Source organism: Vicia villosa, unplaced genomic scaffold, assembly GCF_029867415.1.
Source record: "Vicia villosa cultivar HV-30 ecotype Madison, WI unplaced genomic scaffold, Vvil1.0 ctg.000739F_1_1, whole genome shotgun sequence".
Classification (NCBI taxonomy): domain Eukaryota; kingdom Viridiplantae; phylum Streptophyta; class Magnoliopsida; order Fabales; family Fabaceae; genus Vicia; species Vicia villosa.
In genome coordinates, this window is record NW_026705330.1 from 709,370 (window position 1) to 781,458 (window position 72,089).

The following is a 72,089-nucleotide window of genomic DNA, read 5'->3' on the forward strand; positions in this document are numbered from 1 at the left end:
CCTAATGAAAAGAAACCGCTAGTGTGCAAATGGATATACACTATTAAATACAAGATTGGTGGATCTAGTGAGAGGTACAAGACAAAGTTGGTAGTGAAAAGATTCACTCAAACCTACGTAGTAGATTATGTAGTAGATTATTAAGAGACATTTGCTCTATTTGCAAAAATGAATACTGCCATGGTGATATTATCTTTAGTGACTAATTACAATTAGATCATACACCAACTTGATATGAGAAATGCATTTCTTCGTGATGAGCTTATGGGTATCGTGAACATACTGCCACCAACATTGTGTGCAAGTTAAGAAAGCTTTTGTAACTCATGGGTATCGTGAACATACTGCCACCAACACTGTGTGCAAGTTAAGAAAGCTTTTATATGGATTAAAGCAATAGCCACTAGCATGATTTGGAAGTTTCATTAAATTTATTGTAGTTTTGTGCTTCAAATAAAGTCAAAGTGACCATGGGGGAGTAACTATATTGTTGGTGTACTTGATGACATTATTATTATCACTGGAAATGATGAGTAGGAGCAACAATTGTTAGGCAAAACTTAGCTAAAACCTGTCATATTCAGATTTCACAATTTCTTCACAAAATAAGAAGAGAGATTATTGGTGTACATTGTGATGTTTTTGTTTCTTAATGTAAAATAAGAACAAAGATCATTTCAAAGGGAAGGAGTGAAAATGTTTGAAAGAAAGGTGTTTCGTATTTTTGACAGATATTACATTTGAAAATGAAAATTGACTTCCTATTGCAAATTTAATATGTTGACCTAAACTCCTGAAAAACCTAATACAACACAAATCCAAAGGAAAATGAACTATAAAACATTTTCATGATAACAACGATGCACAAGCTGTGATCTCAACTGATTTGAGCTAGCTGAGGTAAGGATTAATTTAGTTGGAGGTCATAAATTCATGTGTTTGCAAAGGAGAGATAAAAATTATACTAACAATTAACTACAAACAATTAACCAATAAAAAAATAAATAAATATAATCATACTCAAACTTTGATATTTTAACTTTCATTTCCAGCACAACATATATCTGAACAACAGCTGAGACAGCCATAGCATCCTAAACCAATACAAAGTTGAGAAAATGCAGTTGCACACTGGTTGTTCATCTTGGTACAGACCTGAATGCAGCACATGCAACAGCAATGGTTGCAGAGGCTGCCGCAACAAGCTGTGGCTGCCTTAACAAAGATTTCAGCCCCATCGGGCAATTTCGTATCTTCAGCTCCTGGTGGAGTGTTCTCAGCAGTTGCAGTCAAGTTGCCAAAGCCTATGCCTAACTTTGGAAGCAAAAGCATTCTCTCACCTTGAACATTTTCACCTTTGTTTTTTGATACCTTTTTGTCCTGATTTTCAAACAACAGTTAGAAAAGTTTCTATCATAACTGAGTTATATGCAGTATAACGTCATATATAATTCTTAAAGTCAATAGATCAATATCTGGTGTTTGATACATACTTTTGTTCCATCTGATTGCTTGGATTTCTTTAGCTGATCAATCTCGAGAATTCCCATACGTGTATACTCCGACAAAAAGCCAGTTTGTAAGCTTAGTTTTGCAACCTGCAAATTAAAATGACGACGTGGCACAAAAAAATTGAATGGCTGAATATCCAATAGAGGGACCATTATAACTAGAATTAAATATTTTCAACTTAAGCATATGAATGCATGCAGTGTAGTCAAGATCGAACGCTGGATCGTGTGCTAAGGAGGCCTGAGAGTGCTACGATCAGAGAAAGATCTTTTCGCTGCTGGTGTGGTCAAGATCGAGCTTTTTGAAGTAAGATCGTAAAAAAAAATGTGTTGAGGCTTTTTTTTGGGCATGAATTATAATTTTCATGTTTTTGTGTATGTTTCTGTGTACATATATGTACCATTTTTCTCTTCAGTAGGATCTTACGTTCCATGCTAAGGATCCGAGTTTCACAATCTTTCACAAGCCGTCCGATCCTACTAAAGATCTTGTGCTTGACTACATTATGCATGGGGTGATGTGACAAAAAGTAACAACAAACAAAAAGAAATAACAAACCTTCTGTTCTAATTGTTTATTGTTAGTAAGCCATGCTTGAGAAGTAAGATAGTCTATTTGTTCTCTTGCAAAAACCTGTAATTGAAAAGTACAATGCAACAGAATTACAATGATGAAACATAATTAGAACCTCTTAAGACATTTAGTTGAAATTTAAATATGCTATGTAGTGTAGAGAACATTACCTTTTCTATAGGCATGTCCTTAGCATTTTGTATTTTCATGTTTATTACAAAATTACTGAAATCAGCCAAGACACCTTTTAGATTAAGAACTTCTGGAAAGTTTCCCTTGTATCTTCCAAATAAAACCAATGTAGAATCCGATGAAAGATCTGGAATATGCAAAGGGTACACCTATATAAACGTGGCAAATAATGCCATTAGAGACCTATGAGATCAAGGAAAGCTAGATAAATGCAACACATACCACAGAAAATTAATTGCAAAAACTGACACAATTATGTCAATTCCGACACAATATCATCATATAAAAGAAACATCACATTTTAATAAGTGTCTAAAGAAGGTACAAACAGAAAAAATCACGACAGATAATGTATGTGCAACATAAAAATCATTTCATATCCCCCATGGGATTTGGAAATTGCAGAATTCAATAGGCAGAAAAACAAGTCACTGGCATAAAGTGTTTTTTTCTATCCAGATAACAGTAAAAGGTTTACCTCAACTTCTTCCAGGTCATCGAGTATGTCCATTGTGATATTTGCAAGAACAAGAGATGACGCTTTGTTAAACAGTTTTAGCATTTGAGGCTCAACCAAATCTGGTAATAAATAGTTGAACAGTCACATTGGAAATACTTTTAATGTTTAATAACTAACTTTTTTAATTAGAAAAGGTGAAAAACATGCTAACTCACAGTCACACCAAATAGTAATGGCCAATCAAAAATTTATCTAACTTCGTTTAAAATAGTTATTAGAATTGTAAATATTGCTCACGATGTTCTTGGAACCTAAACTAGAATTTTTAATTGTGTAATGATTACAACTGAGATTGGTCTTATTTATAGGCCTTCTGATGACCAGTGCTAGAAGGTATCTAAGTTAAATTTGACTGACACATGTTAGTCAGTTTGTTAGGGTTGCTATAACAGTTCTAAGTGTCTTTGACTGTTAGTTACAAAGGTCTGCTAGTGTAGGGTAAGTCTACAACAAGTTCTCATGGACTCGAGCTAGTTTAACTGAACCAGTCTTTTTATAGTCCCCCTCAAGCTGATGTGGGTGTGAGTCAATGTGACCTAGAACATGTGTGACCAGGAGTTGCCTGTTCTGCACCTTCTATTTGACAAAGAATAGGTTAAGTGAATCATTCCTTTAATAGCTATACATCTCTTGCAAATAAGAGACATAGAGTGGGGTGTTATTTCTTCACAAGAAAGCTAGTGGTTTTTGGATGAGTTACATGAAACTTGTATGCAAACTCAGTGTGTAAAGCATTTAATTCATGGAGTAGCAAAGTTGACATGATCAGGTTCTCCATTTAGGATGCATATATTATGTAAAAAAACCTCTTGTTTTGTTTTCTTTTTTTTACTGGCAACCAGACTCTTGTTAGGCATATATTTATTGTCAATGGACCTGTTTGAATTGACTTATTTGAAATAATCTACTATCATAAGAACTTGTGATAATTAAGAGAGTAAATGAAAAGCAACTTATAAAAGAGTGTTGCTATGTTTACACCAAAAATTTAACACCACACTTTTACACCGTATCAAATACATCATGCCCATTGTGGTTGTTTGTGTCAGAGCTAATAAAAATTAATGATTAAACATTTTAAAATGTAAAACCGTATTATTATACAGTGTAAGTGTTAGATTTTATTGTAAACATAGTGTTTCTCCTAATAAAAACATCTCATAGCTTATATGAAAGTTATTCGATTTTATTTTATTTTTTGTTATAGAAATAGTTTATACATAAACATTTATACGATAAGCGCTTATGCTACAAGCGTTTAATGAAGTTGTTTATCCAAACAAGACTAATGTTGATAAGCAAAATTTCTCTAAAACCCAACGATGCAACTAAACTTATAACAAAACAAAGATAAACAATGAAAACGATATTTACTTTTTTAAGTTTAAATTCAGAACTTGCCTACATCCAAGGCTGCAATATGTTGGCCCCTGCTAATCATAGCTAGCATCCGCAAGAAATAGTGATTGCAGAATGAACCTGGGGTTGAATGAGGTCTGATGATTAGTATAAGTGAACGAAATAACAATGAAAATAGTTAGAATATTAAAAATTCCAACTTGAGAATAACTCAATAATATTCAAATTTTGATTTAGTTTTTATATATAAGAAAAGAGAAATGATACCTATGCCCAAAGTGTAAATTCGGGGGAATATTGATTCTCCTTTGATCCCATTCTTTATCACATCACAAGTCTGTCTCTCATCTTCAACAGTTCCATCTGTAACTAGGAAAATAATTGGAACTGATCTTCGAGCATCAGATAGCATCTCTATTGCCTGAAAAGAAAAGACAGCATAAATATATAATACACAAATGCAAACAAAGCATGATTTGATAGAAAAGTTTTACACTCGGTGCACAACTATTAATCTCATAAACTAAACTCATCTCCAAGAAAAAGGAAAATTTGCATGAATATATAAGTTACCATGTTTAATGGATGCAAAAGATTTGTATCACCCCCAGCAAGAAAGTTTATGTTGATCCACTCAACGGCCCTTTCAACAGCGTCGTTTGAAGCCAATTCCATTGAAGTTGAAAATTGATATATCTCTCCATTAAATGCTATAATACTGAACGAATCATCGGGATCAAGCTTAGAGAGAGCAGCTGTTAATGCATTCTTTGTATCTTCAATTAGCTTTCCTCGCATGCTTCCGCTTATGTCAATGACGAATACAATGTCTTTCCTGAAGACCTAGACAAATTGGATAAACTTCACAACAAGTACTATATACTTACCGAAAATTTTGTCACAATTTATTTTAATTGAGAAACTCTTGTAAATTACAAGTGAATCCAAAATTAGAATAGAATCAGCAATGAGAACAAAAAGAGAATAACAAAGTTTAGAGACTTTACTAACCTTCTTACCCTGAAGATTTCCAGGAGAAAGGTACATGCAAAACATATCTCTCTGATCATCATCATCCACATATGCAGATTCCAAAATAATCCCACCATTTGTTTGATTAGAAGAGACCTGTAGTTACATAACATGCCAATAAGTGAAGCTTTCCACTGAAGCTGCAAATAACAATGATATTAAAAGCCCTCATTGAGTCTTACAGTATATGAGAAGTTAAAATCAAATTTTGACCAGGTGAGAACATCAGTGTCATGTGAGAAGCCTATGCTCCCAGCATTGCGCTTTACTTCCTGTGTAGTCAGGGAACAAAACCACATTGTTACACGTATGGTTAATTGGTTATATGTGAAATTACAACTGCAATGCAACGAAAAATTGAACAAACGAAATATGAACCTTCATGGGATGACTTGTTGTCTTGCACGTAATCTCACTACCGTTAACAGCATTCACATTTAATTGTATCTTTTCTTTTTTAGCCATTCTCTTTCCGGCAGGGTTGACGAAATCTGGAAAGGTAAATGGCACATTCACGAAGAACACATCATTGCAGCATGTTATCTTCTGGGACCAACTAATTTTAATCGATAAATTTGAACCACCATCTATCTGTTATAAACAAAAATCAGAACAAGATAACATAACCAAGTGCGTCTATCTAGCTATCAATAACCTTCGTATCTATGATGCATCGACACACTCACACATGCATGAACACTAGAAACAACACTGATACTTAAACATCGATAATAATCAGTGTTGCGTCAATGTTTGGACACCTAACATGCCTTTAATCCGAGGTGTTGGTGGTGCTACATAGTTCAGAATACATAAATTATATAATACCTGTGGTATAGTCAAAGTGAACACATTAGACTTGAGAAAGCCTCCTTCTTGAGTTCTGATGACGTTCTCCTTACCACCACTTTGGTCTTCCATATCAACCAGTTGAGTAGAATATGATTTCCTATGAACACTGACCTCCACACCTAGAATTGAACCCTGTTAGCCAAATTGTATCAGAACACAAAATCTGCAACATCTTTAAAAGTTAAACATTATTCAAATATTACAATAGTTTAGGAGTTACTATGATCAAACTTTTAAGTCAGTTGTCAAAAACATTTGTTCATGGCTAATTTCACATAATATCAAAGATTTTACTAAATATCCACGGTGAACATATAATGGATATGGAACACTAACAGTTTTAGCCTGGACATTTTGTTATAAATTGACAGTTATTTTAAAAGTAAACTGAACATTTGACACACATAGAAATACAACAATGCGACAAAAAATATTCAAATATTAACTACTACCTTTCAAGGATTTTGCACAAGAATTATATACTCTCTTGTTTTAAAATAATTATCAATTACAATTTTCCACAAAACTAATAACCAATAGATACTTTAACAATCCATTCAACAACAACTAATTCTTATCCCATTAAGTGGGATCGGCTACATTGATCAACTTTTGCTATAGTGTTCTATTTAGGATAGTGTTCTATCTAAATTATTAATCTCGAAATCTTTCTTAATAACTTCTCTTATAGTCTTTTTAGGTCTTCCTCTTCTTCTAATTGTTTGTCTTCTCTCAATCTGGTCTACTCTCTTTACAACAGAATCTACACGTCTTCTCTCTACTATTGGCGCTATACTGACACTCTATTATTTCTAATTTTATCCTATCAAGTCTTACTACACATCCAAAAGTACCCCATCATGGTGAACCTCTCGTGATCGGGATGAGGTAGATGCCTCCCAGCTGGGAGGCGGATCGAATCGGCAACATCCTCATCTCTACTACACTTACTTTAGTCTCATGTTGATTCTTAACCGCTCAATATTTTGTTCCGTACAAAATTGCAAGTCTTACGCAGTTTGATAAAACTTTCCCTTCAGTTAGAGCGGTACCTGTGTCACATAAAACACCTGATGCCCTTCATCATTTAATAACGCTTCATCTAACTTACATACATTCTATTCTGTATAGGCAAAATTCACACAAAATTCACACAAGACTGTGAAGTCCAAAGTTTGAACTATGATGTCGGCATCCAACCTATCAATACCTTTTTACCAATTGAGCTAGGATTTCCAGACTATTAAACTATATTTTATTGTCCTGAATTTTATAGCACCTCAGATATTAATTTTTAAATATATATAATCAAATACATTACAGCTTTTTTTTATCAAAAATATATTGACATACATTACAACTTTTAGCACAAAATGAATATGACACTTTGTAACAGATCAATTTAGACGAATAACCAAAAAAAATCTTATTTTCTTAAACATTGAGAATATGGAAAAACGAACAAACCTGATAACCCATGGGAACAGCCACAACACAATCACAAGACCGACTCCCCGTAACACAATGCAGCCTCCACGATCCCGAAACCTCAACAACCGCCGTATCCAAACAACAATCCACCTTAAGCTCAACCGCATTAATCATCTGAAGCGGAATCAAAGCCGGCGGATCACACCTCCCATGCACATGCGGCTGATAGCTAGGAACATCGGGATTATCAACAATGGCAGGATCGTGAATAACCGCGTAAACCATAGGCGACGTCGGAAGAAAAGCGGTATTGGATTTAAGCATCGACGTTGGCGGTTTTGGTGCCGAAACCGCTCTGTCGTTGCCGAAGTATATTCGTTTGGATAATTTGAGGCCTTCTTCGACGGATTTGGAGAATTCTTCTGCCATTGTTGGGACTCGAGGAGAGGCAAATTAGGAATTTGGCGATTCCTTCTTTGGTTCTCCTTTTGTCTTAGGTCATCGTTGGGGATGAGAATTGGATTTTCATTTTTTTTTGGTTTTGTTGTTGGAAGTTTTGAGTTATTTTTTTCTTTGGGAATTTTGTGTGGAATGGTTAAAAATAGATGGGTTGTAACGGAATTAGAGACGGCACGTCGCGTTGGTGAGGAGTTTTTTTTTTCTTGAGTAGACCGTCAAGTGTTTTGGATTTGGATATTGACTTCCTAATCATTTGGTTGGAAATGGAATTCGTGTCTTGCTTAGTTGGTGTCGACGACGTGGAATTCTATTTGGTGAATAAGATTTTGACCAATAAAAAATTGGGCTGATTTCCCTACAGTCTTCTGTAAGGACGCATTCAGAGCATCTCCAATGGTGCAACTTACATTTGAGTTTTTTTATGGGATCCACTAAGCCACATCATATTAAAAGAATTTATTTAATTTTAACTTTAATAAAAATCTGATATGGGTCCCACAACTTTACCTCATAACTTGATTTGATTGGGTACTACAATCTTTTAGTTGTTGCATTGCAATGCAACTCTATTATGACATGGCAAATTTTTTAAATATTTAATTATTAAACTAATGGTACATGTGGAGAACTCAATAGAAGGAACTACCATTGGAGATGATCTCATACAATCGAAATAGGATGGTAGATATTTCAGTTTGATATTTACAATTACAAAACCAAATTAAAATTAAAATTAAGTTTTTTACAATTTATTTTCTTTTCTTATTTTATACATTGCTTCTAATTTGTTCATTTTTTCTCAGTTCAATTAAATTACCTAGCACTAAAATGAGAGTAAAGAAGACAAGATAATATGTTTACATATTGTTAACGAAATATGGTTCAATCATGCTATTTAGAGGTGATGGTGCCACCACGAGCTACAACAAAATTGATCAGGGCTTGTTGATGGTATTTTTTTAGAGATGGCACGAGGAGACTAGAAGTTTCCATCTATCGGTTAGGAGATGTCGATGACACTAGATGATGTGCCATGTTTGTGATTGTCTTCTGGACCATATCATACTGACCAGAACTGAAGCAGTCATACCCTATTTATCAAACGTTCTGAGACTAAGGCAGTAACTATATTATTGGTGTACTTGAATGAATAGTCGGTGGAAATGATGAGGAGCTGTAAAACTAAGCTAAGCCCTGTCATATTCAGATTTCACAATTTTTTCACAAAATAAGAGAAGATTATTGGTGTACATTATGATGTTTTTGTTTCTTAATGTCAAATAAGAACAGAGATCTTCTCAAAGGGAAGGAGTGAAAATACTTGAAAGAAAGGTGTTTCTTATTTTTGACAGATATTACATTTGAAAAAGAAAATTGACTTCCTATTGCAAATTTAATATGTTTGACCTAAACTCCTGAAAAACCTAATACAACAAAAATTCAAAGGAAAATGAGCTATAAAACATTTTCATGATAACAACGATGCACAAGTTGTGATCTCAACTGATTTGAGCTAGCTGAGGTAAGGATTAATTTAATTGGAGGTCATAAATTCAATTGTTTGCAAAGGAGAGATAAAAACTATACTAACAATTAACTACAGACAATTAACCGTTAAAAAAATAAATAAATATAATCATACACAAACTTTGATATTTCAACTTTCATTTCCAGTACAACATATATCTGAACAACAGCTGAGACAGCCATAGCATCCTAAACCAATACAAAGTTGAGAAATGCAGTTGCACACTGGTTGTTCATCTTGGTACAGACCTGAATGCAGCACATGCAACAGCAATGGTTGCAGAGGCTGCCGCAACAAGCTGTGGCTGCCTTAACAAAGATTTCAGCCCCATCGGGCAATTTCGTATCTTCAGCTCCTGGTGGAGTGTTCTCAGCAGTTGCAGTCAAGTTGCCAAAGCCTATGCCTAACTTTGGAAGCAAAAGCATTCTCTCACCTTGGACATTTTCACCTTTGTTTTTTGATACCTTTTTGTCATGATTTTCAAACAACAGTTAGAAAAGTTTCTATCATAACTACCAGTTATATTTAGTATCACATCATATATAGTTATCAATATCTGGTTTTTGATACATACTTTGGTTCCATCTGATTGCTTGGATTTCTTTAGCTGATCAATCTCGAGAATTCCCATACGTGTATACTCCGACAAAAAGCCAGTTTGTAAGCTTAGTTTTGCAATCTGCAAATTAAAGTGACGACGTGGCACAAAAAAATTAAATGGCTGAATAGCCGTCCGATCCAAATTTTGACCAGGAGAGAACATCAGTGTCATGTGAGAAACCTATGCTCCCAGCACTGTGCTTTACTTCCTGTGTAGTCAGGGAACAAAAGCACATCATTACATGTATGATTAATTGGTTATATTATACGTGAAATTTCAACTGCAATGCGACGAAAAATTGAAGAACCAAATATGAACCTTCGTGGGATTACTTGTTGTCTTGCACGTAATCTCACTACCGTTAACAGCATTCACATTTAATTGTATCTTTTCTTTTTTAGCCATTCTCTTCCCGGCAGGGTTGACAAAATCTGGAAAGGTAAATGGCACATTCACGTAGAACACATCATTGCAGCATGTTATCTTCTGGGACCAACTAATTTTAATTGATAAATTTGAACCACCATCTATTTGTTATAAACAAAACCAGTACAAGATAACATAACCAAATGGGTCTAGCTAACAATAACCTTCACAGCTATGAAGCATCAACACACTCAGACATGCATGAACACTAGAAACAACACTGATACTTAAACATCGACAATAATCGGTGTTGTGTCAATGTTGCTGACACGTGTTGGACACCAAACATGTCTTTAATCCGAGGTGTCAGTGCTACATAGTTCAGAATACATAAACTATATAATACCTGTGGTATAGTCAAAGTGAACACATTAGACTTGAGAAAGCCTCCTTCTTGAGTTCTGATGACGTTCTCCTTACCACCACTTTGGTCTTCCATATCAACCAGTTGAGTAGAATATGATTTCCTATGAACACTGACCTCCACACCTAGAATTGAACCCTGTTAGCCAAATTGTATCAGAACACAAAATCTGCAACATCTTTAAAAGTCAAAAAACATTATTCAAATGTAAAAAGTTCTTGAGTTACTATAACAAACTTATGAGTAAGATGTCAAAAACATTTGTTCATGAAATGTGATTGAATATATTTGGAAAACTAAGTGATTTGATTCAAGTATATTTTTTTCTCTCAATTCAAATTATGACTAATGAATTTCAGTTAAGATTGAATCAAACAGAAGTATTTAAGTTCAGTTCAAACAATATTTTATAGACAAAAATGCTTATAACCACTAGAAATTCACATACGCGCGACTTTGAGATTCAGGGTTTGAACTATGATGATGGTGTCAAACCTAACAATATTGACTTTTACCAGTAGAGCTAGGATTCTCAGACATATTAGACTATATTTTATTGACCTTCCAACTGAATTTTATAGAACCTCAGATATTAATTTTTAATAATTTTTAACCAAAAAATTATGAAGAATATATTGACATACACAATTTTTAGCCAAAAAAATTATTAAGAATATATTGACATACACAATTTTTTAAAATATATTCGAATATAAATCACTTTAAAATCAACTCATTTTCAACCTTAATCAATTCTACAAAATTAACTCCTTCAAAATCAATTCTGATCATCGCAGAACCAAACACACCCTAAGTTTATAACATTATAATCAGATTAATTTGGACAAATAATTAAAAAAGAAAATCCTATTTTCTTAAACATTGAGAATGCAGAAAAACGAACAAACCTGAGAACCCATAGGAACAGCCACAACACAATCACAAGACCGACTCCCCGTAACACAATGCAGCCTCCACGATCCCGAAACCTCAACAAGCGCCGTATCCAAACAACAATCCACCTTAAGCTCTATCGGTTAGGAGAACATATCATACTGACCAGAACTGAAGCGGTGAAACTGAAGGTGGATCTAACTAAGAGGAAACTGGTTAGGATGTTGAAAAGACCAAAGAGGCTAATGTACTGTTCAGCTTCTTGAAATATGAGTTCTAGAGACATTAAAATGCAGAAAAGGTTATATCAACATATCTAAACTATTATGATGGGTAAACAACAATCCAGCATAGATTCACATTAAACATTTTATATTATTTCAAAGGCTTACATGTTTATCTTAACATTTATAGTGATGAGTTACTTTTTCAAGTGCTACTGAAGGAGTATACTAGGGATGTATTTCAAGGTAGAATATTGATTATACATACAGTAAGTAAGTTTCTCATGCAACTATATGATCTTATAAATAAACTGAATTTCAAATGAATGTAGGAAACTATATATTTTCATTCAGGTACTAATTTTGCTGTGAGGTGAATTTGGAATCGTTATCACCAGTAATCCAGACAAGAACAACTCCCATCTTTAAAATGATGAAACCGATTTCGATCTCTAACTATAATATCTCTTCCATACACCGCCGATATTAGCTTGGTAAACGCATGACAATCGCCACAAACTCGAAGGTTCTTAATAATTCTTATAGGTAAACTCGAAGGAGACGCTATAAGAGCAAACGCTATGGCTAGTCTTTCACTATGGTAAGAAAGTACACCTTCCTTATCTTCCTCTTCTACATCAAACAAAACATCTGATGTTCTCGCATTGTGACCATATTCTTGTAGTCTTCTATTAATCTCCACGATCTTCAAATATATTTCTTTTGAAAACGGATGAGTTTTGTCACCTGTAAGAAACTCATGCATGGCACCATTTATCTCGACTAGGCTAAAACCCGGCAATTTGTTAACACCATGAAGTTTCATCAACATTCTCACCCTCTTCACATCGTTCCACCTTGCAACACTAGCGTACATATTCGACAAAAGAACATAGTTTCCGCTAGTTTCTGGTTCCAACTCTATTAACTTTCTGAGAGCAAGTTCTCCCACATCTAAATTTCCATGAAGTCTTGCTGCACCAAGTAAAGACCTCCAAATTACCGCGTTTGGTTTCATCGGCATATCTTGTAACCAATCCTCTGCTTCCTTTAACCGCCCAGCTCGACCCAGAAGATCAATCAGGCAACCGTAGTGTTCAACTTTCGGTTCCACCCCATGAACCTCCTTCATGGACTTGAAAATCTCCAACCCTACTTCCACTAATCCAACATGAGAGCAAGCAAACATTGTAACCACAAACGTCGCATCATCAGGAACTAAACCCTTTAATTTCATCTTTCTATAAAGCTCAACCGCTTGATTCCCATAACCATGAATAGCAAAACCCCCAATCATTGCATTATAACAAAACGTATCCCTATCTCTATCAGACATTCTATCAAACACCTGACATGCAAGATTCAAACACCCGCATTTCGAATACATATCAACCAAAGCAGTTCCAACAAACCTATTCACCATAACCTTATTCCTCAGCACAAAACAATGAACCCAAAAACCATGACTAAGAGCACCTAAACTAGAACAAGCACTAACCAATGCAACAATTGTAACTTCATTAGCTCTTACTTTAGCCACTTGCATATCGTGAAACAAACACAAAGTTTCTAAGGAAAAATCAGCATCATCAAATCTATTCACACTATTTGCATAAGCACTCAAAATAATATTCCATGTAGCCAAATCAGGTTGATCAATTTGATCAAAAAGATATCTACACAAACACAATTTCCCATATTTAGCATAGAAATTAAGCAAAGAGCCTTGAACAAAAAGATCAAAGGGTGGTTTCAGAAACTTCAAAACATGAGCATGAAGCAATAACCCATATTGAAACCATGATGGGTTAGAACAACAAGCCTTCAAAAGTGAAGGAAAAGTGAAACTATTAGGTTGAAGATTTTTGTGTGTGAGAATTTTACTATAAAGTGAAAATGCTAGATTGATTTTATTATCATTATTTTGATTAATCAATGATGAAATGAGTGTGTTGTAGAGGAAAATTGATGGGTTTGGGATGTGATTGAAGATGGTGAAAGCATAGGATAAACTGAATTTAGAGGAAATGTTGATGAGGTGACTGAGGCAATATGTTTGAAGTGAAAGACCAGTTGTTATGATTTGGGCATGGATTTGCTTAAGGTTGTTGAGGTTGTTGCATTTTTGTTGTAGTGTTTGGAGTGTTGGGTGGTTGAATATGTGGTTTTTGGGTTTCATGCAATTAACTGAATTTACCGGCGACAGTTACGGTGATGAGTTTTGAAGACGGTGGTGGGAGGAGGTGGTGGTGGTGGTGAATTTGAGTAATTTTCAAAGCGGTGCTGAGGAAAAGGAGTGACGTAGTCAGAACGGCGAGGAGTTATAACCAAAAAAATTGGTTTGGATATCAAACCGGTGCCTGTTCTAAACCGGTTTAGAACCAAACTGAATGGAGTAGTTTTACTTAGAAACCAGATACACTTTTTCATCATTTTATTTTGATTTTATTGTTTTCGCTCTCTTTAAAAAAAAAAAACTAGTTGTTCATACCTTTGTTCAATATTTTATATATTTAGTTTGCACATTCTTTTATGATTATGTGGCGCCATATCTTATAAGTTTAATATGCAGTGTTTTAAAAATCGGACCGGACCGGCCGGTCGGACCGGGAACCGACCAGGTAACCGGTCTGGTTCAATAGTCGGATCGGATATGCCATTAAATCGGTGGGAACCGGTGAAAACCGGAAAACCGGTGGTTTAATTGTTTTTTTTTTAACTTTTTTTTAAAAAATTTTAAACTTTTTTTTTAACATTTTTTTAAAACTTTTTTCTTAAATTTTTTTTTAATATATTTAGTAGTGTATTACTTAAATAGCATTCTCACATAGTTTTTTTTGTTAGTGACAAATTAAAAACTTTATTGTCTATTTGTTATCTTTGCTAATAATTTTTCTTAAATAGCATAAACATATTGAATTTTATTTGATTTTCTTTTTAGGAGGATCCTATTTTGAATTAAATTTGGTACATATTGGAGTTATTTTGTTATAAACTATTCAATTAGATTATGTTGTAATTAGACTTTGTTTAGATTATGTTGTAATTAGACTTTGTTTGCAATTAGACTTTGTAATTTTTTACTATTTTGTTATGTGTGATACCTTTATTTAAAATTTGAATTTAAGTTATAAAATTGTGAATTTATGATATGATATTTTTAAAAAATTTAAAAGCTAGTTATATTTTTTTAGAGACTGAATCATCCGGTTCGACCGGTTTTATACCTATATAATGGCAGGTCTATTTAACCGAGTTATCCGGTTTAATCCGGTTTGGTCGTGCGGTTCGACCAGTGACCCAGTGGTTCGACCGATAAACCAGTGACCCAGTACCTCACCGGTTTGATGACCGGTCCGGTTTTTAAAACACTGTTAATATGTCATATTTTTTAAAAAAACTAAAATTAATTTTATAATATTATTTAAAAATAAAAAGAAAAAAAATATTTTTAAATTTTCTTAAAGAATAATTAAATCATTTTTTAATCATTTTAAATTAGTATATTTTATTGAAATTTTAGGTAATTAATTAATTATAAAAAAATATTAAATTATATATGCAAAATATACTTTTAACATCAAGATGAATCAAACCCTGTCCTCCATGACCACATCATATAAGTTTACCATGTCATATTTTAAAAAATAAAAATTCATATCCAAAATTAAGTATCAGAACTAAATCTCTGTCTTGATTATCTCTGAACTATCTCTAGAAGATATCCAGAATTAAGTATCAGAACTAAATCTCTGTCTTGATTATCTCTGAACTATCTCTGGAAGATATCCAAAATTAAGTATCAGAACTAAATCTCTATCTTGAATGAGTGTCAGAATTAAATCGTTGACTTGATTATCTCTGCACTATATCTAGAAGATAATGTTCATTTGATTTGTAGGAATAGACTGAAAAAGCAACATTAGTTTTATGCAATATTGTGATGCATGTATTATAATGTGTTTTTTGAAATGAATGAGAGTGTTATACATATGCCTTGGGGTACATGATGTATGAATGCAAAATGTCGTTAACGACGATAGCAAATGGTAGTAGCGTCTGGCGGGGAAAATAAATCCCTGACTGTTGCAGAGAATACGGAGTACAAGTCTTCCCATTCTAGTAGGAACTCCCGCTTCATGCTCGAGGATATTTAGTTGGAGATCTTTAACTTCTGCTTGGGGATGGGAGTGATTTGAAAAATTGATTTTGACGTACCCTGACCGGGATAAGTGAGGTGAATAACCCTATTTTGGAGAAAAGAAAAATATCGATGAACCGGAAGTGTTGAAGATGTAAACTCCGTTGAGGAACTAAGTCTATGTTGGGAAGAGAGCATTTGTAGATATCTTTTCGAGGATTACCCTGTGGGGATATGATCCTGTGAAACCGGCACTTTGGGAAGGCATTGATGCTTTGAACATTGCCCTCAGTGGTTATAGTAACTGCCATTCCTGAACTTGTATTGATTAGGACACACCAATGAGTATTAATCGAAGTTTCTGACAGGCCTTGCATAGCTTTGCCCAAGCTAGTAGGGAATTTGAAGAGATTTGCCTTATGAGGACCTTATGCGATGTGTACTATGGATGACATGCCCCTGGTACCCATAGACTTAGTATGATGCCCCTGATTGTTTGGCATTTTGAGAGATTCTTGGAATCTTGACCCAATTGTCCTAGATCGATTGGATAAAACATGTCATGCCCCTTGTATACATGGCTTCTGGAGTGATCTTGTCTGTCGGGATAACTGTTAGTCATTAGTCATACCCTGTGCAGATTCTTCCTGATGCTAACATTTGAAATTATGTAGCAGAATATGTTTAATAATGAGTTCATAAGGTGCAATGCATATGTCTGTCTTGATTTTTGAAAAACTGTAAAACAAAAGATGTAAAAGCGTGATATTTGTAAAAACGTGATATCAACTCAGCATTATGGCAAACCTTAAGGAGTCAAGATACCTTTTGGTGACAGTATGCTTTCGAACTAACCATGCTTAAGTTAGGAATTTCAAGGGTTGTAACGTGGCTTGGTTCTCGGTTTAAGAAACAAAGGATAATGGCTCAAAGTTTATTTGTACCCATCCCAATCTTCGTGATGTTCTTCGATCCTATGCTCAGTTAACCTTTCGTTTAAGTCCTAGCAGAGCTTGAAGTCGTAACACTGACATTTGATGATGGTTAAAGTATTGGAAGTTTATTTGGGTAGGCAGTCATCCCTTTTTTTTTGTAATGTTTTCTTTTGTCGAGGATTCGTAGTGACCTCTTTTTTGACTTTGTTATCCCTTAACTTTTGCCTTAACTGTTTATTTTGAGGTTACAGTCAGCGGGATGTTTCGGTTTTTGATAAGTCTCCTTCATAGGTTTTGATTTAACAGTTTTTTCTTTTTTAAAGATGTTGACTGCCTGATTCAATGATTATAGGAGCTCATCACTAATTATGTAGAAGAAATGTTGGCATAACTAAGTTAACTGAGTAACTACCCTGCCCAAGTTATGATCAAGGTTTTAATCTGTACGAGAAAGAAAACTTCTACTTCTTAGGCTTAAAGGGGTTGACGAGGGATTAACATCCTTATATCTCCACTGTTTAGGAATTGAAACAATGTCTGTACATCGTCAACACAGTCTGTTCAAAAGCATATTGTGTGAGGTTGCGGTATCATTTTTGTCATCCTCCCTCAAAAGGCTTACAGCTTAGTAGGAGTTGAATATCACAAAACAAAAACAAAGTAAAGACAAGTTTAAAATGAGTGATAGCGAAATGATTAATTTAAGACAAACATATGCAATGCACTGATGATGATTATTAAAATAGATAATGTCTATCATGAGTCAAATGTTTAAACAAACAGAATAGAAATTGCAAATGAAAGTAAAACTAATGATCTGAAAGTCCACCCTTCTAGACATCCCCAGTATTAGCAATCTTGTTATGATTAGGCATTGGAGTAGTGATCACATTAGGAGTCTCAGGAGGGTCAAACTCAATTTCCCGAACATCTATCATATCATGGATCTTGTTTTTCAATGGCCAACAATCGTTCGTATCATGTCCAGGGCTATTGGAGTGGTATGCACACCTCACATTGGGCTTATAGCTAGGAGCGGAGGTGTTAGGATTCTTAGAAGGGTCCCTCGGAGTAATCAATTATGCCTTCAGCAGATGTTGTAATGCTTGAGCCAGCGACATATTGATTTTTTTGAACTGACGCCTAGGCGGGTCTTGCTTGTTTTGACGATTTTGTCGTGGCGCCGGTGTGGAGATCAGAACTGCCCCAACAGATTGGTCACGATTGCTCTTTTTCTGACCATACACAACATTGGACTCTGACTTCCCATTGAATGGCTTTTTTGTAGTGCCTGAGGGTGTAGCCACTTGAATCTTACCACTTCAAATGCCACTCTCAACACGCTCTCCAGTCAGTATCAAGTCGGTGAAACCAAATGACGAACTTCCAAGTAAGTGACTATAGAAAGGACCCGTCAGTGTGCTCATAAACTTATCAACCAACTCTCTGTCAGTCAAAGGAGGTTAAACTCTGCCAGCCAGGTCTCTCCACTTCTGAGCATACTCTTTGAAACTTTCTTTCGGCCCCATAGACATACTTTGTAGTTGCATGCGGGTTGGCACGGGGTCAGCATTGTATTGGTATTGCTTGTAAAAAGCAGTTGCCAAATCTTCCCAAGTATGGATGTTGGTACCTTCCAGTTGATAGTACCATTCCAGTTGCTGTCATACTTTCTTGAAAGAAATGGATCCAGAGCTTCTTGTCAGCAGTGTGAGGCTGAATCTTCCTCACATAGGACAAGAGATTCCATCATACTTAGCAAAGGTCGGAGTCTTGAATTTTGGAGGAATGACAACCCCTGAGATGAGGCCTAGTTCTTCAAAATCCAGCCCAGGTACTTTCTGAATTTCCATGGCTTTCCTACGCTCTTCTAGCAACTTGTACTTGTCATCAAGATGTTCATCCTCATGGTTGTATTCCTCTTCTTCCTTAGAGGGGTTGACAGAATCATGGTTGCTTTTCGCATAAGTTTTGACACTAGCGTCGTCATTTTGTTCATTGTCATCCTCTTCGGAAACCTTGACTTGTTCAGCTTTCTTGAGTGGTCCTCGGAATCTTATTCCCATGTTAAGGACACCCATAGATCTTCTGGGCTTTTTCTCCGTCTTGGTCAGAAGAGTTTTCAGCTCGTCTTGCCCCTTGGACAAGTTCAGAATCAAAGCTTGGAATTGGAAATTCTGAGCTTAAAGGTCTTTGACTGACTGCTCGAGATTCATGATGCTGAAATAAACAGCGAGAGCGGATGAGAAACCTGTGGTGGAAACCAGTTATGCGATGTTATGAAATGCACATGCAATGTTTTCAAGGATCTATAGGAATTTAGTTAGCAACATTAGAAACGGATTTGGTCGCATCTTCGTTTGAAGAACTCTGATTCTTGGATGTTCTTCTATGGGAATCAAGCTCACCATATCCAGTGGGTCATAGCCTCCGATTCAGGATACTTGTAATTCTGAATTTTGAAAGCGTATGGCTAGAGGAAAATAAATCCTCTTGCCCCTTGATAGGTACTGTGCTTTTGAATTGGAAGACATATGGCTAGAGGAAAATAAATCCTCTTGCCCCTTGATAGGAATTCAGTTCTTGATAAGAGCACCTCAAATTGTGCGCCCTAAATCCCTAAGATCCTTGAAAGGGTTAGTTAACATGCTATGCTATGATGTCATGATGTCATGCGAATGTAATGCATCAGGCAAAACATAAGATAACAAGGACAAATGAGTCCTACACACAATTCCTGCAAGGAAATTGAAGGGTTAGTAGCACACATAAGCAAGTCACACAAGTTAAAGGCTTGCGTGAAGTCCACAGGTAAGTACCCTCCCCACTGAAGTTTAGTTGGCTCAACCTGTCCTATATAAAGATCGGGTTCTAGGGAGCTCATATCATTGACCTTTCTCGAAGGAACTATTTTAGTTCAGCAATCAAATCACCGATCGAAAACGTCTGAAAGTCTAGTCCATATGAGTGTAGCTTCGAGTATCAACCAACTTCGGTCGGAACAAAGCCAGCCATCTCGCTACTTTCTAAAAGGCCAAAGTCAAATTCAACTAGGGTTCTAAGGGCAAATTAGTGTTAAATGACGCTACATGACAATCAAATGTTTCCTCAAGTCGGATCCTAAGGAACATCGGAACAAATCCAAAGTGTCGTACTAACGATGGCTACCATATCAACCATATCGGTATACGCCATACAGTCTCCTTGGACTCTTGGCATATACCTAAGGTAGACTAGATCCGGGTGTAGGATCTTTCACACAACAATATACCCCAACAGCCTTTGAAGTATAAAGCAAGCAAGTCAAACAATTTTAAAGTGATCCTAGCTCTAAGGTAACCTCTCTTTTTATAAGTGTCCCCAGCAGAGTCGCCAGTTTTGTAATACGGTGGGAGAACTGACTTTTTTAAAATGTTGCGGATAGCAAGAGTCGCCACCGACTTTTATTTTATCCAATTGGAAAGGCTAAAAGAACAGGAAAGACCTTTTTGAAAGAGATTGAGTTCCTGGGGTAGGTTATACAAAGGGAACGTGTAAGCACTCTTTGTATCCATGGTTATCCATGGGCTCTTAATTGCTTAGCTCACTCTTTTTGTTTGTTTGAAAGGTGTCGTGTGTGTTTATAAAATATTTTGAATAAGGACTTTAACTTGTAAATAAGTGTAGCCTTTTGGAAATCGTTTTGGAAAGAGAGTGTAAAAAGCATTTTGAATTTTGAATTGATTGTGAGAAAGCAGTTAAGAGCCACCTACCCTAAGTTTGTCTTTCTTGTTCTTTAAGTCTTTCGTTTGAAAGGGCTATCCATACCATAAGGAGGGTAGGAAGTCCTTTCATTGGATGTACGGGTCATCGAGGGTCATCGTTTTCCATAAGTCTATCCATATCATAAGAAGGGCAGGAAGTCTTTAGGAAAGGATGAGAATAGTCATTTAGGCAACCAATAAGGATACCTTACCATACGAAGGGACTATCATCATTTATCGAGGCAACATCGAGGGACGAGATCATTTTTTTGTAGGCAACTCGAAGGGACTATGATCTTTATTTCCAAGGGACTATGATGATTTGAATCGAAAGCAGCATTTGCTAAGGTATCCCTACGCTCGAGGGACTTGACTATTATAATCGAGAAGGCAGCATAAGAGGAGTTACCCTAAAGGAGAGTGGGTGCAACAATCACGTGAATTGAATTCAAATATTTATCTTGCATTAGGTGAACTAAATTCGATTAATTGTTGCCACTCCCTACTTTACTAACCACGCAGTTAATATAACAGAAAAAATAAGTAGTTATAATATGCGGAAAATAAAGAGCAGAAAAGTAAATCCTAATTACTATTACATTTAAAACGAATGAGCGACCTATACACCTTCTAGAATTTTAAATGACAGAAAATTAAATAATTGAATAAAAGGCAAAAATTAAATAAAGGCAAATTAAATAAAAGCAGAAAATAAGAGGGAAAAATTAAACAGAGAGCATTCGGCAATCAATGGAATATGAAATGAGAAGAGAAATTGCGCCTTGAAAGAAAATAAGGGTTAGAGATTTTTATGGTGATAAATTTTAAATCTTGAGGATTAGTGAACAAACCTAAAAATAAAATTAATGGTTAAAAGTCTTATGGCTAAAAATCCTAATGACAACATTCACCTAAGGAAGAAACCTAAAAAACCTAAAATTATAGTTAAATTAAACCTAAATATTTAATCTAATCCTAATTAATTAAAACTAACCCTAATTAACTTAATTATTAATTTATTTAACCTAAAATTAACCTAAATATTAAATTATTTAACCTAATTAAAAATTAGAACTAATTACCTATCCTAATTAATTATTTATCCTAATTAATCTAATTAGCTAAAACTAATTAACAAACTAAACAAAAAAACTAAATTTGCTAATGGTATTAATTAATGGCTAGCTAAAGAAGGAAATAATAAATAAGAACAAACAAAAGGAAAATAAAAATAAAGAAAAGGAAAAGAGCCTGGGCGTTGGGGATCCAATGTGTGCGTGACCTGGAGGTGCACCGTAGAGCATCATTTTGGAAGCATCAGATCGCCTGTCCAGGAGATCTGACGGCTGGTGAGATGGGGCGCGTCGTATCACCACCAAAGTGAGGTGCACAGGACCTGGAACTAATGTGTGGTAAATAAATTGTCAAAAAATAACGTCTTGGGCGAGAATCGAACCTAGGTTTCAACGTTGCCTGTCCACCACACGCCTGCCAGCCGCGCTGCGTACACAATTTGTTAATTATTCCATTGAAAACATGAAATACGAAAAACAATTATTATGATAATTTTAAAAAGAAAAAAGAAAAGAACGCTCTGTCTGAAACAGACGAATCAAGTGAGGAGAGAGGGACTTCAAGCTTTGACCAACCAATGACACTGTGGGAGTAAGCCTCGCATGCGTTGACCATACCTGGGTGCATTCAAACCGCCATTCGAGGAGGTCTTACTCTTCTTCTCCGACGAAGCAAAAATGGTGGATCCTACAAACACGATGAAAACGAGCAAAAAAAAATAACCCAGGTACACTAATTAAAGGGTTACAATCTCAATGGAACTGTTACTTTGGCCTGAAACGCCCTGTAGCTAGGGGTTTGAAGCTCCCTTCGTGCCCTAATAATGGAGAAGCTCTGTTTAGGCCTTTAAACTCTCATGTAACACGTCCAACCTGTTCTAATGTAAGCCCTGAACATACTTGTGCACACAAAATTAAGTAACAAGGCGTAAACATATGGATTCGAAGTTTCACATAACTCACCTCCGACGAAGCTTAAACGACGGCATTCTGGACGTGCTTGGCCTTGCTTAAGGATGCAATTAGACCTTTGAGAACCTCGGGAGGCTGATAGAGTGACCATATGCCATTAATATTTGCTGCAGAATTGTTTTTTGATTATGCCCTAGTTTTGAATTTTTTCATCTCATGAAACCCTATTCTCCGTCTGCATCTTCCGTCCCCTTTGTGGCTGCAGAATGTTGGTTATATATGGAGAGTAATTTAGGGTTACCAAATGGGCTTGGACATTGGTCATGAGAAAGTTTGATTCTTGATTGAAAAATATATATGAAACTTCCTATTTTGCCTCAAATCTCCTACCAATCAAATATTTTCGAAATTGCTAGCCTTTAATGAGTATCTTGGATCTCAAGAATGCTGAATAACAAACCTTGCACTTAATGATTTGAATCTTGTATTTTATTTTAATTAAAATTGAATTTAATTGAATTAATCCAAAAATAATTAAAATAAACAAAGGAATGGCGTGCCATTGGGCTTTAGAAACTCTTGGCTACTTTAGAAATAGGTTTGAATCAAAGAAATATAGGCCCATTAGCCAAAAATGCAACTTCCATCACTTAGGTTTTCAAGCATTTTCTCAAATTTCCCTAACTTGTGCAAGTCATAACTCATTCATTATTTATTATATGAAGATGTTCTAGTACTTTTTGAGGATTTATCTTGAAGATATGGCTCCTGACAAAAAATAGCTTTTTGCGAGCTTCTAGAAGGACCTGTAATGTTTTTGCTCATATCTCTCAAAAGATGCATTTCTTGACTTTGGGCCCAACTTAAAAGTTGTATAGAATTGAATTTTCTTGAGAATGATTTTTTGTTGGGAAATTTCTGATAAAGTATGAGAGATATATGATCAGTCAAAGTTGGGTTGACTTTCTCCTAGAAACCCTAATTTAGTAACTTTAAGTTTGGATGATTTTTGAGCTTTCCTTGATGAATCATGATCAATCTTTGATCAAATGATGAATGTGACTTAAAAATATTAATGTTGACCAAAAATCAAGAGTTTTGACTGTAATTTGACCATAGTTGACTTTTAGGCCAAACTAGTCGACTGTTGTCCATTTGAGCAGTTGACTGAGCAATCTTGTGAATCAGAGCTTGAAAATTGGTGTGAGGATTCTTTGAGGCATATGAGAAGCCATGAAGTCCACTTGAGGTATCAGAACCTGATTTTAGCTTGAGAGAGGCAAAACCCTAGTTGGAGGCTTGTTGCTTATGAGATAGGTAAGTGTGCCCACTCCTTGCACAGTCTTTGAGTAACTGAAGATCATATGAGTCAATATATATTGAAATATGATGGGCAAATTTTGGGGTATTGATCGATCACCATTTTACACTTAATTTCATCATGAATTCGACACACAATCATCATGTTTGGTAACACTTTTTGTTTGTTTTCAAATGTTTTCTTTAATTTATCTAGTTGTAGTTTATTTGTTTGAAATTTGCTATTGTGCCATTTTCATTGTCAATTAGGTGCTTTTGATCTCGTTTGGTAATGGTTCCGGGTTAGCTTTGGATGGATGAAAGATCGCATGTCCAAGAAGTACGCAAAAGGGAAGCAAGGAGCAAAAAGGAGTAAAGAGGCAAAGGCTGACACGGTCTGCCCGTGTCACCTGACACGGCCGTGTTAGGCCTCCCGAAACATTGTTCCCCCAAGACCAGAACCTGACACGGTCTGCCCGTGTCAAGTGACACGGCCGTGTCAGCTGTGCGGACAGAATTTCTGAATTTTATGTTTTTACGAATTTTAAGTCTCGGGGGAAAACTGGGTATTCTGGCTGGGATCTGAAAACCTAGAGAGGTTAAAAGTGATTTGAGAGACAAGGAGAAGACACTTTTAGAGATCGTACGATAGAATTCCAGAGAAGAGAAAGATAACTTCATCAAGGTTTTGGAAGACGAAGAGATTCAACGGTGGACACCATTGAAGATCAGAGTTCTCCTAATCTTTGTAATGTCTAAACTTGTCAATTTTGGTTTCTTGAATATTATGAGAGGCTAAACCCCCCAATGCCAGAGGGGTGTCCCTGATTTGAATTGTAATGACTATGATCTTCGTATTTCTTTAATCAAGTATTCGTATTATGCAATTTAATTGTCTAATGTTTTTATGCCTTCTTTGTTGGACAAACAAGGATTGATCTCCGATTAACAATTTGTAGGACTATGATTGTTAAGGTTTTTAGGCAATTGAATCTGAAAATATCACCTAGGGCTAGGGATACCGTAAGGTTATTTGAACATTCTTGATTATTTACATCTTTGGTTTACAAACCTATTTTCTAAGGACTTAGGCAATAAGATTGCAAACCAAAAGGTTTTCACTAAGGACTTAGGAAAACACCCTTAAGAACAAATAGTTGCATCATATGAACTTGTTAAAGAGATCTTCTTACAGAGTCATTATAAGGCAAATCATACACTTACCTTGACATTGCTCTAAATTTATATATAAAAGTTCAACTTTAATTTCAGCTTATTTTTATTATTTTAACTTATTTCGTTAATAATTAAAACAACACTCCTATGCTCTTTTGTTTAATTGACTTAGCATAATAACTTGTATCTACGCAATCCTCGTGATCGATACTTGGGGTAAAACCCATTATAACTACACCGGTGAAAATAGTACACTTGCTACTTTTCCGATCAAGTTTTTGCCATTCGGGTTATGTAATGCCCCGGCCACATTTCAAAGATGCATGCAGTCTATTTTTGCCGATATGCTTGAGAAGCATATGGAAGTATTTATGGATGACTTCTCGGTTTTTGGTAAGTCTTTTGATAATTGCTTAACTAACCTTGCTCTTGTTTTAGAAAGATGCCAACAGACCAACTTAATCCTCAACTGGGAGAAGTTCCACTTCATGGTGCGTGAAGGTATAGTTTTGGGTCACAAAATTTCTCATAAGGGAATAGAAGTTGACCAAGCAAAGATAGAAGTCATAGCAAAATTGCCCCCTCCCATGAATGAAAAAGGTATTCGAAGTTTCTTAGGGCATGCGGGTTTTTACCGTAGATTCATAAGAGACTTCTCTAAAATAGCCAAACCTTTAACTACACTTTTAGTTAAGGATAAAGCCTTTATTTTTGATAAAGAGTGTGCCGTAGCATTTGACACAATAAAGCAAAAATTAGTGTCGGCACCAATTGTTGTAGCCCTGAATTGGTCTTTACCCTTTGAGATCATGTGTGATGCAAGCGATATTGCAGTAAGGGCGGTTCTAGGACAGCGTAGAGAAAAATTATTACATGTTATTTACTACGCTAGTCATGTGTTGAACCCTGCACAAATGAACTATGCAACTACCGATAAGGAGTTGTTAGCGGTTGTTTATGCCTTTGATAAATTCAGGAAATATCTGTTGGGTTCTAGAGTCATTGTTTATACTAACCATGCTGCCTTGAAGTATCTTTTTGCTAAACAGGACTCTAAACCAAGACTGCTAAGATGGATCTTACTCCTTCAGGAGTTTGATGTGGAAATTCGTGACAAGAAAGGGTCTGAAAACACTGTGGCCGATCACTTGTCTCGAATGTCACCTATTGAAGAAACAGAAGATACGCGCCCAATAAAGGACGAGTTTGCAGATGAACATATCCTTGTTGTTATTGGTGTGCCTTGGTTCGCTGACTATGCGAACTATCTGGTAGGTGGTATTATCCCTGATGATTTTGACTATAACCGAAAGAAAAAGTTTTTACATGATTGCAGGTTCTACTTGTGGGATGATCCATTCTTATACAAGAAGGGACTCGATGGCTTGATTATAAGATATGTACCCGAGGAGGAACAAAAGGATGTGCTAAAAGCATGCCATGACTCTGAATATGGAGGACATTTTAGTGGTGATAGAACGGCTGCAAAGGTGTTACAATCTGGTTTATATTGGCCCACGTTATTCAAAGACGCTCAAAGCATTGTGAAAGAATGTGACAGGTGTCAAAGAACGGGGAATATCTCAAAAAGAAATCAGATGCCTCAGAAGGGTATACTTGAAGTGGAATTGTTTGATGTGTGGGGTATTGATTTCATGGGACCTTTTCCACCATCCTTTGGGAAGAACTACATCCTTGTAGCTGTGGACTACGTCTCTAAGTGGGTTGAAGCAGTTGCTCTTCCCACAAATGATGCTAAGGTGGTAGTGAACTTCCTCAGGAACAACATTTTCTCCAGATTCGGTGTACCCAGAACGCTCATAAGCGATGAAGGTACTCATTTCTTGAATAAGTTGATGGAGAATCTGCTGAAGAAGTATAACGTAAAGAACAAGATTGCAACAGCATACCACCCTCAGACTAGTGGTCAGGTAGAGGTATCGAATAGGCAAATCAAGCAGATTCTCGAAAAAACTGTTAACGCTTCGAGAAAAGATTGGGCTAAGAAGCTTGACGATGCATTATGGGCGTACAGGACTGCGTTCAAAACTCCCATAGGCATGTCACCCTATCAGTTGGTTTATGGTAAAGCTTGTCATTTGCCACTCGAGCTTGAGCACAAGGCATTTTGGGCCTCTAAATTCCTCAACTACGATACTGTAAAAGCCGGTGAGTCTCGTATTCTTCAACTACATGAGTTAGAGGAATTTCGAGATCAAGCTTATGAAAATGCAAAGATGTACAAAGAACAAACAAGGAAGTGGCATGATCAAAGAATCATCAAGAAGGACTTTTGGGAAGGACAACTAGTGTTGTTGTTTAATTCGAGGCTGAAGTTGTTTCCTGGAAAATTGAAGTCAAGATGGTCAGGGCCGTTTGTAGTGCACAAGATATTCCCACATGGTGCGATTGAAATTAAAAACCAAACCAATGGGGACATATTCAAAGTCAATGGACAGAGGTTGAAGCCTTATTATGCTGGGCGGGAGGCTGGATTAATTGATCATGTGCGTCTCACCTAATGAGGTGGACGTCCGTCGAGCCATGCGACGTTAAACGAAGCGCTGAGTGGGAGGCAACCCACTATTTTTGTTCGTAACAGTTTTTTTGTTTGTCTTATTGTTTTTGCTTTGTAGGTTGTCTTTGAAACAAAGCTACCAAGGAGTGAAAAGAGCAGAAAATCCAAGACGGAATTTTTTTTCTGAGAACAGTGCCTGACACGGTCTGACCGTGTCACTTGACACGGCCGTGTCAAGCTGTTCATAAAATTTGAAGATCAAAGAAAATTTTCCAGATTTGAACACGGTCTGACCGAGTCACCTGACACGGCCGTGTCACGTTGTTCAAATTTTTGTGGAGCGAGAAATTTTTTTCCAGGCTCGAACACGGTCTGACCGTGTTGGCTGACACGACCGTGTCACCGGGCCAAATTTTGAATTTTTTTTACTTCTTGCGTGTGGGTCCCGCGTGACACCCCACTTAAACCCTATTTTCCTTTTCTTTTCCCTCACTTTTCTCCATCTTTCTCTTTCTTCTTCTCTCTTCTCCCACACAAACCTACCACCTCCATTAAAACTCCACCATAAACCTTCATCTACCACTCTCAAAATTCGTTCTTTCCCCACACCCACTTCACAAAAAGTGTTTCATTCTTCGTTCTCCATCTACCTACGGTGACCGTTTTCACTAACTCGAATTTTTAGTTTTGTGAAATTTTCAGGTGCCCAAAATGCCCCCAAAGAATGATTCCAGAAGAAGACCAACCCAGGATGGATCTTCAAGACCACAAACCCGACCACGGAGGAATGTTGAACGGCCGGCTGAGCCTGACAACGGGAATGCTCATGGGATCACATTCATCCACCCCGCTCATGACGTCCGGTATGCAAAACACAAGGACCGACGGTTAATTCCGAACAGGTATATGTGTCCCTCTACTTTAGCTGAATTGGGATTGTCTGAAGATGTGCATAGGCTGTTGAATAAAATAGGGTTGTTAGACTTTATGGTGCGTGCGACACCAACTTATGAACGGATAACCTTAGAGTTCTTGAGTTCGGTTGAGTACGAGGTCCATACTGAGTGGGAAGGGCATCTTCCTATGTGCACTGGTGCAATCACATTTCAGTTGTTTCAGACACAACACCGGTTGACTTTAGAGGAATTAGGTGCTATCCTTAGCCTACCCGTTGATGGACCGGGTAAATTGCCTGGAAATTTTGTACCAGGAGAGTTTTGGGGAAAGATCCCCGAAACAGAATATATAGCTAAAGACGCGGAAGCCTCCCGGATTCACAATCCATGTTTTCGTTATGTGCAAAAATGTTTGGCTTATTCTATGTTTGGCAGGGGTGACAGTCAGTGAGTTATTTCGCAACCTGAACTTTTTCTTATGTCCTCTATGATCTCTGACACTCCGGTTAATGTGGCTGCTTTTGTGGCTGCACATTTAAGCAAGGTGGGAAAAGCTGTTTCTGGTGACATTTGTGTTGGAGGTATTATTACTCAAATAGCTAAATTTCTTGGCTATGACCCGGTGGTGTATCATCATGAGCCCGTAGCAGGTATGACCAAACTTGATATACTTGCTTTGATTAACCAGCTTGTGATACAGATGAAAGGTACTACTTACGAGTACAAAGTTGAGAAGACGGTGGTCTTGACCCTTCCAGACCCTTCACGAAGGTCCACCCTTAGCGAGGAGAATTGGCTCTATCGTGAACTTTTTAGGAGCAGCTTTCAGTTTCAGCCGAATGTTGAGAGGGAGCATATACAGGTAGAGACGGGTCAATCATCGCAAGGTGGTAGTTAATCTTCCTCTTTCACGAGTGAAGAATGGCAATTGATACATGGCGAATTTGCTGACCTCCGAGGTGAACAAGCACGCCAAGGTCTGGAATTACACCGTCAAGGAACTGAACAAACTCGTCAAGGTGTCATGATGACTGAAATGCACAGCATGATGCAACAATTGATGTTGCATTTCCCCCACCCTCCTCCGTAGTAAGATGCTCTGTAAGTCCTCTCTCGCGAGTACGAAAACATTGGGGACAATGTTTAGTGCAAGTGGGGGAGGGATTTTATCAGTATTGTTTTCTTGTTTTAGTATTTCATTTTAATTTGTTATCGTTTGAAGTTGTTTTTTTTAGTTGTATCAAAAGTGTAACAGGATGAAGATTGATGTCGAAGGCATGAGTTAATGAGTGGTGAATGGATGGACGACACAACCAAAAGCTAATTGCTCAAGGCACTTTGGAAGTGGATGTAGCCGAAAATGTCGGACGCAACGTGGTGAACGGAATTGAGCAGTTAAGTGACAAAATCAAGCCGGAAAGAGAAGTCACACGACATGAAGGGTGTGTGGAAGCTGCAAACTTATCCTACCTGGTGAGGAATATAAAAGGCCAAACACTTACAAAGATCACCATAAGAGTGAAATCAGGTATGTCTTTATCTCCCTAATTTTGGGTCTGTCCTACCAACACAATACAATTGTGAAATCACACAAGAGGCATTTGTTTGTTTTTCCTCATATCCTTGTTTTCCGCCATTGTTGTTTTGTTTTTGTCATATCCCTCGTTTCCCCCGTTGAGCCATTCCCCCTTGTTTGTTTTGTTTCCTCTCCATCCTTCATGTTTACCATTTTCGTTTAGCACTTATCGTTGTTTATCTCAAAACCATGTGAAAATTGTAAGTTTGGGGTGGTATATATATGAAAATAAAGGGGAAAGTGTGTAGAAAAATAAACAAAAGAGAAAAGAGAAATGGATGAAACACATAAAGAAAAAAAATAGAAAAAAAAAGAAAAAAAAAAGAGTTTGACACACTTGCCCAAAAAGAATTGAAAGACTTGGTGATTCTAACACTCGAAATTTTGGTGAATACAGAGAGTCTGAGAAGAAACCCCCACACACACATGAACACAAAAACGAGAGAAGTAACATAAGTGCAGAAAAACCATTGTGTACCCTCTCCTTGTTTATCCGACCTCCGCCTCAGCCCCATTACAACCCAAAAAGCCCTCAAATTGTGTGAATTCTCTTTGTGTAGTGAAAGTAGGATGTTCGCAAAGTAAAGGGTTGATATCGCATATTATGATCTGAGCGAAAAACACTCTAACCACGAGAGATTTTGTGAGAAGTGTGAAAAGTTTGCAGGTGAAATGCACCTTGATGTGAAGTGTGATGGACACCAAGGCGCGATAAGCCCCAAAAGCTGACTCAAGGAAGAGATTCAAGTTGCGAATGATATCGGCTATGTTGTGGTACAAAAATAAATTCAAGGTGACCATTGTTTGATCGCGTGCATCGCTTGGGGACAAGCAATGAGATAAGTTTGGGGTTGTGATCGGTCACCATTTTACACTTAATTTCATCATGAATTCGACACGCAATCATCATGTTTGGTAACACTTTTTGTTTGTTTTCAAATGTTTTCTTTAATTTATCTAGTTGTAGTTTATTTGTTTGCAATTTGCTTTTGTGCCATTTTCATTGTCAATTAGGTGCTTTTGATCTCGTTTGGTAATGGTTCCAGGTTAGCTTTGGATGGATGAAAGATCGCATGTCCAAGAAGTACGCAAAAGGGAAGCAAGGAACAAAAAGGAGTAAAGAGGCAGAGGCTGACACGGTCTGCCCGTGTCACCTGACACGGCCGTGTCACCTGACACGGCCGTGTCAGGCCTCCTGAAGCATTGTTTCCCCAAGACCAGAAGCTGACACGGTCTTCCCGTGTCAACTGTGCGGACAGAATTTCTGAATTTTATGTTTTTACGAATTTTAAGTCCCCGGGGAAAACTGGGTATTCTGGCTGGGATCTGAAAACCTAGAGAGGTTAAAAGTGATTTGAGAGACAAGGAGAAGACACTTTTGGAGATCGTACGATAGAATTCCAAAGAAGAGAAAGATAGCTTCATCAAGGTTTTGGAAGACGAAGAGATTCAACAGTGGACACCATTGAAGATCAGAGTTCTCCTAATCTTTGTAATGTCTAAACTTGTCAATTTTGGTTTCTTGAATATTATGAGAGGCTAAACCCCCAATGCTAGGGGGTGTCCCTGATTTGAATTGTAATGACTATGATCTTCGTATTTCTTTAATCAAGTATTCGTATTATGCAATTTAATTGTCTAATGTTTTTATGCCTTCTTTGTTGGACAAACAAGGATTGATCTCCTGTTAACAATTTGTAGGACTATGATTGTTAAGGTTTTTAGGCAATTGAATCTGAAAATATCACCTAGGGCTAGGGATACCGTAAGGTTATTTGAACATTCTTGATTATTTACATCTTTGGTTTACAAACTTATTTTCTAAGGACTTAGGCAATAGGATTGCAAACCAAAAGATTTTCACTAAGGACTTAGGAAAACACCCTTAAGAACAAATAGTTGCATCATATGAACTTGTTAAAGAGATCTTCTTACAGAGTCATTATAAGGCAAATCATACACTTACCTTGGCATTGCTCTAAATTTATATATAAAAGTTCAACTTTAATTTCAGCTTATTTTTATTATTTTAACTTATTTCGTTAATAATTAAAACAACACTCCTATGCTCTTTTGTTTAATTGACTTAGCATAATAACTTCTATTTCCTACGTAATCCTCGTGATCGATACTTGGGGTAAAACCCATTATAACTACACCGGTAAAAATAGTACACTTGCTATTTTTCCGATCAGGTATAACAGAAGGGGACTTGGAAAATCAGACTTCCTAATGCGATTATAAGTTTCCTTTGGCGTCTCATGAAAGGTGTTCTCCTAACTAGGACTAACCTGAACAAAAGAGGTATGTCTGTTGATCCTGTGTTCCCTCTCTATTTCTCTCAACCCGAGTCTGAGGAACACTTGTTCCTTAGATTCCATATGGTTAAGTTGTTATGGTTTGCTTCTCCCTTGGGTTTATGCATTCCAAATGGCATTGATCTTCGATGTTGGCCGGCTTGTGAATTGGCCAAAATGCAAGGATGACAAGGGCGCTATGCTAGTTTGCACTTCCCTGTGGAAAATTTGGCAAAGCAAGAATTTGATGTTGTTCAATAACAAGACCTTCATTCATGTGGAAGTGGTGCGCGATACTGTAGCTGCGATAGAGGAATTTTCAAGAGCGGATGATTTACCATTAGGATGCCTGAGTGCTGTGGGTAATCATCGAATGGTAAATCCTACTCGAACTGGGTTTTTATTTTTAGTGGATGCATGATGTTTTGACGATGGTTTCACAACTTGGGGCTGTATGGTTAAGATTGCTGATGGTCACACTTGTTTCAGTGTCTACAAGAGCCAACTTATGTCCATTTCTCACTGGTTGCTGAAGCTTTAGGGGTGCGTTGGGGGCTGGAGCTGGTTCAAGCTTTCAAGTGGGAGAACATCGTCATCGTCGCTGATTCTCTCTTTGTGGCGAACTACATCCATGGTCATTTGGTTTTGGCTGATATTGCCTTTGATGTTAAGGATGTATTAATCTCATTTCTTCTTTAATTAATGTTTATGTTGATTTTTTTAGTCGCAATTGTAATAAGGCCTTTGGGTCTAGAACCTGGTTTGATTGTATGCATACATTGCTTCCTTCTATTTGAATGAATTTCTATTTCCATAAAATAAAGATTCTTTAGAAATCAACTTGTTCAATGGTTTTTTAATGATAAAACACGTGTTTTTCTATGTGTTTTTACATTTACAATCAGACAATGTTCCATTTTATATGTATCTTAGTGAATTTGAATTTATTTGAGCATATGCAAGATCGTATTGAAGGGAAATCATTAATAATAATGACTAAACACAATAATTTAGTATTTAATTTCCCTTTGTTTTGTCGTTTAACAACCAATGGTTCAAGTGTGACCTCCAATCTAGTTTCATTTGTTTAGCTGCATGTTGATTTGGTTGACATCCTTTATACTATTTTGCTATTGATGAACACCTTGTTGACCTCTTCATCTGGCCTAGTATAAGTGTTTGCATAAGGGTTACCTTGTTGGCAACCGATTTGTTATTGATGACAATCCGACAAGTGTACCAAATCATTGAAAGTAATATCATGGTGAAAGAAACTAAGTATTGAAGATTGAAATTAATAAAGTTTAACAATGAAGAAGTTGAACAAATAGGTTTTTGAATTGGTTGAAAGATATAACACTAAATACTATGATTTATAAAACTATTGATTACCCAAATGTCATGGAGAACTCATTACTCAAAAAATATATTTAGCTATTCATGATGCAATTACACATTATAACAAGGTTTGAGAAAACTTACAAAAACCATACAAGATAATTGAGTTCCAATTGTGAAAAAAGGCAGAAACTAGAAAATGTTGTTCAATTCAAATTCAGAACTCCTTCCTTATAAAAGAGGTGTTTGGCTATTCATGATTCATTTACACATAATAACAACATTTGAAAAATATTACAAGAATCATACAAGAAGATAAGTGAATTCTAATATTGATAGACTCTCCATTGGCTTCAAAAAGACTATGCAAATATTGCTCTTCAATTCAAATTCAAATTCAAATCACCTAGTTTTTGCCATAAGTTTAACATATTTGCTAACGATTCTTCATTAGGTTAACATGTCATAGCTGAGTGATTCGCAAATTGTATCACAATCAAATCCAATCATGATAATTCTAGTTAGTCACTTATTTATTTAGGTTCAATTTTCATGGTAAATTTGTATTCAATCATGTAGATTTAGTAAATCAAGTTGTATTCAATCTTGTGGGTCGGATGTGTAAAATTAAGTCTTTGTTTTGTTCTTGGTGCATGAATCTTGTAGCTTTTCCATTGAAATCCTTTCCAATTGAATTTATGCTTGATGAAAACGAAGTTGATTATGTTGTATATAACCACCAATTTGTAGATCTTTTGGTTAGTTTCTTAGAATCCTCTAAGAACCTTATCTATAATTTACTCGAGGGTGTATACGCATATGAGCGATATGGAGTTATATTTTCTCCATTGGAGATGATGGAAAAGCAACACTTTTGCATTAATATAATATTTTGCAAAGTTATTATAATTTTTTATGTTTTAACTTTGATCTCCCAAGAAAACAAAATCAATTTTTCATATGTTCAACACACAATGCTCAAAGGCATTATCTCCTCTAAAGATACTACTTGTAAGTGTAATGAACCTATGGACTTTCACTACAAGAGAATGTCAGATTAGCTACAATAATTTAGCTACAATAATTTAGCTACCAACTATATCCGCGGTTAATCTCCGGTTAAGATGGTGAATTTCAACTACGAATAATATTTTTTCAGGTTATTATATCATATTATTTATTTCTTTGTAGTAAATATATAACATTAAAAAAGACTCGTGTCTTCAGTTGAGATACACTTGTTTTCTCTCTCTTAATTTTGAGAAACATGTGTACTTTCTCTCTCCAAGTATTCTGAAACGAAAGCTCGCTCTTTGAATCGCTCTCGCCGAAAACTCGGAACGAATTCGGAAACCCTATCTCTCTCGATCTCATCATTGATCTACACAATCACTCTTCTCGCTAAGCTCCACAGTCTCCATCAAAATGTCCCTGATCTACACCGCTTTTAATCTTCATTATATTTGGCTTTGAACTTTCATAGATCTTTGATTTTCATCTCTTGCGATTTTCTATTATCAGGTATCATAAAATCACAAGTAACTTTTGATTTTTTCTTCGTATTGGATTTTATTGCTAGTCTTAACTTCCAATTTCCTCTCTGATGTTCTGTATTACTTTCCTATCTTTTGATTGAATTTGAATGTTAGGTTAAAGTTTAGCAGTGTCCTTTCAATGTCAATGCATTACTTCCTTATCGATTCTGTCTATGCCTTGATCAATGTTTCTATGCATTGCTTCAGAAAATTATTCTAGAAAAAGAAATAATTAAATATTGTAAGTTGCAATGATTATAATAGTTACTATGTTGATTCAATCTAATATCATGTATTTTCAGTGTGATTGCAGCATGAAGATGGGTAAGACATCATCTTTTTGAAATGTAAGATTAGATGATGGCAGAGCTTTTGCTGAGCTTGGTTTTGAACATAGTGAAATGTAAGACACCATCTAATTTTTATTCACTATGTTCAACAATACATCTTAGTCTTACCAGTGCCTTCCCATGATGAGCATTTTTTGAAAGCAATCAAACTAGTCAACATTTTGCCAGAGATGCTTATGGCTGATAGTTTTCGAGTGCAGTATTGTATATCTACCTTTAATTTGTATTTTATAAATGTTACTCTTTTGAGCTATCATTTTTATTGCTCTTTTATATTTTTTTTAGTGATCTGTCATGTTATTCTCTCTTGTGATAGTTTCTTTCATATAAAAAATGACTTTGACAGTACTGATACATTTCCCATCTCCTTCCAAATATAGTGACTGGGGACTTTACTTGTCCATTTTGCTTAATGCAGTGTGCAAGCTCTAAGGTATATGTTGTCGCTTGTACTATAGTAATTACTTGTTTGACTCGTAATTTTATAATTAGAGAGGTTGTTGGCCTTTTTGCTTTGTTAGAAGTTAAGAGAAAAATTCGAAAACTATTTTTCACGGAAAAGCATTGGATTTCAGTAGTTTATATACTCATTCTCTTTATTTAGCGGATGAGTCTATGTAGTTTGTGATTGGTTTTACACTGTTGATAATTCATTTTGAATAAACTGGTTTTGTAATATTGTTGTTAGCTAAAGGTGAGTTAAATTAAAGTGTTTTATTTATGTTCGGGTATACTTACTATGAGTTGAATAACACTTTTGAGGCTAAAATAATTTGCTATCTCTTCATGGAAACAAGTCATCATCAATTTACTATGTTCATTTTTTTAATATTTATTGATAGGTAATAAATCTAATAAGCAATATGTGGTGTTGTATTTTTAATATTTTTAGTATATTTAGAATTCCAAATGTAGGGTTTACCTGTTTAGTATATTAACCTTTTTTTCTTCTTCATACTCAATTTTTTCAGTATGTTGATCTTTGTTTGTACGTAACAGGGACACCTCATTGATCTTTGTTCAAAGGGAGGTGCAAACATTACTGAAGTTTGCACTAGCTGTTGCACTTTCTATTATCTGAGTAAATCCTACTATTTTGGAAGGCCTTTGTGCTTAAAAATAAATCCATTCTCAGGTATGCCTAAATGAAGAAACATGTTTTATATTCATTCACTGTAAGCTTTATATTGATATCACTTTGTAAGATTTGTATGGTTATTGATTCATTTTTGTTTTGTGATGCTACTACAATTTGTGTCACTTTTATAGTGTTAATTACTTATAGTGTTACTTATTGTTCTATCTCACTATAGTTGTTTATTTTCTATTCTACATATATTTAATTTGTCCCCTAGCAATGAATTGGTTCTTGTGAAAAAGTAATCTGAATTTGAGCCAAAGAACTATAGTGGATGAATTTATAGTGTTTCTCTGTCATGGAAACAGTTTATAGTGTTTTTCTCTATGTAGAAAACTATCATCTTAGTATGTTATAATGTAATTGCTCTATTTTGAAAGATATTTGGCCAAACAGTTGGTGAAGTAAGAATTGTTTCCGGTATGCATGAATGAAATGCGGCACCGACTCTAGAAACTGATGCTTTTATTGCACTCCTTGGTAGCTACCTGAATAACTATGAAATGGTTTTAGAATTAATTATTGAGTGTGTCTTATTACATGTCAATGCTACTAAAGGAAAATGTTCTCTTATATACTGAAATTCGCTTTTATTTTGTTAGTCTGTAATCCTATTTCACATGCCCTGCATTCTTTCCTCATGGTTAGAAGAATACATAACTATGGAAGAGCTTATGGAGATGATAACTTGGGCACAGCTTGGAGTTCATAAAAAACCGGTAACCTTCAGACCTTTGATGAAACCAAGTTCAACTTCACTAAAGTTGGCCAAGAAGAAATTCTGTTTCTGTTTGAGGCTAGCAGTGATGGGGATGCTTAATTCTTTCTAAGCACCAATTGATGTTGATAGTTCTCCTAGTTTTGTTGCCATCAATGTATGATTATCAGATTTTATTTTCTTTGTAGGACCTTTTTGTCATTTAGGTCATTGTTTTAAGTTACAGTCTTTATGTGGCTGCAATATGCGGTTGTCGAGTACGATATAAAACCATGCTTGAGGGTTCAGTTGAAAAGTTGTTTATATATATTTTTTGTTTGCATATGTACAATTTTAACAGGTTAGTCCTATTGAATATGGGCATGTGCTGCTGATTCCTCGAATTTTCGAGTGTTTGCCCCAAAGGATTGATCACACGAGCTTTTTGCTTGCCCTTCACATGGCAGCCGAAGCAGGAAATTAGTATTTTCGATTGGGTTACAACAGCTTGGAGGCGTTTTCCACTATTAACCATCTCCACTTCCAGGTATTCTTCACTGAACGAATTGAGAAAATATTAGCTTATTCCATTTCTTATTTAGTATTCTGGCACTAATGAAAACATGATTTCGACAAATCCAAGCATATTATTTGAAACTGCTTTTTCCAATTGAGAAGGCTCCTACTAAGAAAGTCAGCAAACTAAATGGTGATGTGAAAATATTTAAACTATTGAGCTATCCAGACAGAGATCTTGTCTTTGAGGGTGGTCATGCACTGAATGATTTAGCAAATATTGTTTCTGAAGCTTGTCTTCAACACAACAACTTACCTTACAATATTCTTATTTATGACTAAGGGAAGGGGAGTTTTTTCTTACCACAGGCAAAGTTTTCTATGAATCTATAGCGTTGTACCCCTGTTATAGCTATTGCTTTTATACACTGGATTTCATTTTGCTGCAGATTCTTTCTTTTTTCAACCCTCTTAAGTAGGCCTGAAATCTCATTCCTTAGTTTGCACATTTGATATTTTCGGTAACTATTTAATTTGAAAAACAATGCTATGTAGAAAACAAGCTCTTGGAAAAGTGAGTGTTGAGCTTCTGGACAGTCAAGTTAATCTGGCCGTGTAGGAAATCAGCGGACACATGGTGTTAAAGATGTAGGTAACTAATTCTCTATATATTTTGATGATGCTAGAGACTATTCAAGCTAACGTGCAAGTCTTTCATTTATTTTGATACATGTTCACTAGTGACATATTTTGATGGAGGGACTAAATTGATTGACATACATTAAAATTTTGTAGAATTTTCCAAAGAGAAATATGATACTCTTGACATCAAAATTTTGATGTCAAATACGATATTCTTTGATTTTGTAGCGTACTTTTGGAATGTGTGTTAGTTGTAGAGGATAAAAAGTTAGAGAGAGACTGAGATAAATATCAATCTTTACATGCTTGATTACTTCCCATGACATTTTCTAGTCAAATTCTTAAACGAAAATAATTGAATGGCTCTGAGTGTTTGTTATGCTAGCTTAGAAAATTCTTTACTTATGTATTTTTATTTATGAGGGAAGATGGTATATGATCCTTAGGATTTATCAAAATTTATAAACCTGATTAGAAGACATAATTTTTCCTCTAGATTTTTAGTGACTTACAGTGAATATTTTATGCATTAAGGTACCTATTGTAACTACTGAATCAGATTTGCAATACAAGGATATTAAATTTTGGCAAGGACCTAGTCCACCAATTGGATTCTAGGTGTGTAAAACCTTCAGACTTATTCAGTTTCTCTTGCATGCTCATGAGCGTCTCCGCCATTTCAAAAAGGAAGTCATCAAGATCAGCGCTTAACTACTCAATATGTATCTTAAGCATGGAAGCATGTGAACCTTTTTTCCCTGGGAAATGGCATGATATACTCTGATAATGATCTCTTTAGAATTTTATTAACAAATTTTGATGATTTCATTACCCTATAATGATATGGGCTTACTAACTACTAAGTTCTTCAAGATGTCAAATATCTCTTACTCTTTGCAGATGCACTATGTCCACCTTTTCTTCCTTTTCAGTCTAAACTAGCTAAAGTTTGAAATTACCTTATAAAATGACTAATACATTATTCACTTATTCAACTTTGAATAAACTTAAAAGATGCCTTTTGTCTGCAGTAATGTCCTCTGTCAGCATGTGATATTGTTTACTCTCAATAGATCAAGATTTACTAGATTTCAATGTGTGTCTCTAACAGGTGGCGGCTCGCACTGGATAAAGAAGGATCTCAGAAAGATGATACTACTATGGGAGGCAGTGATCAAGATTTGAGCTCCAGCTTTGAAGTAGAAATTAATTGGTCTGAGGTAATCATTCTGGTTTACAGTTAGTGAGGTGTGTAAAGCAGGGATGCCATTAACTGACTCTTATATATTGTGTTTGTCTATCAACTTTATTAGAAATCTATGTCCGTTTGTCTATCAACTTTATTAGAAATCTATGTCCGTCTCGCTTGCTGAAGTCAATGGTCCTTCCTATAGCCCATAATTGTGAATTTCTTTGAAAATGTAAAATAATGCATTTTGGATGAGTTTTATCCAATGTTTTGGAGATAGTTAAATTTTTTAGGCGGTTTCTAACTAATATGCTCATGAGTTGGAAGTGTAAAGTGAGTTAATTAATTCTGAAGATATATAAATATGAATTGCTTTTTAGTCGTGTTATCATTATAGTAATGAAATATAATTTTGAATGCGAAAAATTCTATAATATCTTAAAATTTTAATTTTTTATTTGAACAAATACTTAATTGTTGACAATTACAATACCCTAGAAAATTGTTTTTTATAATTATATCGCAATTTAGCCTAATTAATTATTAAAAAATCGCTTTAAATTTAGCTTGCGATTTACTATGATATTTTCGTAGTGAAATTGCAGCTGAATAGATAGAACATATAAAATTAAAACTGACATTCTGCTACCAATTAGCTGTGGTTTAGCTAGAGAATTTTAAATATTTGTTGGAGTTTTGCTAGGAAACACGTGCCAAGATAATTAGCCGCCCAATCCATGCTACGGCACATGTTGTAGTTAATCCACAACAAAACTCCAACTAATTCTGTTTAATAGAGATTAGCTACGAATTAGCTAGTGTAATTGTCGTAGCAAATCGCAATTTTTCTTGTTGTGTTTATAAGTTTGAATAATTCTAAAAATGTTTTATTTTTAGGTACTCAAACATCTTGTATCATATTTAATGATTTAACCATTAGTCCTTGTTTAGTTTAGACTTAACTTTTTTTGTCCAATTCAAATTTCTTTCTTTTCATTAACTTTTTCTCAGTCTTGATTACTCTCTAAAACTCATTTATGGACTTTTACCTTGAACAAAAATTCACAAACCAAGTTTCACTTGAAGTCAAGTATGTGTGGGGTTTTAAATGATGCTTAAGTACAAAAACATAAAATAGAGTTGAGACTTTTTCTCAATGATAAGGTGATAGGTGAATGTCTAGTTCTACATAGGACTTTGGTGGAAGTGCTCCTTAGTTTTTTAACCTTAATCTTTTTAATTTGGGAAGAATTGTGAATAAGTTAAATTGCAACACAAACTTAGCTAGCATTGACACTCTTTATAAGAGTGTTTTAAATTTAAGTCTCTTTTCACCTACCTTCTTGAATTTCGGCTTTTTTACCACTTGAATTTAGAAATGAATAATACCCTATTGTGAAAAATCACAATATTTTGACATAGTTAAACTCTCGTCTTAAAATAATCCCTTACTTACTTTATGATATGGATTCGAGAAAAACATCATTCAAAGAAACTTTTTCGCAAATGTGTGTTAGAAAGCTACAAACATTTCTTAAAATGTCATAAAGTGTATATGATACTTTCGTAGATAATCTCTGAAAAAATTTAAATTTACAAAAAAAAAAAACTTTTAAAGATGTATCTACGAAAACAATAGACATAAATGTAATTGCCCCGAGTACCCAAAAATATTATAGAGTGAATTGAAATATTCTCTTTATTTATTTTTTTCATGCAATTAAACTTTTAGTAGTATAATAGTAAATATGTAATAATATTAGTCTTTACTGTAACATCCTATTTTTATTAGATTTAATTAATTAGGATTATTTGATAATTGATAATTGTTTATGTGTTTTATTTAATTATTGTTTGCGCGATAATTATTTAATTGGGTGGCAATATGTTATTTAGCTAATTAATAAATGGTAGATTTTTATTTGAAATTAGTTAAATGAGCTTAGTCGAGTGAGAAAGAGTATTAGGTGGGTTAAGCCCAATGAGATAATGAGAGTTAGAAGAGAATTTTATGAGTTAACCTAAATTACATAGAAAGATAGAAAGAAAAATAGAGAAGAGAAAAGAGGCAAAAGAGTATAAGAGAGAAGAGAAGAGGATTGTAGATTTCTTGAAGTTAGAAGGAGAAATTCAAGAGGTAAGGGTTTGAATACAAATTCTTGTAGAATCTATGATTGGGTAATGTTGTATGTGTTAAGAACATGGGATTTCACTTTGGGTATTTTCATAATCCATGAGATTTGTATTGTTTGATGTTGTTTATGCTTGGAATGGGTAGAAATAACATGTAATTCATGATTCTATACTTGATTCTATGGGTGGGTTTTGATTTATAACATGTTGGATGAAAAGAATGTAAAAACCTAACTTTGGGATTTGGGTGAAATTCATGGATTTGCATAATTAATGAAACTTTGATGAATTTAAGGATACATATGGGTTATGTGTATGATAGGTATGTGAAATTCGTGTGCAAATAATGAACTAAACTGTGAATTGAGTGATGAAATGAAAAAGAGGGAACTGTGCTGAGTTTACACAGAAAATTCACTTCTGCGCTGTGTTCGCGATGCGAACGGAAGGTGGCGGCGCGAACTGAATGAATTCTGAAATGATTTGGTTCTGTCTTGTACTTCGCGGCGCGCACATGTGGATGCGGCGCGAACTGAATGCATTTTTGAAATACATTGTTTCTGTCTGTTACTTCGCGGCGCGACCAAGGGTTGGCGGCGCGAACTATATTCAAAAATATTTTCTTGTTTGTTTAAGACTTGACTTGCATACCTATTACTTCTATATGTTCAATATGTGTTATTAATTGATTAAATAACATGTGTGAGGTGTAATTGAATGTATTATGTAATGGAATGCTAAATGATAATTGTGTTGAGATTGGATTGAATTGCATGTTGTGTAATATTGTGCAAGGTTGGAAAGATGTGATTGTGTAGTTTAAGAGATAGAGAGATCGTCTTAAATGCATGAGTCTTGTTTTGTTGCACACGTACACAAGCATGAGTCTTTGAAAGTGGAAATGTTGGGTAATCTCGCGAAGGTTATTTACTTGTCCCAAACCTAACGAGTATGGGGTTTGAAAGCTTAACGAGTATGGGGCTTTGAGGTGGTTATCTAGTCTAGAGAGAATGACAATCGGCATGACCAGAAATGATAACAGAGGGATTCACATGCATATCGCATAGAGTCACACTTGAGTCGCACGTGTCGGTGTGAAATGTTGTTATGTGTGATTATGTGGTATGAATGTGTATATGCGAATTTGATTGATATGCATGTATGTGGAATGATGAATCATTTTATATGAATTAGAGAATGTGATGAGAATGAGATATATGTGATTAATATATGTTTGATGTGAAATGAGAAATATATACGTATGAGTGATATATGTGTATATAATTAGAATCGTCAATATGTGAGATTGTGAATTTGGTTGCGATGCTTAATGGTATGGAACATGTTAACTTTATATCGGAGATAAATACATGTTTTGTGAAGAGTGATGAATTCTTGAAATGTATGCTTAATTATGTTGCATTTCCCATTATTATATTTTCTATTTAGAATTTGAATTCTCACCCTTCTGTTTGAATGTTATCCTTCGTTGATAACGTGCAGGTTCCGACGAGTAGTAGCTTGTCCGAGGATTTAGCCGAGGAGCTCCTGAGTTTGTTATTGGATTAGGTAGCGAGTCATATGCTCTGATCATGTAACACTTGGGGGGATTTTATTTAGACTTATGCTTATGTTTGGATATTGCTATTCCCTATGTTTTGTTGGATATTCGGATGTATTTGTTTGAGATCTCGGATATGTTGTTTGAGGCTATGTGGCCAAGATTGTGGATTTAAATGTTAATTCAAATTTGGTAGATGAATATAGTATGGGATATATTCATTGAAATTTTCATAGCAATTCAATTGTTTTTCCGCAAGCGTTTATGCATAATGTATGAAAGCATGAGATTCACATTGTGTTATGTAACATCCCGATTTTTATTAATATTTTATTAATTATATTAGTAATTATATTATTTGGTGTTTTTAATAATTATTTGCTTAATTTAGTCATTTCTGACGTTTATTGAAATTTTCGCGTTTCGGGACGATTTAGTCGGTACTAGTTCGGGATAGCGGATCAATATTTAATCGAAAATTTTAATATTTTTAGTATTAGAAATATTAATGAGTTAATATTTAGCGTTTTGGGAATTTTTCGAATAACTAAGATTAGACCGGAAATATGAGACATTGAGTTATTAGAGGATTTTATCCGTATTTATTTTATTTTATTATATTATTTTATTTTGCTTGGTGTGTTAAATAATTATTATTTGTTATGAGATATAATAATTAATTGAATTAATTAACTTTGTGTGTATTGGTGTTTATTTAGTTTATTGAACTAAAATAGATATATTAAGAGATTATATTTAATTGGGCCTATTTCTTTGAGTTAGAAGTAAATAGGGGGTGTTATTTTTAAGCCCAATATGACATAAGATAGTAAGGGTTGAGGAGAGTAGATATAACATTATCATTTCATTTTGCTGAATTTTAAAAGAAGAGAATAGAAGGTGAAGAAGAGGAGCAAAAGGGGAACAAGTGAGAGCTAGGGTTTGAAGAATCAAAGAGGTAAGGGGGAGAATCATTATTATTATGGGTTTGTATGATTGGGTCAATGGGTAGATTAACATGATTAGATTATTGTGTAGAAAATAAAAATTTGAATTTGAAACAATAGTGAGAATTCTGTGTGTGGGGAAAATGAGCAAAATTAGTGGGTCATTCGTTCAATCATGTTTCATTTAATTGTTTTTGTGTTTGCTTTGAGAATTAGTTAATGCTTTTCTAGTTCTCATTGTTGACTAGTATATATTTGTACTGGTACTGTGATTTTTACGAAGATTTGTTGTTGAGTGTGTTTAGTATCTTCTATAAAAGATCTATTTTGCATTGATAGATTTGTTAGATTGATAGTTAATGTGTTTTGTTTATGTTAATGGTGAGGGGTTTCATTTTGGATGTGTTAGGATAGATTTAGAAAAAAGTTATTGATGGTTAGATAAGGGGTATCCATGATGAGATTATTTCTAAATTCTCTCATACAGTATTATTGAATACAATGACCAAAAGTTGGAAGGCTTCATATTGGTTAAAGACACACCCCTCCCTTCTAAGTATGCATATATTTGCCTAGTTATTGATTGTCTTTTACAAAAATCATGATTTGGAAACAAGAGTGATCTTGATAGTGGAAAGTTAATACAAATAAATAATAGAACCAGTAGGATGCTAGCAAGTTTTTGAACCGTTCTGGTCGAAATAGCCGAATTAAGCGGTATAATTAGTTGTCCGGAATTTGATGAAAATTTACGTGGTAGCTAAGTTTAATTAATAGATTAACGTGGTGGTGTTATCTCGTTGAAAATGCGATATTTACGAACCGACCGAAATAGTGTGAATTTAAATATCTTTTATATTAAATATTAGTTTTTGGAATAGAAAATGAATTAGAAACTTGGAACTAATGTAGTGTAATTATTAATTAGTTGATTTACTTAATAGTTAAATTAATTTCAATAAGTATAATTGATTGGATTATAATAAGTATTGAAATTGATTATTCGGTTGTCGGTAACTTACGGTATTTTGGAAAGTTGACCGTAATTGTATTTTGACCAAATACTAATGAATTGATACTTAGTTTAGAAGTGTATTCTTATATTTTGTTACGATATGAATTAACATGAGATAGTATGGTTTGCTAGTGTTAATTGTATTTTGGTGAATCATAATTGAATATTGTTTCTATTATGTGGATTGATATCAATGTGTTGTGAATGTTGTGTACAATTTAATATATAATTCATAGAGTTGAATTATTATGGGTATGCGATAAGTTAAGATTGATGACATAATCTTAATTGCATATGTTTGTTAACATTATACATACATTCATGTCATGGTGTGCCTTGAAACAAAGGTGGTTTGCTTTGAAACAAAAGCGGGGCTTAGATTCTAGAGTGAATCGGAAGCGGTAAACTATATGTTTACATTTTGGTGGGCTTTGGTCTTGTCCGGATCGGAAGCGTGGCCTAGATTCTAGATATGGAATCGGGAGGCGGTGAAACTTTGGGTTCACAATTTGGTACCACATGCATAGCGTCACATATCTTGCATGGAGTCACATTAAAATTATGCGATAATTGAATATGTGAAGTTGATGTAGTTGTGATACGTGTATGAGTTTGATAATTGAAACGAGTGAGGTTTGAATACATACTTGGTTAAATGCGTGAATATGTGATAATTATGGTTATATGCATAATTGGAAATATAGTATTGAAATTGAAATAGTATACTTTATGTACTTGTCGAATGCTTAATATATGTGAATATATTGATTAGTATTATTTTACATGATTAGGCATGGTGTAATAAATTCCTATAATTGTTGATTTAACCATTGTATCTTATTATACTTCTCCATAATGATTCGTATTCTCACCCTTCTGTTTTAATGTTGCCTCGTTTGGCGACATGCAGGTTCTGGAGTTAGTAGCTCGCGTGTGATCTTAGTCGGAGTTTCTTCCGAGTTATTTGGAGATTAGATAGTGAGTCGATGCTCCGGTCATGTAACACTGGGTAGACTAGTTATTAGAACTCATGTTTCTATTCGGTTGTGTATTACGTTTGATTTGAGAACCTGTCATGTTACTACTTGTTGTTTGATAGGCTCCTAAGCCAAATATTCTGAATTATGTTTTAATTTATGTTGATATGACTATTGAGACTTGATCATGGTATGGGACATGGATCATTTTATGAAACACATGAGTGTAGCAACTGCCCTAAAAATATAGGTTTTAGAGTCGCCACCTATTCTGAAGGGCGAATAGGAAACCCTACGCAGTATAGAGATCAGGGTAAGATACTATATTCAGGTCAAGGGAAGGTGTTAGGCACCCTCAACCCTTTCCTAAAGGCTAACATCTCAAAGATAAAGGTTTATGGAAAAAGATAAAGAAAGATGACAGACAGTTAATAGAATTGAAAGGCTAATTATATGAACATGATTAGAGTTTGGAAGAGGGGGACTCGCCTTGGTTATCCAAGTGCCTACGTATCTCCTTATGGAGAATCAGAGTCAACGTAGTTCAGGCACAAGGTTGTACGCCTTTGAATTAGAGTTGATATGGTTTGAAGGCTTTTTGAATGGCCTGTCGTAGTTTTGAAGTTGATTTGAAAATCGCAGTTGAATGGATGAAAATCCGTAGTATCGTGGTTTAGTGTGTTTTGAATGTTTATTTGGGCGTACAACCCTGATTTAATATGGCACCGTTAGATGCGGTGATCAATAGATTTGATCAGTATAGCTAACGGGTTAAGGGGCATTGCTGATTACTCAGATCGATGGATTGATCGTCGCGGGCAGCAAATTAAATATGTTTTGAATTTATGTAATTTTTATCTCTCGTATAATGCAACTAATAGATTTAGTCGGGTCGAGGAGAGAATTCAACAAGAGCTAATTAATTAGAATTAACAAATAAATTAAATAATTAGAAGTCATTTCTCGTCTAATACGACTAGTAGATTTAGTCGGTTCGAGGAGAAAATTAAATTAAGAATAAGTTATATTATTGAATAATCAAAAATTATTTCTCGTCTAGTGCGACTAATAGATTTAGCCGGTTCGAGGAGGAAATTATATTGAATATTCAAAAGAACAAACAATTACATAATTATAATTTACAAAAATTAATTAATTAATTTCATTTTTTCCGTATAGGGGGTGCATATTGTAAAGGGATAGCAACTATGGGGGGTGTCAATAGTGACTTGGTCGGCCCAAAAGGATTCAAGAACCCATTGATTGTGTATGGCGAGGGTGTAAGATTTTGGTGTGCGCTCAGCTTTCTGATCGTTGGATCTGAATCTAATGGTTTCGGATTCAAAGCAAAACGATCTAATGGTGATAAGATTAGGGTGCGTGGTAAGGGACGGTCACGAGATCAAAGTCTCTAGGCCAACCGTGTGGCCATCAGAAGGCCACATGGCGTTATCCCAACGGCCAACGAGAGGGGGTTATCTCCCAATACCTCACAAACCCTCTTCATTTCTCACACATGTTTCTCTTTCTTCGGTTCTCTCTCTTCACTTCCCCTTCTCTCCTGCTCTCAACTCTCTCAAACACAAAATCCAGGAACCGAACCAAACACCGCCGTAAACCGCCCCCTTCACCGCCCTCCAACCCAGTTTTCCAATGGACATTCATCGGAATGTTCATCTAGACCCTGAAATTCTTCGAGCCAAACCCATGAACTTCAATCTAAACCCAGGAGCATGAACCCAGAACCCTTCAATCTTCATCCCTAACTTATGAAGCAAACCCTAAACCCCAGATCCAACCGTAAACAACATGCAAACATGCAATCAAACCCTAAGCTAAGTGATGTTTGTGTTTACCTCAATCGATTGTGACTTTGAACTCGTTCTTTTCTGGATCCTTGCCTCTAATCTCCTCCTCCTTCTCTTTGCTTTGCAGGTATCGGTTCGATGGAAGTCCAAAGTGGTGCGTATTCACGGCGGCGCCTCAAGTTTCCAGAAAATTCTCTCTAATTCCTCCGCCCCTCTCTTCTGATTTATGTCTTAGATTAAATAGTTTTAGGGCTTTGTTTTAGATTTAGAAAGATTAGATTAGAGATTTGATTCAGTTCAAATTCGTTTGTAATCGATTCAATCCATTAATGAATTTTAGATTTGATTCTGTTTTTGTTTTGATTGAGATTGTGCGTTGAAGATTCAGCTTGCAGATTTTTGGGCCTGGGCAAACTCAGATCTAGGGTTTGTGTGACAGCGGCGGCCGTTGGGGAAGGAGGAAGTGAACAGGATCCGGGTCGGTTTTGACCCGGTCCGTTGATCCGCCTGCGGTCCAGCAATTGGGTTCTTGGCCCAATACTCTTTTGCTCATTTTTGGCCCAGATGCACAACAATAGCAACGCCAAACAAAAAACCCAATCATATATTTTACTTATTTAATTTTTTTTGATATATCAACTTAATAAACTAATTAGTTGATAGAAATCAACAATTAATTAATAATAGCATGGTTAATGACAAGATTAATAATACACCCTTAGTAAGATTAATAGTTATTAATAAAATAAGTTTAATAATAACTATTAATATAAATGTTAATGAAATACAACATGGGCTCTCAAAATTTTGCATAATTGGGCCTATTGTTTGGATTTAAAAAAAAACTTGCTATTCCAACTCATATTTTATTTTAACCTAATTTATAAGGGGATTTTATAAGAGATCGAGTTTAATAATAGGTATATTAAACCCTGTGGCTCTTAATTTTTAACACCCTTAGTAAATCAAAAGATGCGAATCGCATCGGGTAAATTTTGGGGTATGACAGCTGCCCCTATTTAATTATCTTGGATTGAATGGCGTGAGAATACGCAGGTCTCACGCTTTTCGAATCGAAGAATTATTAAATAATGGAATACCCCTAAATTTACCTTATGCTAGATTGTGGAAGGAGAGAATCGTTCTGCTAAAGCCGGAGACTTACATAGCGAGAACTCACAGTTAGTTGTGTGATCAACTTGCTATAGTGCTAGCAAGCTTTCGCAATTTGTGTAACCCGAAAGGATTACTTGCTATAGTTCTAGCAAGTTTGCCTGCATCAATAGGAGTCACTTGTCCTGGTTCGGACAAGTTTGCCTGTATAGAATATTATTTTGTAAATGCGTATGCATTATGCTTATGCACATGACTCCGTGGTTTGTATAATGTGGATGTATGAATGTTTACACATGTAAATGTTGCGTGTATGCACATGGGTGTGTATGTATGATCACCCATTGAATTTGTTTAACCCTTTTGAGATGTTTGCGAATCCTAGTTCGGATTGTATTTGAGGAGATGAAGTAATGTCTTACATAAGACTACCTGAAGAGGTTTCCTGAATAGGATAGATCATTGACAGATGTGGCGGAGATTAGGCCTCTAACAAAGCTCGGGAAGAATTGTCTTAGAGAAGACTGACTGAGGAAACTCTTTGAAAGAGCAAGATGTGTTTTTTAGAAAAAGATTGGATAAATTTTTGAAGAATATTACTTAAAGAAGTTGAGATATGTTCTGAACAAGATTACCCAGAAAAGGCTCCTAAAAGGTATGAAGCATTTTAACCAAGATTACCTAGAGAGGATTCTAAAAAGATATGAAAGTCTTAAACAAGATTGACCTAAAAAGATTCCTAGAAAGGATATGAAGCTTCTTAAACAAGATTACCTAGAGAGGCTTCTAAAAAGATATGAAACGTCTTAAACAAGATTGACCTAAAAAGATTCCTAGAAAGGATATGAAACTTCTTAAACAAGATTACCTAGAGAGGCTTCTAAAAAGATATGAAACGTCTTAAACAAGATTGACCTAAAAAGATTCCTAGAAAGGATATGAAACTTCTTAAACAAGATTACCTAGAGAGGCTTCTAAAAAGATATGGAACGTCTTAAACAAGATTGACCTGAAAAGATTCCTAGAAAGGATATGAAACTTCTTAAACAAGATTACCTAGAGAGGTTCCTATAAAGGGAACGATACGTTTTAAACAAAACTATCTAGAAAGATTCCTATAAAGGGAACGATACGTTTTAAACAAAACTACCTATAAAGGTTCCTATAAAGGATACGATACGTTTTAAACAAAACTACCTATAAAGGTTCCTATAAAGGATATGATACGTTTTAAACAAAACTACCTATAAAGGTTCCTATAAAGGATATGATACGTTTTAAACAAAACTACCTATAAAGGTTCCTATAAAGGATATGGTACGTTTTAAACAAAACTACCTATAAAGGTTCCTATAAAGGATATGGTACGTTTTAAACAAAACTACCTATAAAGGTTCCTATAAAGGATATGGCATGTTTTAAACAAAATTACCTATAAAGGTCGTGGAATATTTTAAACAAAACTACCTAGAAAGGTTCCTATAAAGGCTATGAAATATTTTAAACAAAACTACCTAGAAAGATTAGGATATGTCTTAAACAAGACTGCTTGGAAAGATTAGGATAATTGTCTTGGACAAGACTACCTGGAGAGGTGAGAAATTCTTAGATTGCTTCTGGATTGTCTTTGAAGAAAGACTTGGAATGAGGTATTAGAATTGTATCTGTTAAGATTGAATCGTTGATACGATCGTATTTGCGCTGTAATATGATGATAACATCCACTTAATTATGAAGTGACCTGAAAAGGCAACGTTAGTTTTATGCAATGTCATGATGCATGTGTCGTGTAATGAGATTCTCAAAATAAATGAGAATTATGCATGTATGCCGATCCCACACTGCGGGATGTAAATAGCACAGGCGTGGGAAGATCAATTACGCAACAATGCTCTTTGTGTGATACTAGTGTGACTTCCCAAATATCAGAAATTTGGAGACGTGCCCTTTAACCTGAAGGAAGGACCTTTAGAGAGAACCCGAGTTTTCACCATGTCTTGCCTGATATGCATTGCCCCAGTGTTTGAATTCTTGAAAGATATGCCCCTAGTTAATAGGATCCTTGATTGTATGCCCCTATTTTAGGAAAACCCTCTGGATGTGGTTTCCCCATTCAAGAGTCTTTATCAGGAATGATCGTCTTTGATTAGACAAATTTTGAGGTCTCCTTGATGCTAAGTGTTGATTTGAATGTGAAGCAGATGCTTTTCAGAACGAGTCATGCGTTTTGGTCGTGTCCGATGGACAAAAATTCGCTGAATACTCAGAATGAGATGATGTCTTCTAGGAGATTACCTGAAGAGGTTCCCGGAAAGGATATGAGATCGTCTTAAGCAAGCCTGTGCTTTAAACAAAGCTCGGGGAGGCACGTTTGCAAAGAAGGTCAAAAGGTTCCCATAGAGGACAAAGACCATTTTAAGGAATGTGGTGTTTTAAACAAAACTCAGGAAAAGACATTTCGAAGAAGACTATCCTAGAAAGGATGGGATACCGCCCTGAAGAAGACTGTACTTTAAACAAAGTTTGACAAGGTTTATGAGAGGAATTTGAACATGTCTTAAAAAAGACTAACTGAAAAGAGTGACAGGTGTCTTAAAGAAGATTACCTAGAAAGGTTCCTGGAAAGGACGAAGGATATTTTTAGAGAATATTACCTGAAAAGGGTAAGGGATGTCTTAAAGAAGACTAACATGAAAATGTTAAGAGATGTCTTGCAGAAGACCATCTAGAAAAGGTTCTTAGAAGGGAATGTGTCTTAGAGAAGACTATCTGAAAAGATTTCTGAAGACGGCGAGAGACACCTGGGAAGGTTTGTAGAAAGAACGAGAGGGTGTGTCTTAAAGAAGACTATTTGAAAAGGGCTCCTAGAAAGGATAATAGATATTTTGAGCATGTCTTAAAGAAGACTGCCTGAAAGGATTAGGAGACGTTTTAAAGAAAATTATCTAAAAAGGTCCCTAGAAAGGATGTGAGAATAGTATTAAAAACATTTGACACTGAGTGACCTTTGCAACGTGCCCCCAGGTAATGGACTTTCCCCATGGGCTACTCAGAGTCCTTGAGATATTCCATGGATCTTGATTAGATTGCCCCAGATAAATAGGATGACAACGGGCTATGCCTTGTGTATACACCAGCCATCCGAGTCAGGCGTAAGAGATATTTCTTCTTTGATATGCTTTTAAAGCTACTTCGCCAGTCGGTGGGATTTTTAGCCATTAGCCATGCCCCATGCAACTTCTCCCTGATGTTAAAACATTTGAATCTATATAGACAAGTGCGCTTTATAATGAAAATCATAAGATGCGAATGCATATGTCTGTCTTGAAAGTTTAAAAACATTTTTTTTTGAATAAAACAAAGTTTTTTTTGTTGTAAAAAAGTGATATCAACTCAAAAGTTATAGTAGACCTTAAGGAGTCGGGATACCTTTGGTAACATTATGCTTTCGAACTAACCATGCTTCAGTTAGGACTTTTAAGGGTTGTAACGTGGCCTTGGTTCAGGGTTTTAAGAAACAACGGATATAAGGCTCAAAATTTATTTAACCCACCCCTCTCTTCGTGATGTTCTCCAGTCCTATACTCAGCTAACTGTGCATTTAAACTCCAAAAGACTTTGGGTATTGTAATATTGACATTCATGAAGGTTCAAAAACCAAAGGTTTATTTGCAAAGGCAGTCATCCTCCTTTTTTTTTTTGTAATATCTTCCTTTTGTCAAGGGTATATAGTGACCCCTTTTTTTACTTTATTATCCCTAATTTTGCCTGAACTGTTTATTTAAAATTATAGTCAGCGGGATGCCCCAATTTTGCCTAAGTCTCCCTTAATAGGTTTTGACTTGGCAAGCCTTGCGTTGTTTTTTTTTTCTTTTTCTTTACGGACATTGACTGCCAGGTTTAATTATGACGGAGAACCATCAGTGATTATGTTCAAAGGAACAATTTGGGATTATCAAGTTAACTGAACAGCTACCCTACCCCAGGTTATATTTTGAGGGTTTTTATTTTGTACGTGAAGGAAAACTCCTACTTCTTAGGCTCAAAGGGGTTGACAAGGGATTAACATCCTTATATCTCTACTGTATTGGAATTGAAACAATGCCTGTACATCGTCAACACGGTCTGTTCGAAAGCGTACTGTATGATATTATGGTATCGTTTTCGTCATTCTCCCTCTAAAGGTACACATCTTTGAACAAAAGTTGAATATCACAAATAATAAAACCAAGTAAAAACACAGTTTTGAATATAGTGAAAACACTAGGAATAAACCAAGACAAACGTAAGCAATGCATTAATGATTATTGTAAAGTACATAGCGTATACCGCAAACCAATGTTTAAACAAACAGAAAAGAGATTGCAAATGCAAATGAAACTAATGATCTAAGAATCTCTCCTTCTAGACATCCATAGCACTAGACTTGTGCGGCTCTTTAGGCTGGCCGGACTCAATGACCCCTTCTTCAATTAAATCTTGCTTCCCCTCCACCATGCCTATGCATCTTTGTTCAAGATATTGCCCCCAGTTGGACTAATCTTTGCCCCACAAACCGTTGTAAGGTATTCTCGTAAGCTTCGTTGCGTTCTAAGATGAACCCCTTTATAAGTAGATACCCCTTAAGTGCATCTATGGGGGAACTTCTTTGTTGAACCAACTCCTGCTTGGTAACGACCTCTATTGCGTCGACTGCCCCAACATGAGGAGGCATAGGCGCGGGCGTAGGCGTAAGTACGTAGTTTGTATAATGAAGGGCAACCTTTTCTCCTTGTAGGACCAAGCTCTTTTGAACATTCAATGGTTGGTTCACCTCTCTCCACATTTTAGGGCTTTTCTTGAGTTCATTTATGAGTCTCAGGAAATCAGCCAGCGTAGTTGTTGATTAGATAAGGGTGAAGACAAAAATGCAGATGTAGATGTAAATGTATGACAGCATGAAAATGCGAATGCATGCGTATGCGAGAGACTCCTTGTATTATAACTCCGTGCATGTAATGCAAATGCGTGACGTATAATCCTAGGGATAGCCTTAGAGGCGACATTAGACCCTAGTGCAATCCTTGCAAGATAGATGTTATGACACGCCAATGGAAATCCCTTAGATTAGGGGGGTATGCAAAAGGTAGCGGCTGGTGACCGTTCAAGACAGTCACCAAGTCTCATGGCCATCGAGAGGCCGATCAACGTGTACCAATGAAGTTGTCCTTGGTGGGAAGGTCCTCTATGCGGAACACAACCTATCTAAGGACGATATTAGATGAAGCGAAATCCTACAGGCTAGGGATGAAAGATGTATAGATGGGAATCCCAACCCTACAAGTTAGAAGGTGCGCGGAAACAAGCATGGAGTGACCGTTCAGGACAGTCACTAGATCTCATAGCCATCGAGAGGCCAATCAAACGCATGCTAATGAAGTTGTCCTTCGGGGAAGGACGCGTTTTTAGAAATATAATCCCTATAGGCTAGGGAACGCGTAGATGTAAGCACATGGTGACTGTTCAAAGTAGTCACTGGATCGCATGGCTATCGAGAGGCCAATCGATGTGCGTAAACGAAGATGTCCTTCGTGGGAAGGACACGTAGTTGTAAGAGTGCAAAGATATAAAAGGAAACTCCCTACAGGCTAGGGAGTGCGTGGATGTAAGCACGGGGTGACTGTTCATGACAGTCACTAAATCACATGGCCATCGAGAAGCCAATTGACGTGCGTAAACGAGGATGTCCTTCGTGTGAAGGATATGGCCTTAGAAACAGAGTCCCTGTAGGCCAGGGAACGCGTAGGAGTACTTGCAAAAATTAAAATGCATGGTATTTGCAGTATATAAATTGCACCTATAATAAGCACGTAAGCACATAAGCCCTAGGTTCATAGGTTTGACGTAACGGCTTAGGGTGCCTACCCTTCCCATTGGTATGTTCTAGAAGGTCTCATGGGGTCGTTCGTAGCCGCCGAGACTTTTTGTCTCTTTGGATTTTAGAACAACTCATTTTATCCATGAGGTTCGAGTTTTAGGGGTAGGTTCCCAGAGAGATCAGCCAAATACCAAGTCCAGCCCTCAACAAGGTCGAGCCTCGTATCAGACCTTTCCGGATATTCAACCCACTCTGGGTGGAATTATAATAAGACTCGTAGGCGATGTAATTCCCCTCTGGTCATTATTATAATTCTCACGCTTAGGCTTAACAGCAATATATACATATCCCAGAAAATACAGTAAAACAGGTAATAATTAAATAAACATTTAAAAATTACTGTAAAAGATAATTACTGTAAATAAAACCATAAATAAATAAAATAAATAAATTAAATTAAATATTTAAATAAAGAAAAAAAAAACCAAATCCTAATTCACAACCCTAGTTTTGGCAAATTAGCCAAACCCTAAAAATAATTCGCCAAACCCTAATTGATTCGCCAAAACCTAAACCCTGTCAAAACCTAAAGGAGCATAATAATTTACAGTTTTGTTATCACTAGTCCCCAGCAGAGTCGCCAGCTGTAGCAACCTGCCCTAAAAATATAGGTTTTAGAGTCGCCACCTATTCTGAAGGGCGAATAGGAAACCCTACGCAGTATAGAGATCAGGGTAAGATACTATATTCAGGTCGAGGGAAGGTGTTAGGCACCCTTAACCCTTTCCTAAAGGCTAACATCTCAAAGATAAAGGTTTATGGCAAAAGATAAAGAAAGATGACAGACAGTTAATAGAATTGAAAGGCTAATTATATGAACATGATTAGAGTTTGGAAGAGGGGGACTCGCCTTGGTTATCCAAGTGCCTACGTATCTCCTTATGGAGAATCAGAGTCAACGTAGTTCGGGAACAAGGTTGTACGCCTTTGAATTAGAGTTGATATGGTTTGAAGGCTTTTTGAATGGCCTGTCGTAGTTTTGAAGTTGATTTGAAAATCGCAGTTGAATGGATGAAAATCCGTAGTATCATGGTTTAGTGTGTTTTGAATGTTTATTTGGGCGTACAACCCTGATTTAATATGGCACCGTTAGATGCGATGATCAATAGATTTGATCAGTATAGCTAACGGGTTAAGGGGCATTGCTGATTACTCAGATCGATGGATTGATCGTCGCGGGCAGCAAATTAAATATGTTTTGAATTTATGTAATTTTTATCTCTCGTCTAATGCGACTAATAGATTTAGTCGGGTCGAGGAGAGAATTCAACAAGAGCTAATTAAATAGAATTAACAAATAAATTAAATAATTAGAAGTCATTTCTCGTCTAATACGACTAGTAGATTTAGTCGGTTCGAGGAGAAAATTAAATTAAGAATAAGTTATATTATTGAATAATCAAAAATTATTTCTCGTCTAGTGCGACTAATAGATTTAGCCGGTTCGAGGAGGAAATTATATTGAATATTCAAAAGAACAAACAATTACATAATTATAATTTACAAAAATTAATTAATTAATTTCATTTTTTCCGTATAGGGGGTGCATATTGTAAAGGGATAGCAACTATGGGGGGTGTCAATAGTGACTGGGTCGGCCCAAAAGGATTCAAGAACCCATTGATTGTGTATGGCGAGGGTGTAAGATTTTGGTGTGCGCTCAGCTTTCTGATTGTTGGATCTGAATCTAATGGTTTCGGATTCAAAGCAAAACGATCTAATGGTGATAAGATTAGGGTGCGTGGTAAGGGACGGTCACGAGATCAAAGTCTCTAGGCCAACCGTGTGGCCATCAGAAGGCCACATGGCGTTATCCCAACGGCCAACGAGAGGGGGTTATCTCCCAATACCTCACAAACCCTCTTCATTTCTCACACATGTTTCTCTTTCTTCGGTTCTCTCTCTTCACTTCCCCTTCTCTCCTGCTCTTAACTCTCTCAAACACAAAATCCAGGAACCGAACCAAACACCGCCGTAAACCGCCCCCTTCACCGCCCTCCAACCCAGTTTTCCAATGGACATTCATCGGAATGTTCATCTAGACCCTGAAATTCTTCGAGCCAAACCCATGAACTTCAATCTAAACCCAGGAGCATGAACCCAGAACCCTTCAATCTTCATCCCTAACTTATGAAGCAAACCCTAAACCCCAGATCCAACCGTAAACAACATGCAAACATGCAATCAAACCCTAAGCTAAGTGATGTTTGTGTTTACCTCAATCGATTGTGACTTTGAACTCGTTCTTTTCTGGATCCTTGCCTCTAATCTCCTCCTCCTTCTCTTTGCTTTGCAGGTATCGGTTCGATGGAAGTCCAAAGTGGTGCGTATTCACGGCGGCGCCTCAAGTTTCCAGAAAATTCTCTCTAATTCCTCCGCCCCTCTCTTCTGATTTATGTCTTAGATTAAATAGTTTTAGGGCTTTGTTTTAGATTTAGAAAGATTAGATTAGAGATTTGATTCAGTTCAAATTCGTTTGTAATCGATTCAATCCATTAATGAATTTTAGATTTGATTCTGTTTTTGTTTTGATTGAGATTGTGCGTTGAAGATTCAGCTTGCAGATTTTTGGGCCTGGGCAAACTCAGATCTAGGGTTTGTGTGACAGCGGCGGCCGTTGGGGAAGGAGGAAGTGAACAGGATCCGGGTCGGTTTTGACCCGGTCCGTTGATCCGCCTGCGGTCCAGCAATTGGGTTCTTGGCCCAATACTCTTTTGCTCATTTTTGGCCCAGATGCACAACAATAGCAACGCCAAACAAAAAACCCAATCATATATTTTACTTATTTAATTTTTTTTGATATATCAACTTAATAAACTAATTAGTTGATAGAAATCAACAATTAATTAATAATAGCATGGTTAATGACAAGATTAATAATACACCCTTAGTAAGATTAATAGTTATTAATAAAATAAGTTTAATAATAACTATTAATATAAATGTTAATGAAATACAACATGGGCTCTCAAAATTTTGCATAATTGGGTCTATTGTTTGGATCTAAATAAAAACTTGCTATTCCAACTCATATTTTATTTTAACCTAATTTATAAGGGGATTTTATAAGAGATCGAGTTTAATAATAGGTATATTAAACCCTGTGGCTCTTAATTTTTAACACCCTTAGTAAATCAAAAGATGCGAATCGCATCGGGTAAATTTTGGGGTATGACAATGAGTATTTAGTAGTTTCCGCTGTGAATGGATATTCTGGATAAAATATGATTAATTGAGAAGTATTATTTGAAATGACCAGGTGTATCAAATATTGTAAGTAAATGCTGTCGGTTTTTAACGGTTTTTAGTTTTTGAAAACATCGATGTGACGCCCTTTTGTTATATGCATGCTTATTCTCTGATTATATGCTTATTTATTTTGGGGTATAAAAGGGGTGTTACATTAGTGGTATCAGAGCATGGTCGATCAGTTGGTCAATAGTCGTTAATGTTTTCTAATCATGTTGTATTTGATTCGTGTATCTGACACGATCAATACTGTTTGTCTGGTTGTTTGGCTGTTTAGGACAATGGTTGCAGGAAGGAATGGTGACATTAATGTCGGAGCAGTAACGTGGTGGATTGGTGCCATTGGACAAGCGCCGCACGAGAGTGCAGTTAATGGAAGAGAGGATGAGTTACGTGCTTTTTGAGACTTTAGAAGGTGCAACCCGCCGAGCTTTGTAGGAAAGTATGGACCGGACAAAGCACATGCTTGGATGAGAGAAATGGAGAAGATCTTTCAAGTCATGAGTTGTACTGATGTACAGAAGGTACAGTTTGGTACTCACATGCTGACGGAAGGAGCTGAGGATTGGTGGAGTAATACTGTGCAGAGATTTGATGAGGAAGGTATTGAAGTTACTTGGAATCTTTTCCGTGATGCATTTTCGGAAAACTATTTTCCAGAAGATGTGCGTGGAAAGAAAGAAGTGAGAGTTCTAGAATTGAAGCAAGGAAGAGAACAATTCAGTGGGAAACCGTATGATGACGTGAGGGAACAATCTGGTTTTAGCAAGAAGCCAAGTGGGGGAGGAACTTCTACTCCGATTAAGTGCTACAGGTGTGGCGAGACGGGTCACAAATCTGTTGATTGTGGAGTTGGTTCGAGTAGGATTTGCTACAGTTGTGGTGAGCAAGGACACAATTGTGCCATGTGTGACAAGCCAAAGAAGGAGCAAGCGAAAGGAAAAGTGTTTGCGTTGTCTAGTGCTGAGGCCACTGCTAAGGAGAAGCTAATTTGAGGTACGTGCTTTATTATTGATAATGGTGCAACGCATACTTTCATTCTTTGGATTGTGCTATGAGATTGGGTTTTGTTTTATCTATTATGCATAGAAGTATGGTTATTGATACAACTGCTGGGATTTTGTTTCTACCTTTTTTTGCGTGTTTGAATTATCCGTTGAGCATCTTTGGTAGAGATTTTGGGAATTGATTTAGTTTGTTTTCCGTTAGACTAAATTGATGAGAATTTTGGTATGAACTGTTTGGAGTTGAATCAAGTAATTGTAACTTTAAAAGAGATTTTGGATCTTGGTATTTTAAGTGATTTCGAGTGCGAGTTCTGAAGGAACACTATTATAGTTAGTAACGTGGTTTATGTTTCATTATGATTGTCGATTGTCTATTGACAAATTGAGGACTTGATCACCCTTAATCTATTGTTGATAGAAGACGAGATCATATCAGACGAGATAGACTTCTCTTACTAACTTGGTAGCGTGTAAAACGACTAAGGAGAGGTTGAAGAGTCGAATTGAGGAGTTGTTGAGAAGAGGTTCATTTGTCTGAGTGTATGGTCGTAGAGTTGCGCCTGTTTTGTCGAGTAAGAAGAAAGAAGGTTCTATGAGGTAACTTTTCTTGAGGATATTTTGATTCCAAGAGTGACGATGAACATACTGAACATTAAGGATTATGTTATTGATGTTGAAAGAGAATAAGTTTTATGCGAAGCTTTTTGAACGTGAGTTTTGGTTGGAAGAAGTGAATTTTCTTGGATATGAGATTGGAGATGAGGTGAGTTGATGCAGATATCGACAAGTGGTAGTTTATACTTCAAGGCAATTTAAAGTTCATGAGAAGAATTATTCGATGTATGAATGAATGTTATCCTTCGTTGGGTTTGTTTTGGAACTTAAGAGGTATTAATTGTTGGACTGACATTCAAAGTGTTTAGTGAGCACAGGAGTTGCAGTATTTGTTTGATTGAATGAATTGAGTAGGAGATAATTGCATATGTCTATGTTGATGATTCGAGAGTTTGAATTGTTGGAACAATCTAGAGAGTTGAGTTTGGTTGTGAACCGACGCCTTTTTGTGTTAAGCTTAGTATGTTGAAGCTCATTTGTGATATTCTTGACGAGATTAGAGAGGCTCAGAAATTGGATTTGAAATTGGTTGACAAGAGGACATTGATTAATCAAGGAAAAAGTGATAATTTTCGGATTGACGAGAATAGTATCATGAGGTGTTATGATCGAGTTGCATTCCTGATGTTTCGAATTTGGAAAAGAGAATTTTGGATGAAGGGCATCGTAATGGTTTGATTATTCATCATGGTGCTACTAAAATGTATCGAGATTTGAGGAAAATGTTTAGTGGTAAAGTATGAAAAGGGATATAGCGGAATTGTGTATTTGAGTTGGACTTGTTAGAAACTGTTTAGTTGGTGCAACAATTATCTATTTTCAAGTTGCTGAGAACATCGAGTATTTGTGAAGTGATGTGAGTCATTGTGGAAAAGTTGACGAGATGCTCTTATTTTATTCAAGTGAGGATGGATTATCGGATGGAGAGACTTGCTAAGTTTGACATCGAGAGAACAATGTGTTTGCCTGGTATTCCATTCGAGTATTGGAGTGGCATCCTTGGAAGCTTGTATGGTTGAAGATGTGAAACGTTTTGTATTGGTATGAATCGGGAGAGAGTTAGTGTGGTTTCAGTGTCGAAATAGTTGTGTCGATTGAATTTTCGAGGACGAAAATATTCTAAGTGGGGGAGAGTTGTAACATCCCGATTTTTATTAATATTTTATTAATTATATTAGTAATTATATTATTTGGTGTTTTTAATAATTATTTGCTTAATTTAGTCATTTCTCATGTTTATTGAAATTTTCGCGTTTCGGGACGATTTAGTCGGTACTAGTTCGGGATAGCGGATCAATATTTAATCGAAAATTTTAATATTTTTAGTATTAGAAATATTAATGAGTTAATATTTAGCGTTTTGGGAATTTTTCGAATAACTAAGATTAGACCGGAAATATGAGACATTGAGTTATTAGAGGATTTTATCCGTATTTATTTTATTTTATTATATTATTTTATTTTGCTTGGTGTGTTAAATAATTATTATTTGTTATGAGATATAATAATTAATTGAATTAATTAACTTTGTGTGTATTGGTGTTTATTTAGTTTATTGAACTAAAATAGATATATTAAGAGATTATATTTAATTGGGCCTATTTATTAGAGTTAGAAGTAAATAGGGGGTGTTATTTTTAAGCCCAATATGACATAAGATAGTAAGGGTTGAGGAGAGTAGATATAACATTATCATTTCATTTTGCTGAATTTTAAAAGAAGAGAATAGAAGGTGAAGAAGAGGAGCAAAAGGGGAACAAGTGAGAGCTAGGGTTTGATGAATCAAAGAGGTAAGGGGGAGAATCATTATTATTATGGGTTTGTATGATTGGGTCAATGGGTAGATTAACATGATTAGATTATTGTGTAGAAAATAAAAATTTGAATTTGAAACAATAGTGAGAATTCTGTGTGTGAGGAAAATGAGCAAAATTAGTGGGTCATTCGTTCAATCATGTTTCATTTAATTGTTTTTGTGTTTGCTTTGAGAATTAGTTAATGCTTTTCTAGTTCTCATTGTTGACTAGTATATATTTGTACTGGTACTGTGATTTTTACGAAGATTTGTTGTTGAGTGTGTTTAGTATCTTCTATAAAAGATCTATTTTGCATTGATAGATTTGTTAGATTGATAGTTAATGTGTTTTGTTTATGTTAATGGTGAGGGGTTTCAATTTGGATGTGTTAGGATAGATTTAGAAAAAAGTTATTGATGGATAGATAAGGGGTATCCATGATGGGATTATTTCTAAATTCTCTCATACAGTATTATTGAATACAATGACAAAAAGTTGGAAGGCTTCATATTGGTTAAAGACACACCCCTCCCTTCTAAGTATGCATATATTTGCCTAGTTATTGATTGTCTTTTACAAAAATCATGATTTGGAAACAAGAGTGATCTTGATAGTGGAAAGTTAATACAAATAAATAATAGAACCAGTAGGATGCTAGCAAGTTTTTGAACCGTTCTGGTCGAAATAGCCGAATTAAGCGGTATAATTAGTTGTCCGGAATTTGATGAAAATTTACGTGGTAGCTAAGTTTAATTAATAGATTAACGTGGTGGTGTTATCTCGTTGAAAATGCGATATTTACGAACCGACCGAAATAGTGTGAATTTAAATATCTTTTATATTAAATATTAGTTTTTGGAATAGAAAATGAATTAGAAACTTGGAACTAATGTAGTGTAATTATTAATTAGTTGATTTACTTAATAGTTAAATTAATTTCAATAAGTATAATTGATTGGATTATAATAAGTATTGAAATTGATTATTCGGTTGTCGGTAACTTACGGTATTTTGGAAAGTTGACCGTAATTGTATTTTGACCAAATACTAATGAATTGATACTTAGTTTAGAAGTGTATTCTTATATTTTGTTACGATATGAATTAACATGAGATAGTATGGTTTGCTAGTGTTAATTGTATTTTGGTGAATCATAATTGAATATTGTTTCTATTATGTGGATTGATATCAATGTGTTGTGAATGTTGTGTACAATTTAATATATAATTCATAGAGTTGAATTATTATGGGTATGCGATAAGTTAAGATTGATGACATAATCTTAATTGCATATGTTTGTTAACATTATACATACATTCATGTCATGGTGTGCCTTGAAACAAAGGTGGTTTGCTTTGAAACAAAAGCGGGGCTTAGATTCTAGAGTGAATCGGAAGCGGTAAACTATATGTTTACATTTTGGTGGGCTTTGGTCTTGTCCGGATCGGAAGCGTGGCCTAGATTCTAGATATGGAATCGGGAGGCGGTGAAACTTTGGGTTCACAATTTGGTACCACATGCATAGCGTCACATATCTTGCATGGAGTCACATTAAAATTATGCGATAATTGAATATGTGAAGTTGATGTAGTTGTGATACGTGTATGAGTTTGATAATTGAAACGAGTGAGGTTTGAATACATACTTGGTTAAATGCGTGAATATGTGATAATTATGGTTATATGCATAATTGGAAATATAGTATTGAAATTGAAATAGTATACTTTATGTACTTGTCGAATGCTTAATATATGTGAATATATTGATTAGTATTATTTTACATGATTAGGCATGGTGTAATAAATTCCTATAATTGTTGATTTAACCATTGTATCTTATTATACTTCTCCATAATGATTCGTATTCTCACCCTTCTGTTTTAATGTTGCCTCGTTTGGCGACATGCAGGTTCTGGAGTTAGTAGCTCGCGTGTGATCTTAGTCGGAGTTTCTTCCGAGTTATTTGGAGATTAGATAGTGAGTCGATGCTCCGGTCATGTAACACTGGGTAGACTAGTTATTAGAACTCATGTTTCTATTCGGTTGTGTATTACGTTTGATTTGAGAACCTGTCATGTTACTACTTGTTGTTTGATAGGCTCCTAAGCCAAATATTCTGAATTATGTTTTAATTTATGTTGATATGACTATTGAGACTTGATCATGGTATGGGACATGGATCATTTTATGAAACACATGAGTATTTAGTAGTTTCCGCTGTGAATGCATATTCTGGATAAAATATGATTAATTGAGAAGTATTATTTGAAATGACCAGGTGTATCAAATATTGTAAGTAAATGCTGTCGGTTTTTAACGGTTTTTAGTTTTTGAAAACATCGATGTGACGCCCTTTTGTTATATGCATGCTTATTCTCTGATTATATGCTTATTTATTTTGGGGTATAAAGGGGTGTTACATGTTACAAATATGATCTTTGCATATTAAGAATGTTGGATGTTTTGTTTTAGGTTTTCATTGTGATTGAAAATAACATGTGACTCCCTTTTCCTTATGCATGATTACTCTGTGTGATTGGATGATATATTTGGGGTTAGAAAAGGGGTGTTACATTTACCATATCAAAAAAAAAACGTAATTTATGTCATTAACTATAGTTCTATTTAGTATTTAATGTACTACTATATAAACGAATTTTTAATATTTACTGTTGTGAAAAACGATGTCAAGAACAAAATATAATAGGGATTTAGGGAAGAAAAGGAGAACACAAGAATTGATTATAACTGCTATTCTTTTACTTTCTCTTAAAACAAGATTACAAGTTTACAAGAATAACAAATAATATCTCTCACCCTAAATTAAGATTTGCAGCTTAGCAATGATGAGAGACTATTATGCTATTTATAATAAAGTCTAACATACTAACTAATGGGCTTTTTCAGCAAGGCCCATTACACAAGCCAACTTAATAAACTAGCTAACTTAACAAATTAGGGTTTAAACACTAAAACTTAATTTAACATGCTAACCCTAGCATCTTCGACATCTGCATGCTCGACCCATCTTCGACTACAGCATACTTCGACACCAGCATGTGAGCAACCTTCGACGTCATGCTTAACCCTGTCGAACTGTCAAACCAATGAGCTACCCTTCGACCATACTATTGTTCGATCCAATATCTTACAAATCTCCACCTTGGATCTAACTCTACAACATCAAGGGAACAAACTAACTTTCTTCATGCAGCTTTATCAACTGCATACAGTGGAAAAACTTGCAACTCGGCAATGCCTTGGTGATCATATCAGCAACATTGTCTTCAGTCGAAACCTTCAGCACTTGGACATCTCCACGCTCGATTACTCCTCTAACAAAATGCAGCCTCATATCAATGTGCTTAGTTCGCTCATGATAGGCTGAATTCTTCGACAGGTGTATTGCACTTTGACTATCACATTTAACAGTGATACCTCGACCTTGAAGTTTCAGCTCCTTTGCAAAACCTTCAAGCCACAATGCTTCTTTCACAGCTTCAGTTAAGGCAATATACTCCGCTTCAGTGGTTGATAGAGCAGCAACCTTCTGAAGTGTTGCTTTCCAACTAATTGCAGTGCCAAACATAGTGAAAACATATCCAGAGATAGATTTTCTGGAATCCATACAACCTGCATAATCAGAGTCGACATATCCTTCGATTACTGCTTTACTATCTTCACCGCACCAATTTGTTGTGAAAAACGATGTCAAGAACAAAATATAATAGGGATTTAGGGAAGAAAAGGAGAACACAAGAATTGGTTATAACTGCTATTCTTTTACTTTCTCTTAAAACAAGATTACAAGTTTACAAGAATAACAAATAACCTCTCTCACCCTAAATTAAGATTTGCATCTTAGCAATGATGAGAGACTAGTATGTTATTTATAATAAAACCTAACATACTAACTAATGGGCTTTTTCAGCAAGGCCCATTACACAAGCCAACTTAATAAACAATCTAACTTAACAAATTAGGGTTTAAACACTAAAACCTAATTTAACATGCTAACAACCCTAGCATCTTCGACATCTGCATGCTCGACCCATCTTCGACTACAGCATACTTCGACACCAGCATATGAGCAACCTTCGACGTCATGCTTAACCCTGTCGAACCAAGGAGCTACCCTTCGACCATACTAGAGTTCGATCCAATATCTCACACTTATCGTCCCATCAACCATCAACCAGAGCATCATGAAATGGATTTGGCGAAGTCACACATATTTTTAAAATTCATAGACACTAATACATCAAAATAGACAATTTAAATAGAGATTCAATTTAATATTATAAATTTTATAAACTTAAATACTTAAATTTGTGTACTTCCTTTTGACCAATCAATATTTATGACTTTTTCTTGGTCAATACATATATTCATATAAATTGTTTGTAAATTTCTATCAGGTGGCTTTAATTATCTAAACATTAATTTTGAGTTGATACAATCATAACTCTTTTTCATGATTGTGTACTTCAAAACCATCCTTAAACCTCACACATATTTCACCTTCAAGTGAAACTTAATAATTGAGTTTTTGTTCAATGTAAATGTACGTAGTGATTTTCTGTTTAAGGTAAAAGTCAGTAACTTTGAAATATACTGTGACTGTTAGAAAATCAATTTAAACCGAATGGATCGAGGCTAGAATCGTGAACGAAATCACTTTCCTTATAAGTATTTCAAGCACTCTCAATATGTCTTAGAGTTGGAACGCAGGAATACCCAGGATAATTCAGCCTTTTGTCGAGTTTGCGTAAGACCTCGGATGTAGAGAAGAGTGTCTGGAATTTTAGTGAAGATGATAGGCTTATCAAATGTACATTTTGTTATTGTTATTAATTTCTGAATCAAGAATGAGGTTTTTATAGGCCACTTTAGTATTGTTTCATAAGGTAGCGACCCTTCGTGAAACAGTTCCTTTTCCAAAAGTTACAATGCTTGGCCTATTGCAACATTTACCAAGAGTTGCATGTTTTCATTCTGCAACACTTCACGAAGTGTTACCTATTTCTGATTCAAACTACAAACAGCCTATTGCAACACTTCACGAAGTGTTGCCTATTTTCATATTCAAAATACAAACTTCACATAGACATTTTCTTGTCATTTTGGAACACACCTATGGTGATTAAATATTATTAAATATTAATAATTTCCAACAATCCCCCACTTGTTCTAATAATGACAAGATCAATTCCAGAAAAAGGTGTCGCACGCTCGCGAAAAATGAACAGAGTCGCCACTAATATATTTATCCCATAAGGGAAAGGAATATCAGAAAACCTAACAAAGGAAGGAACAGGGTCTTGCGACCAGAGAATCAAGGTACGGGAGTCGGTTACGCAAGGGGAAGGTGTTAGCACCCCTCACGCCCATCGTACTCGATGGTATCCACCTATGTTTGTTTCTATCTAAAGGGTGTATAACTATGTCTATATCTAAATGCGAAATGAATGCAGAATGTAGGGAAAATAAAGAATTGTACTCGCACGGGCCCTACCCCGCTGCCTACGTATCCTTTTCAGGAATCAGAGTTACCGTAGCTCGGCTAAAGATTTTCTGTTTGTTTTTGTGTTTTTTAATTGGGCGGAGTCAACGTTCGCGCTTTTGCATAAGGGATCGACCTAGGATGCGTACAAGCGGAAATGACATTGCCCTTAGGTGCCAACGAGGCAAAAGAAAAAGAAATGATTGGTTTGTGTCTTTTAGGATAGATGAGTGGTGAACAGTTCCCAATACCGGGCCACTCACCACTTTCTCTACTTTGCTTTAGTCTGAACCATTGTTAGGTGTGTTGAAGTGTTTTTGGTTGTGTGTTTTTTAAGGGGAGTTTAATTTGCAATCCGAATCACATAAAATGTATAATGATCGAGAAGCAGATTAAGGAATGAATCCTACTCACTTCCATCCCATTATGTAATGTTTGAGAAGCAGATTAGAGAATGAATCTCACTCGTTTCTCTCCCATTAATTAATGTTTGAGAAACAGATTAGGGAATGAATCCCACTCGTTTCTCTCCCATTAAGTAGCGACCGAGAAACAGATTAGGGAATGAATCCCACTCGTTTCTATGCCACTAAGCGATTGAGAAACAGATTAGGGAATTAATCCCGCTCATTTCTCAATCACTTTCTTAATGTGATTCGCATCTTCCTTTTATTAATGTTTTAAAGAGTTGAAGAAGAAAAAGAATGCAAAAGGGAACTAGATCTACCATTCTAATCTATGTTGTCTAATCTATTAATGGCCCTAAGGTCAAGGATAACTATCCTATCTCAATTCCTCTTAACAACGAAGGAAGAGTCTAAGGGAACATGGCAAGCAATAGTACGGAATAAGCAACATCAAAACAAGGAATGAGAGGCTAAGCATGGAAACAAGAGAGAGAAGCCCCAAGTCAGTAGCAAAACAAGGGATTGAATGTCCCAAATTAAATACCAAAGCACCACGGTATCACACGAAAATATCCACAAGAAGTTACCAAAGTATCGCATACGTCATTACTTACCAATTAGCGGACAAACATCGATTAATCAAAGCAAAAGCAAGTGAACACATGGTTTAAGCTTGAAGTCAGTAGAAAACTCATTCATTTAGTTCCAATATCCTATGTTAATCCATATTAGTCAATTAGCATGAAGCAATACAAAACTCTAACCAAAACTAGACAACACTAGGTCAATACTAGCTAAACGGTTTCAAATCGTGAATGAAGTTAGAAAAATGTAATCAAATGGTACAAGTCAGTAGAAAATAGCCTCTACTAGATGCCTAAACAACCACAAAATCATGCCAAGAAGTTTTACACAAAATTACGGGTCATTTGTACAAGTTACGATACAATCGCTAACCAAAAGCGAGTTATTTACATGTGAAAAAGAAAAAACAAGTAAAATAAGAAAACATGATCTAAAATTTTCAATTCCAGGTCTTAGGACCTCTAAACATCCCTAATTATATGTACAAAAAGGAACCAACATTGTTGCATGAATGCATTTCAATTTGAGAGCACAAACGTCACAAACATCTATTAAAAACGCATGTTAATCGAGTCGTACAACACTAGCCAAATACCAATCAAAACAAAGAATTAGGAATTCATTTTTTTATACACATTATCATGGATTAGCCTACTGAGGCTATACAAAAAACGGTGGTTAAATTCTGATCCTAAGGTGTTAAACAAAATTAATTTGCAAAACCTATCAAAACCGGAAGAAACATGAACATACCAACGTAAATGATTTATTGAAGATGGCAAAACAATTTCTAAAAATATACAAAAAATATCACAATTATGTACACACATAAAACTATCTAAAACATATTTTTATTTATTTTTTATTTCATGAGGAAATGATTTATGAAGCAAAAGTTGAAGAGAAAACAAATTTTTTTAATAAAACACAAATCTGCCTAAGCTGAGGGTGAGAAAGCAATTAACAATGAACTGAGTCCATGTGTTAGCGTGCATGGGCCTACCGCGAGGGTGTGCAGAAATGAAAAGCTGAGGCCCAGACCAATGACGACCCAATCCCTTTTTTAATTCAATTATCCATTTGTATTATTCAGCATTTATTCCATTTATTTACTTACAGCATATGATTATAGTCTTAATAGAATGTGACGTGAAAATGTCATGTGGATATACAAATCAATGGGTCAAGTGAAACTTTAAGTCACAAAAGGACAAAAAACAAAGCTCAGCCAATCACAGCGTGACACTCATTCAAACAATGATTAAAATACAGCCAAAGTTCCAAATAGTGGGAGAATGAGCCAATGGTAACATGCCACGTACACAAACGGGATTCAAAACAATGCAACGTTCAGATGCCGGAGCTCCGCCTCCGGTCATCTTCCTCGGCCGTGCGTGCCTCCGGCGACGAGAAATTGTGCCCAGAAATTCACAAAAACAACACCGTTCAACTCGGATTTCAACACTGATTACGGATCTGGTTTTAGATTTCATTCATTCTCATCCTAATGGCCTGACCGAGAAACGTTCCAAAGCTCTAAGCTACGCAAATTTCACCGAAACGCACACTGAACACCACAACATGATTCGCATTGCTCATAGAGCTTAAGCAAGTGATCTTAATCGTTCAAACAGTGGTTAATACGAGCAAAGCGAATCCAATTATTAAGCACATGAGAAATGTGTGAGCATGCGATTACATGACCGTTAATACGCAGAAGAGTTTGTAGAAATGCTTACTTGCTCGATTCTTGATTTGAGAAGAGAGTTCTACCAAGCTGTGCTCTTCCGCTCCTCTTGAATCTTTATGATGAACGGATGGAATGTACAGATATAGATCCGAAAGCTTGTTCTTCTTTGCTAAGACGTGGTGGCGGTAATAACCTTTTGCAAGATGATGAATGAAGGTGCACCGATGATAATGATTCAGGCTTTCTCGAGCGATGTCGTGGCGGTGGAGGATGCAGAGCAGAGAACGGTGTTCATGATAATGGGATTCTGAAGAGGTTGGCGGTGGTTGTAATGGAGGTAGATGGTGGTTGAATGCTCGGTTATGGAAGCATGGTATCAGAAAAACAAGTTTGTTAGAGAGTGTAACAAACTTTCTCTTGGAGGGTGAGTGAAGAGAAAGAGAAGAGAGAGAATCGAGGGGATAAGAGAGTGAGGAGAGAAATCTTTGAGAAAATGAAAGAATGAGAGTGTGTGTGGGATTTTGTGAAGGGTTTTGTTATTTATATGGTGGTGTAAGATTGGTTATGGTGGAGTGGCATGTAGCATTGCTTCTTCCTCTTCTACTTAGTGAACAAGCATAGCCTTTGTAGTAGCTCCTTCTGTTGCTTTTATATGAGCATAAATTGCATGGTTATTTATGGAAAATAGTGAACTGGTGCATGCTGCAAGTACGTGGCATAAATCTCGAGCCAATATTCTTTCCAAGACACCATTTTTGCTTGTGTATATCTCTCACCATGGTTCACCAACTGATTCGCTCTCGGGGTCATTGTAAAGAGGACATTAATGGTGTAGTAATGGTGTTGGAAGTGTCTTGAGATGATGCATGGAGTTCTCACAAACTGACTTGGAACATGGTGGAATAACACTGCATGGTATGGTGCGTGCCTGACCTGACCTGGCTTCAAATTCGTGGCAAAGGTGTGGTATGGTCAGGGAGCGACTTTGAGTGTCTCTATCTTGTTCCACGCTCGTCAAAAATTAATGATCCTGATCTCATTGGATAGATGGCATGGCATAGAACTGCTAGAGACCAAGCTTGCTCAGAATGGAGATTTGTGGAGGATGAAAACTGGACTTGAATTCAGCCCACCATGTGTTCGATCAAATGACGCGCGTGACTTGGAATCCTGGCCTGACTGGACGCGTGATATGAGCTTTGCGAGGGCCTGACTTTGAAGACTCATAATTGATTTAATATTCAACCAAATGACTCAAATCTTGTTTCCTTACATAGAGGACATGGCAAAGAATGGAAGCATACCAAGTTTGCTTCCATGGCATTTTTGTAGAGCTCTAAAATTAGCTTGAGATTTGGCATACCACGTGCTTGATGAAATGCCAGGTCATGACTTGGCCTATGACTTGGATCATGACTTAAGCTGAATGGGTTTTCAGGAACTTCAAACCAAATTAACTCTTCATACAATCTTCAAATGAAAAAGTGTCCAACTACAAAGTTGTTCTCCTCCATGAGAGGAACAACTTTGATGTTGGAAATTTCTTCAAAAAATGTCATTTGCCACGTGTAAACTGATGGTGAAGTGGACTGCTTGCCAAGCTTTTAAGATGCCAAAATTTTTCTAAGTGTCGAAACCTTTCCTTTTTTGTTATTTTTCTATTTTTGGCAACTTTTTGTCAAACTCCTGATTTTATCCGTTCTTTGACTTTTCTTGACTGATTTTCTACCAAAAGTCAATATTTGAATAATCTTCTGATTTTGACCCAAAAGTCAACTGTTCTGGTTCTCTCTGATTATTGATGAAATTCCCGATTAAATCTTTTCCAG

General features: G+C 35.8%; 2 protein-coding genes and 1 long non-coding RNA gene across 9 annotated transcripts; 1 reads left to right on the forward strand and 2 right to left on the reverse strand.

The window, feature by feature from the left end:
• Positions 1–985: 985 nt before the first annotated feature.
• Positions 986–8,163, reverse strand: LOC131630796 (uncharacterized). 5 transcript variants are annotated; one of them, XM_058901537.1, is made up of 13 exons: positions 7,508–8,163; positions 6,017–6,172; positions 5,567–5,779; positions 5,371–5,460; positions 5,168–5,284; positions 4,730–4,999; positions 4,424–4,577; positions 4,199–4,276; positions 2,756–2,856; positions 2,256–2,426; positions 2,071–2,145; positions 1,494–1,598; positions 986–1,380 (listed from the first exon to the last, which is right to left on the reverse strand). In XM_058901537.1, the coding sequence occupies exons 1-13, from the start codon at positions 7,898–7,900 to the stop codon at positions 1,036–1,038; spliced, it is 2,268 nt and encodes a 755-aa protein (XP_058757520.1). In that variant the 5' UTR covers positions 7,901–8,163; the 3' UTR covers positions 986–1,035. The 5 variants fall into 5 exon arrangements, with proteins under 5 accessions (XP_058757520.1, XP_058757521.1, XP_058757524.1 ...); XM_058901538.1 differs by having other exon boundaries at positions 986–1,371; positions 7,508–8,162; XM_058901541.1 differs by having other exon boundaries at positions 6,017–6,159; positions 7,508–7,646.
• Positions 8,164–9,578: 1,415 nt separating this feature from the next.
• LOC131630798 (pentatricopeptide repeat-containing protein At5g43790-like) lies at positions 9,579–14,263 on the reverse strand. Of its 3 annotated transcripts, none has more exons than XM_058901545.1 (5): positions 11,758–14,263; positions 10,832–10,974; positions 10,378–10,490; positions 10,033–10,267; positions 9,579–9,922 (listed from the first exon to the last, which is right to left on the reverse strand). In XM_058901545.1, exon 1 carries the CDS (start codon positions 14,144–14,146, stop codon positions 12,359–12,361), a length of 1,788 nt encoding a protein of 595 aa, XP_058757528.1. In that variant the 5' UTR covers positions 14,147–14,263; the 3' UTR covers positions 9,579–9,922; positions 10,033–10,267; positions 10,378–10,490; positions 10,832–10,974; positions 11,758–12,358. The 3 variants fall into 3 exon arrangements, with proteins under 3 accessions (XP_058757528.1, XP_058757526.1, XP_058757527.1); XM_058901543.1 differs by having other exon boundaries at positions 10,832–10,987; XM_058901544.1 differs by lacking the exon at positions 10,378–10,490 and having other exon boundaries at positions 10,832–10,987.
• A 20,851-nt stretch (positions 14,264–35,114) lies between these two features.
• Positions 35,115–40,427, forward strand: LOC131630799 (uncharacterized). The gene is made up of 3 exons (XR_009292495.1): positions 35,115–38,138; positions 38,663–38,755; positions 39,861–40,427. It is a non-coding gene; the product is annotated as an uncharacterized LOC131630799 (long non-coding RNA).
• The last annotated feature ends 31,662 nt before the right edge of the window (positions 40,428–72,089 follow it).

Coding starts and splice junctions, on each gene's coding strand:
- LOC131630798 (XM_058901545.1), bottom strand. CDS start 14,146: ATGAAACCCAAAAACCACATATTCAACCACCCAACACTCCAAACACTA.
- LOC131630796 (XM_058901537.1), bottom strand. CDS start 7,900: ATGGCAGAAGAATTCTCCAAATCCGTCGAAGAAGGCCTCAAATTATCC. Junction 5,000..5,167: donor GAAATCTTCAGGGTAAGAAG/GTTAGTAAAGTC, acceptor CAATTTGTCTAG/GTCTTCAGGAAAGACATTGT. Junction 4,578..4,729: donor TTTTGCATCCATTAAACATG/GTAACTTATATA, acceptor TTTTCTTTTCAG/GCAATAGAGATGCTATCTGA.